At 34.4% G+C, this 72,089-nt stretch overlaps 1 protein-coding gene across 1 annotated transcript; it reads right to left on the minus strand.

Moving 5' to 3' along the window:
* Nucleotides 1–23,835: 23,835 nt before the first annotated feature.
* On the minus strand, nt 23,836–48,903 carry RGS18 (regulator of G protein signaling 18). Its single transcript, XM_047705638.1, has 5 exons — nt 48,596–48,903; nt 47,768–47,869; nt 46,646–46,707; nt 26,772–26,938; nt 23,836–25,301 (listed from the first exon to the last, which is right to left on the minus strand). Exons 1-5 carry the CDS (start codon nt 48,712–48,714, stop codon nt 25,044–25,046), a joined length of 708 nt encoding a protein of 235 aa, XP_047561594.1. The 5' UTR covers nt 48,715–48,903; the 3' UTR covers nt 23,836–25,043.
* Nucleotides 48,904–72,089: the final 23,186 nt, after the last annotated feature.

Below are 72,089 nucleotides of genomic sequence, written 5' to 3' on the forward strand. Positions count from 1 at the left end.
TTTTTATATCTATTTCTATTTGGCTACTATCTATTGTGTTTGTATCTTCGCGATGCTTTCCCTTTTTTGTATTGGGTTTTCAGTCTTTCGAAGTGATAGACTTTCTTTTCTTTTAAAAAACATACATTCTGGATGTTGCTCTTTATCCTTTATGTATCAAAAGTCTTTTCCCTTTCCTTCGACTTGCCTTTTCACTCTCTTAGGAGTATTACGAGTAACAGGATCTTAATTTTAATGTTCACAAATATATCAATATTTATTACAGTTAATCTTTTTTGCCATATTTAAAAAATATTTTCCTAACCCAAGGCCATGAGGATATTCTACTGTATTTTTGTCTAGTAGCTTTATTGTTTGTTTTATTATTATTATTCAAATAAATAAGGATGAACTATTATTTATAAGTGAATTATTCATTTATTTATTTATTTTAAAGATTTTATTTATTTGACAGAGATCACACATAAGCAGAGAGGCAGGCAGAGAGAGAAGCAGGCTCCCCACGGAGGAGAGAGCCAGATGTGGGGCTTGATCGCAGGACCCTGGGATCATGACCTGAGCCAAAGGCAGAGGCTTTAACCCACTGAGTCACCACGTGCCCCTATAAATGAATTATTTAGATTTTTTAGTTTTTGATACAATTTCAATAGAAGAGACAATATACTCTTGAAGAAAACCAGTTGGATGGACATCTTACCAGATATTAACTTATTAAAAAATATAAGTGAAATATTACAGTATTAAAGGAAGTAGATATAAGCAGCCCAACAGTAAAGACTAAAAAGACTTTAAGTGGTCTTTTTATTGAATATCCATTATTTATTTATTTTTAAAAATTTAATTATTTATTCATTTGACAGAATGAGAGAGAGGGAGAGATCACAAGTAGGCAGAGCAGCAGGCAGAGAGAGAGGGCGACGCAGGCTCCCTGCTGAGCAGAGAGCCCGATGTGGGGCTCAATTCCAGGACCCTGAAATGATGACCTGAGCTGAAGGCAGAGGCTTAACCTACTGTGCCATCCCGGAGCCCCAAATATCCATTATTTAAAAAGTTGGCCCAACATTCAACCTTAAACAAACATCAATTTCAGAGGTAGAATAATAAAACAAATAATAGAGGTAAAATAATAACATTACCATGTTACTATGTGCTTTTTATTTGTACTGCTTTGTTTTTATATTATTTTAGCTGTTCAGCTTCTTGTTTGAAATATATATCTATTTTAACACTTTTGTTTTCTCCTTCTGTTACCACAGTTATTAGATATTCCTTTGCTATTTTAAAGATTTTATGTATTTATTTTAGAGAAAGATAGAGAGCAGGAGTAGGGAGAGGGGAAGAAGGAGAGGGAGAGAATCCCACACAGACTCATGACCCTTTACTTCTTCTCAGCCAGTTCTTCATTGCCCCAATCCCTTGTTATAGTTAATTATTATTTAGATTAAGTGTTCTCTACTCAAATGATGGTATAGTTTCTGTATCTTAGAACTGGTTATACACTGACTTTCTATCTGGTATTTTTTTTTAACAGAGTTTATTTTTTTATAACAGTTGTAGGCTCACAGAAAAATTGAGCAGAAAGTACAGGGAGTTAACATATACTGCCCCCTCCCACATGCACACACCCTCAATTAACATCCCACACCAGTATTTTGTTAAAATGGGTGAACCAACATTGATACATCATTATAACTTGGAAGTCAATAATTTACATTAGGATTGGCCCTTGTTGTTTGGTCTATTAGTTTTGACAAATATATAATGACATGTATCCACCTCTACAGTATCATACAATATAGTTTAACTGCCCTAAAATTTCCCAGACCCCTTGCAACCATTGATCTTTTTACTCTCTCCACAGTTTTACCTTTTCCAGAATGTCATACAGTTGAAATCAAATAGCATACAGCCTTTTCAGACTGGCTTCTTTCACTTAACAATAAGTATTTAAAGTTCTTCCATGCATGTTTGTGCTTTGAAAGTTCATACCTTTGTAGTACTGAATACAATTCCATCGTTTCCATTGTCTGGATGTACCACAGTATATTTATTCATTTACCTACTGTTCTGTAAACACATGTGCACAGGTTTATGTGTGGACATAAGTTTTCAGTTCCTTTTGGTAAATACCAAGGAGTATGATTGCTAGAGAGTAGGTAAGAACACATCTAGTTTTGTAAAAAAATGCAAAATCTCTGTCTTCCAAAGAGATTGTACCATTTTTCATTCCCACCAACAATGATTTTTCTGTTTTGTGGTTGAAGTTTAAAAATTTTTTTTCTTTGTTTTTGATTTTCAGCAGTTCTACTATGGCATGATTAGGTGAATTTTGTAATAATCGTGGCTTGAGATATAGAGGACCATTTACCTTTCATTAGCTTTGGAAAATTCTCAGTTGTTATCTCTTCAAATATTTTGTCTTTCCTATTTACTCTGTCCTTTTTTCCTAGTATTTTAATTAAAGTAGACATTACAACATTTTACTCTATTCTTCAGTTTCTTAATTGTTTTCTGAAAATGCTATTATTTTTGTCTCTTCAACTTTCAATCTGGATATTTTCTTGTGACTCACTTTTCAGGTTAATAATTTTGTCTTTATCTATGTTTAATTTGCTGTTAAATCTACCCATTAATATTCACTTTTTTCTCCACTTTTTTCAGTCCTAGAATTCCTTTTTGATATTTTTGTAATTCTCAATTTTCTTCCCATATATATATATATGTATATTTTTTAATCTTTTGGAGAGTGTTGAAGATAGTCACTAAATCATTGTGTATAGTATCTCAATTTTTGGTGTCGTTTCTTGACCTATTACTATGGCCTTTTTTCCTATTTATTCATCCTTTTATTATCTTAACAATATCCTCTTATTTGGAATTGCATTATGGAAAGTTTATGTCAAAATTTGTCAAGATAATTTGAGAGTTAAGATGATGTTATCTGCCCCTAGAGAAGATTCATTTTTCCTTCTGATCTGAAACTAAAGACTAGTCATATCAGTTATTCTTAATTCAGTTTTTGGGATTGAGGCCTTTAGAAACTAGTGTTCACTTTTTTCCTAGTTCAACCTTCACCCTTACCATTGGGTATAAGCCTTCAGAAGGCAAACTCTGTGAGACTGGTTTTATCAAGCATTCCTTCCTTCAGTGCCTTAGATTCCATTTCTGTCTGTATAGCTCCTTAAAAATGCCTCTTACTGGGGCGCCTAGGTGGCTCAGTGGGTTAAAGCCCCTGCCTTTGGATCAGGTCAAATAAATAAATAAAATCTTAAAAAAAAAATGCCTCTTACTAGCTGAGCATCATAGCAGGCTTGAAGTTCATACAGGAAAAGACCCTAAAATGTTGAATTAATCCTCTCTGGAATTTCTTCTTTTTCATGGGTCTTAGTCATGTAATTTTTTACTGCTTTGTGAGGCTTTCCCCTGACTTAAGGGGAAAATGTTTTCTATACTTCTATCTTTTCTAAATGTTTTCAGAATTGCCTAGTCCACCATTATTGTACAGTGGACATATCCTGGTTTCTAAGAATAATTTTTAAAAATTCTAGAGGTAAAAAAGCAAAAAGAAAAAAAATTTCAAAAAGTAAAAATGAGGGTGCCTGCATGGCTCAGTTGGTTAAGCAATTGCCGTCGGCTCAGGTCATGATCTTGGAGTCCTGGGATCCAGTCCTGCATCAGGCTCCCAGCTCCATGGGGAGTCTGCTTCTCCCTCTGAGACTCCTCCCCTCTCATGCTTTCTCTCTCTCAAGTAAATAAATAAAATCTTTAAAAAAAAAAATTAAAAATGAGATTGACTTTAGAGTTCTCTTTCACAAAATTAAAGCCTAGCAGATTTTAACATTTCCATAGAATTTAATACAAGATCAAATAAATGTAAATAGGCTTATGAAATTTTAGAAGAAAAAAATTTTAAACCTTAAAGTACAATTATTTGAAAGGAAAAAAATGAGAAATTAAATGATATCTACTTCTCCAATTATTTTTGCATAGAAAATAGATCACTTTCCATATTATAGAAGACTTGTATAATAGGTAAAACACAAACAGAATGTAGAAAGAATTGAAATGGAGCTAATTCAAATAGTAATCAGGATAAAAAATATTATTTAATTTTATACTTTACTATTATAAAACAAAGATTCTCAAGATTGGTTTGGATAGAAAACCATATTTACACCTGTGCTTACACATATACATATATACCCAAAACCAAATACAAAGAAAATTTAACAGTTAAAAGATAGACAAAATGTACATTAGGTTCGTTAAGTCTGCAATTTAAATGTGAATACTAAGCATCACTTAAGATATTAAAATTACAATAATTTAAGACTCTAAAAGACTTTGAATGAAGAAAGTACATGATTTTAATTTTATAGTAAATAAATTCAACAACAGAGATATAACTGTGCTCACTATTTTGCATTAAATAAACAAGAATCCACTCCACTTTTTTCTAGAAACATTATCATGCAATGTAAGGAGATGTGGTCTTCTAGAATTTGAGATGAGGAGGAATGACTAAATATTGATATTGTGACCCAATTAGTTTTCTTAGATATCTGAGTCTTCTGCTGTTCTCTCCCAACGCAGCTTTCTCAGATGTAAAATGTACACTTCTTTTAGAGTTCTTGGGGGGTCAGGAATATATACATAAATTGTGTAGTTTAATTCCTGGTACAAAATAGATGCTCAAAAGATCACGATACTACTATCATTATTACTAGGATTGTAGAAGTACTTACTTAGCACTTAATTTCATATTGCCTTTAGGCAAATCACTATTATCTAATATTTACAATTATTCTTGTTTTTAAGATATAGTCATGTTTATAATTTTATTTGTCAAACATCAAAGAGAAGAGACTCATTCTAAAACTTTATATTTATTTAAACATTCTTTTCTGAGAAACCATATTATGTAGCAATTATCCATATTTATCAGGAGAGTAGAATCAATATTTTTAATATCAAATACATTGGTTCAGAGATTAAGTACAATTTACTGATTTAAATTTAGACTTGGAAAACATCTTCCACTATTATTTTGTTATTTATGAAATTGACCAAGATCTTAATGTGACCGAATTCTGTCATTATGCCTCAGTAAAATCCTCTACTCAGAATTTTATTTGAATAAGTAAAAATAAGAGAGGTTTTTGTATTGTCTCAGACTGCTAAAAGCTTGATAGATGTATGTTAGGTTTATAGAAAAACAAATGGTATTAAAAATGCATAGAGATTTCAAATACTGAATATTTAATTTACTGCCTTGTTTGTACATGTTGATGTCAACTTGTGATATGATTTACGGAGTATTGTAGACCTAAAAAAATTACATTTGCAATATGCTTTCAAAATGGAAGGAAAAGTTTTACAGATTCTATGACTTATTTGTAAAGAATAATACAAAAGGCTATTGAGAAATATAAAAGAAAAATTTAATGCAAGTGTTCTTGTGAAGAGTAAAATCGTAAAGACGTGATTTTTTTAAAGTATTTTATAGGTGCAATGCATCTCTAATCAATGGGCTCTGGAGCCATCTGGCTATTTTCTTATTTCACCTATATGCTTGGTTATTTACTGGGTGTTTGAAAGTTAGTATGTGTAATAGTGTAGCCTTCTATTATGTAACATCACAAGACCTAATCTCTTTAATTTTTAATTTCCTTGAATTATATTAATATCTACCCAAATAGTCAAGCCAGCAACCAAGATATAGTCTATAACTGTTTTGTGTTCCTCAGTGTACCCTCTAAGGAATTACCAAGTCTCACTATACGTGAGTCTAAATTGCTCTTCAACCCATCCATTTCCTTATGTCTCCACTGCCAATATATTTCGACCACTTCGCCATCATTTTTCCTGGATTATTGCTACAACATTTTAATGATGTCTTTGCCTCTTGTCTTATTTTTTTCCAATCTATTTTTCTTAATGGCAGCCCTAATGACCTCTCTAAAAATTTTTTTCGATTATATCATTCTTCTAGTTCATAAAACTTAATTGTTTTCTTTGAGCGTTAGAATAAAATCCAAACTTCTTAACATGTCTCATAAGTCCAGAAATATCTGACCCTTGCTCACATCTCTAGTATCACTACCTAGCATATACTCTAGTTCTAGTTTTAACTATACTGGAATTTTCTGTTTCTTTTTTTTTTTTTAAGATTTTATTTATTTATTTGACAGAGAGAGATCACAAGTAGATGGAGAGGCAGGCAGAGAGAGAGAGAGAGGGAAGCAGGCTCCCTGCTGAGCAGAGAGCCCGACGCGGGCCTCGATCCCAGGACCCTGAGATCATGACCTGAGCCGAAGGCAGCGGCTTAACCCACTGAGCCACCCAGGCGCCCGAATTTTCTGTTTCTTGAAGGACTTATGCTTTTCCCTCATCCTGAGCTTTGCAATAGTTTCAGTAGCTGTATTGAGATAAAATTCACATACCATACAATTCACCCACTTAGAGTGTACGATTCATGGCTTTTAAGTGTATTCACAGAATTGTACGATCATTGACACAACCAATTTAAGAACATTTGCATCACTTCCAAAAGCAACCCCAGACCCATTAGCAATCATTCCTTATCTCCTTTGACTCCCCTCCTCTTTATACTCTCCCATGCAACACAACCACCCACTAATTTACTTTCTGTCTATTTAGACTTGCAAATTGTGGACATGTCACATATAGAATCATACAACTATGATTTGTGTCAGTGTTCCTTCACTTAACATAATGGTTTCAAATTCATCTATACTGTAGCATGAATAAGTAATTTCATTCTTTTTTGTTGTCAAATAACATGCCATTGTATGGATATTACTACACTTTATTTGTTTCTCAGTTGATGGGTTTTGGGGTTGTTTCCACTTTTTGCTGTTATAAATAGTGCTGCTATGAACATTTGTGCATATGTTTTTGTGTGGACATATGTTTTCAGTTTTCTTGGATGTATCATTTTCATAAAACTGTTGAGTCATGTGGTAACTTTTATGATTCACCTTTTAAGAAACTACCAGGCAGTTTTCCAAGGCCACTGTTACATTTTACATTTCCACCAGCAGTGTATAAGGATTCCAATTACTCCACATCTTCACCAGTACTTATTATTTTTTGTCTTTACAATAGGTTCTTTTTTTCCCCCTGGAATCCCACCTCCTTTTATGCTAGCCTCCTTCTTCCTTTTCCAGAGGACCATGATTCATCCTTCAATTTTTTATTTAAGATTTTATTTATTTATTTGACAGAGACCACAAGTAGGCAGAGAGGCAGGCAGAGAGAGAGGGAGGAAGCAGGCTCCCTGCTGAGCAGAGAGCCCTGATGTGGGACTCGATCCCAGGACCCTGAGATCATGACCTGAGCCAACGGCAGAGGCTTTAACCCACTGAGCCACCCAGGGGCCCCCATCCTTCAATTCTTAGTTTAAATGTTAAATGTCAAGGCTTTGTTCCTGATACCCTCTAATGTTAGGTGTCTTCATATTGCTAACTGGCATGGCACATATATTTATCAAAATTTATTATAATTAATAGCCTAATTGTTGTCATTACAATCACATTCTAGCCTCTGAAAAACACTATGGCTTTTTTTTTTTTAATTGCTGGATCTGAACATCTGAAATAGTATTTAACACTTAAGAGATGTCCAAAAGATTTTCTAAATGACTGAGAGAATAAAAATCAGACTCTAATTATCTTTCATGTTTTCTAAAACTCAACAACCATTGAATCCCTTGACAAAAGAGACATCTCTGTCTCTTTGCAGCTGCACCATCCACAAAACTCCCTTCCTTCTGCTTCATGTACCATTATGATCCAGTTGTAGGCATTCTTAGAAAATGATAAGCACTTGCAAATGTCTGGAGTTGGGCTATCTTTTTCTCACACACCTGAAATCCCCCCTTTTCATGTTTTGCATCTATACAATTCCACCCATTATCCAAGATGTGTCCAAATACCACTTTGGTTTTGAAACAGTCTTGAAAATTTCTTATCCTTCCAGTATTCAAGTAATGATGACATTGATGTCTGTACTGTAATATCAATAGTCTGTTCAAGATAAGTGTAAAAACACACTTTTTACAAGCATCTGACAGAGGATTTTTGTGTTACTGTGCCAAAGGATTAGTTGTGATTACCATACTAAAGAGAGACTCTGACTGCAGGTATTGTGAATTTAGAATAAAGAAGAGAGGCGATTTAACAATAATCTACATCTGTCCAGTGACAACTTGTACCTTTATTTTTTGTTGTGTTTACAAAACCTTATATCCATAATAACTAGCTAAAACAGAAGGTGGTCACCTGTTTTCATCAGTTTTCCTTGACTCTCTTCTGTTGTGCATCCTACTATCTTCTTGATAGCTTTAATTTATAATGGTTTTCCACTTTCACCTGGTTTTGAATTATTGAAACTTTTATAGCAGAAATAAAATGTATTTGTTCTGAATGCACATAATAAGCAGTAAGAACAAAGAATGATACAGTCCATAGATAAAAGAAAGCAGAAGCAAGGCATAAACTATCACCTCGCAAATTCTGAGGGAAGATGTGGTCCGACTTTTTTATATACATGACTCAATATATTGAGCATATTTAATGAATTTACTAATCACAACAACTTTGTGAGTGTACAGTGTTTATGTTTTACTTGTTCTTTGTCATTCCTATCATATTTTATGGCTAAAATAACTTCCTATTAGGTTAAGAATAAATCTTTCTTCTTTGACTGAAAGAGCACTAAATCTTAAGTTTTTTCAGCAGTTTGTGCCTATTAACAAATTTGAACTGAAAGAAAACTGTATCCTTTCATTTGATATTATAAAAGGTAATTAGATTATTTGCTAGGAAATTACTTTTCAGAATTAACTCTCTTTATGGTTATTATTTTTCCCTTTGGCAGGACTTCTCCAATTTAATGGGCTTCCAATACTTTCGGCAACCACATAAAAACTCCACGGTGGGATGAGTCAACATCGCACAGGTAAAACTTTGGAAATTTATGGGAATGGATATCTGGATTTCTGAAAGTTGAAATACTAGGAAAAACATTCCTCTTAAATTATCATCCTTATTCATATAGTGTTACAATTCTGTAGTGTGAAAGGAAGTGGTTTTCTAAACTGCAAGTAAGATAGCATGTGTATGGGACAGTGACAGAATAATATTGATACGTTTTTGGTAAAGAAAAGATGTATCATGCAGCTACTGTGTCCTGGGCCATCTTCCTTTCCCCTGCTACAACCTGTCCTGGGAAACTGAGCAAACAATATAAAATTTATCCTTATAAAAATATCAAATTTATATAGATTTGTGTGTACATGTGGTATCCATTAAAATAAACTTCCACTACCTCTTCTACACCAAGTCTTCTTGAGCTGACCACATTTTGCCCCTCTTTGTATCCCAGACATGTGAAGGCTCGTGAAGAAGCAGCAGTGTCATAACTGTGAAAAAGAAAGGAATCCTTTTATCTTCCTAAAAACATGTACTATTCATTTTGGGATAGAGTACCTCAGCTGAACCCAGAACCCACACAACCCATGCCTACTCCAGCTTTGAGATGTTGGTGGAAGTGTCTGGATTGTCCCTGAGAAGCTGATGTTGTAGAAGTGTCCAGGCATTTACACTAAAATAAATATAAACTTGACTTCAGTAGTACAAGCATTGTAAAGCTGATAGATACAAGGATCTCTTCCTCAGAGCTGGCATCAGTCCTAAAATTAGGATCCATTAATGTCTTCTGGGGATTAACAACTTGGCTTCCAGCTAGACGTGACTATAAAAATATAGGTGGCATGGGGCGCCTGGGTGGCTCAGTGGCTTAAGGCCTCTGCCTTTGGCTCAGGTCATGATCCCAGTGTCCTGGGATCGAGCCCCATGTCGGGCTCTCTGCTCAGCAGGGAGCCTGCTTCCCCCTCTTTCTGCCTGCCTCTCTGCCTACTTGCGATCTCTGTCAAATAAACTAAAAAAAAAAAAAAAAAAAAGAATGACATCTTTTTTTAAAAAATATATATATAGGTGGCTTCTTGTACACATTTTTTTCTTGTGCCCATATCACTCTCTAACTCCTCAGAATAATTCAAAGTAAATTATGCTAGCATGTGAAAGATTTTGTGGGTTTGGATGAGAGTAAGAAGTAAATCTTAGTGTTATTTACCTTCTCACTTTGATACTTTTCTTGACTGCCAAGCAAAGGTGTGGGTGACATTTGAAGTATGGTTAGCTGATTTGGAATAAGCGTTTTTTTACATAATTCTAGAGGCTTTTAAAAATATGAGTGGGATTTGCACAGCAGGTGGTGAATGGCAGTTGCTTAGGTAGAATAGGAACAAGAATATCAGACACCTCCACATTGTAAAAGTCTCAAAAACAAAATATTCTGGGTCTGGTGTATGACAATGCATATAAAATTACCTATTATTTTCCCTCCTTTTTAAAAAAGTTCTGGTTATTTTTTTCTGTAGTTTTAATTTAATAAAAGACTAAAAATATTTTATATAAAATTAATTTGATTTTGAACCCTAAATAAGCCCTTTCATCAATGGTATAAATGTAGCTTTAAATGTTTTCATCTTTGTGCATCTCATTTATTGTTTTGATTAGGAAAATGATAGGGAGGAATATTGTCATTGGATTTGAGTTGGAATCTGACTTTTTTAAAAAAGATTTTATTTATTTATTTATTTATTTGAGAGAGAGGCTGAGAGCATGGGGGAAGGGAGGGGAGGGACACTGAGAGAGGGAGAAGCAGACTCGCCACAGAGCAGGGAGCCCAATGCAGGGCTTCATCCTAGGACCCTGGGATCCTGACCTGAGCCAAAAGCAGACACTTAACCAACTGAGCCACTCAAGTGGCCCCTGGAATCTGACTTCTAATTCCATTTCAAACACTAGCATCTTAAAGCATTTAAAACAGGGGTGGATGACCATAGAGTTGAGGGTCTATTTCTGGGCTCTCTATTCTGTTCCATTGATATATGTGTCTGTTTTTGTGCCAGTACCATGCTGTCTTGATGATGACAGCTTTGTAATAGAGCTTGAAGTCCGGAATTGTGATGCCACCAACTTTGGCTTTCTTTTTCAATATTCCTTTGGCTATTCGAGGTCTTTTCTGGTTCCATATGAATTTTAGGATTATTTGTTCCATTTCTTTGAAAAAAATGGATGGTACTTTGATAGGAATTGCATTAAATGTATAGATTCCTTTAGGTAGCATAGACATTTTCACAATATTTATTCTTCCAATCCAGGAGCATGGAACATTTTTCCATTTCTTTGTGTCTTCCTCAATTTCTTTCATGAGTACTTTATAGTTTTCTGTGTATAGATTCTTAGACAAAGCAGGAAAGAATGTCCAATGGAAAAAAGACAGCCTCTTCAATAAACGGTGTTGGGAAAATTGGACAGCCACATGCAGAAAAATGAAATTGGATCATTTCCTACACCACACACGAAAATAGACTCAAAATGGATGAAGGATCTCAATGTGAGAAAGGAATCCATCAAAATCCTTGAGGAGAACACAGGCAGCAACCTCTTCGACCTCAGCCACAGCAACATCTTCCTAGGAACATCACCAAAGGCAAGGGAAGCAAGGGCAAAAATGAACTATTGGGATTTTATCAAGATCAAAAGCTTTTGCACAGCAAAGGAAACAGTGAACAAAACCAAAAGACAACTGACAGAATGGGAGAAGATATTTGCAAATGACATATCAGATAAAGGGCTAGTGTCCAAAATCTATAAAGAACTTAGCAAACTCAACACTCAAAGAACAAATAATCCAATCAAGAAATGGGCAGAGGACATGAACAGACATTTCTGCAAAGAAGACATCCAGATGGCCAACAGACACATGAAAAAGTGCTCCATATCATTTGGCATCAGGGAAACACAAATCAAAACCACAATGAGATATCACCTCACACCAGTCAGAATGGCTAAAATGAACAAGTCAGGAAATGACAGATGCTGGCGAGGATGCGGAGAAAGGGGAACCCTCCTACACTGTTGGTGGGAATGCAAGCTGGTGCAACCACTCTGGAAATCAGCATGGAGGTTCCTCAAAATGTTGAAAATAGAACTACCCTATGACCCAGCAATTGCACTGCTGGGTATTTACCCTAAAGATACAAATGTAGTGATCCGAAGGGGCACGTGCACCCGAATGTTTATAGCAGCAATGTCTACAATAGCCAAACTATGGAAAGAACCTAGATGTCCATCAACAGACGAATGGATAAAGAAGAAGTGGTATATATACACAATGGAATACTATGCAGCCATCAAAAGAAATGAAATCTTGCCATTTGCGACGACGTGGATGGAACTAGAGGGTATCATGATTAGCGAAATAAGTCAATCGGAGAAAGACAACTATCATATGATCTCCCTGATATGAGGGAGAGGAGATGCAACATGGGGGGTTGAGGGGGTAGGAGAAGAATAAATGTAACAAGATGGGATTGGGAGGGAGACAAACCATAAGTGACTCTTAATCTCACAAAACAAACTGAGGGTTGATGGGGGGAGGGGGGTTGGGAGAGGGGGGATGGGGTTATGGATATTGGGGAGGGTATGTGCTATGGTGAGTGCTGTGAAGTGTGTAAACCTGGCGATTCACAGACCTGTACCCCTGGGGATAAAAATATATGTTTATAAATAAAATTTAAAAAAAAAAAAAAGGAAAAAAAAACAAAAAAAAACAGGGGTGGATATTTAAAATGTTTAGTATAAAGTTTTAGAAAAGTTTGTTTCTGCTTTTTTAGCCCATTGATTCATTGATTCAAACTTATTTCAATTTCTACTATATATGAGACACTGTGGTGATGCAAAGATGAATAAACCATAGTTAGAATCTTCAATGAGCCTTCCATATAGGGAGATTGAGAGGGACGTAATAGAAATAACCATAAATATGTGTAGAGGATAATTGCATCAAAATGTTGTATAAGGCTTGAAAGAATATGGAGCTTTGACCAGTACACAGCAAAAAAACAAAATCAAGAGACATTGACTGCTCAGATGACAAAAAATTGCTGAAAAAGCTTTCCTGTATTAAGTAGGTAATATGAGCCTTGAACATTGTGGATATTGAACAATTAATTGGACAAATATATTACCTCAGTTCTCTAAACAAATGAAGCAGGAATAATTATTTTCATTTTATAGACGAGAAAATTTAGGAGTAAAGAGCCATTCGCAGCTTGGGCAGATCTATACAACAATTAAGTTTTAGAACAGAAATTTAAAGCTGGCTTCATTATATTTCAGTATCTACACTTCCAACTGCTGTAAATGCCTGTGTACCCTGGGAAGGGAATTCAAATACCATAGTACTTACAGGCCCAAAGCTGCACCTGTCACTAAAGAGCAGGAGTATGAAGCAGAGAAATCATTTCAGGCCGATGATATACCAAAGTCATTTTCAGATCCACCACAAGGATGATTTAATGTGGGGCTAGTAACTCACTGACCTGACGGTGTATTCCACCTGATGCTTATAGTTAAGCTCTGTAGTAAGCTAGCTAGGCAATTAGAACAGCCGAAATTGCTTTTTTAGATTAAGTTTTATTTTAATTCCAGTGTCATTAACATACAGTGTTATAGTAGTTCCAGGTGTATAGTATAGTGATCCAGCATTTCCATACATTACTTGGGGTTCATCACGGTAAGTGTGCTCTGACTCCTCACCTCTTTCACCCATCCCCCCACGCAACTTCCTTCTGGTTTGTTCGCTATAGTTGAGTCTGTTTCCTGATCTCTCTCTCTCTCTCTCTCTTTCTCCCTTTGTTCGTGTGCTTTTTTCGTAAATTCTACGTATGACTGAAACCATACAGTGTTTGTCTTTCTCTGAGTATTTCACTTAGCATTATACTCTGGAGCTCCACCCATGTTGTTACAAGTGGCAAGATTTCATTTTTTTTAATGGCTCAATAATAGTCTATACAGACTATTAATATGAAGATGTGATATATATATCACATCTTTATCCACACATCTATCAATGGACACTTAGGCTGCTTCCATAGTTTGGTTATTGTAAATAATGCTAGAATAGCCAAAATTGTTATCCCAAATTCAGGGTATCTTCTTAAGATATCTTAAGTGAGAAGTAAGATATCTTAAGATATCTTAAGTAAGAAGATATCTTAATCTTCTTAAGTGAGTTAATTCATATAGAAATAAAAATTTGGGTTATTCTGTAAAGAGTTCTCCTTACCTGGTCTGTTCAATCAATCCTTAACTGATCCATTAAAATCCATCTACAAAGTATAAATCATGACTTTCAAAAGATAATATAAGAGTAAATTGAGATGAATGGAATTACATTTTATATAAAAACCTGAGATACTGCCATTTAAACAGTTAAATACATATAAACACATAAATATATACCATATATAAAAATATTATAAAATTATACAAGTGTTTCTATAAACAAATGTACAAGTACCTCAGTATATACATTCCAAGATAACCCTCTTAGAGCCTACATCCAGATGTGGTTCATTTTAACTCAGCTACCAGTGACTCAGAACAACATGTACATAATCCTGCAGACATAGTTCAACTATGTTATAGGTTAAATAGAAATGTGCATATTTTGTGTTAAATAGGCTACTCATTGAACTGTGTGATTGGGAAAATCTATTTTGAGTTCTAAAAACTCAGCTTACTAATGAAATACTGAAATATGAACCACCTTCCCTATCCTGACACCCCACTTTCACCACAGGAAAAAAGAAGAAGAAGAAGAAGAAGAAGAAGAAGAAGAAGGAGAAAACAACAGTATTTCTGCAAATATTTTTATTTCTAAATAAACATGTTCTCTGTTTTCATTTATTGATTGATATTTATTTTGTGTTGGTATCAGTATGAGTCAGGTGCTATGGTAAGTTTTTCATATATATCATTTAATTGTCACCCATATTAAAATTAGAAAATTGAAATTTCAGTGTTCCTAATCCACCTGCATCCATGAAACACAATTCTGACCTACGGGGTTAGGCAGATGTCCCTTGGGAGGGTGTCCTTTCAGACAGCAGAGGGGGCTGCACGGAGAGGAAACCGCTTGCGTTCTTCCTTCATCTCTCTCTTCTCTCTGTTGGACTAGCAGACCTCAGGCCTACATTGCTGCAGCACACTGCAATCACAAAGACAAAAGGCTTTCAAAAAGAACAATAGAGCAATAAAATAAAAGGAACCCAGCTCAGAGATGTCAGATTGAGCCAACAGACAGAACTGGCATGCTTATTACATGAGAAAAATGAGGCTGTTACTTTTTCTTTAAGCTGCTGTTAGCTTCTGACTAATAAAATTACACAGGTAGAAGAGGAAAAGCTAGCACAAAATATGGGGCTGAGCACTCCAACACCAGTATGTTTTTCTATTTTGCCAGACTGTGTTGATATCATTAAGCAATTCTTAGATTTCATGGAAAGGCAAATAAACAAAGTCACAAAGGCCAAGGTATTATTGTTATAAGCATAGTTTCATAAGCACTTATGATTCTTTTGACAGCATCCTGGATTTTTGGGAGCTAATCTTGGAATAATTCCGTTGCCTTCCTACAACTTGCAAACCCTACCCTCATCCTCTTGCAATCTGTCTCCCAGTGGATAAGACAAAATTTGGTCACAAGATAAAGAGGGGAAAATGCTAAAAAAGCTAGAAAAAGCATAGGCCATTACATGAAAGATATTTACTTCCTAAATTCATACCTTTTATTTTGTATGTTTGTTTTCAGTGGTCGTAAAATTATTTTTAATGTTAGTAATTCTAAAGTACATTAAATCATTCTTCAGAAGTTCAAATATGTAGTACCAAGCAAGCTGCTTATAAAACAGTTTTTACTATGCATCAGTTTCCAAACCACAAATACGATAGATGTTTTTAGAAATGTCTATTGGTTTCTGTTATGGAGATTTACTCCATAACAACAATAGTATCCTCTGATTGGCATTTTACTATTGTACTGCAAGCTAAAGACAGATAGGTGTGTATATACAAGATATGAAAAGCAAGTATTTTATTTTTTAACCAATGTTCTTTTTCAAATAGGTTTCTTTGGACTTTTTGGAAAACAAAAAGTGTCTCTTCTTTTGTAGTGCTCATTTTTTCCATCTCTAGTTGCAACCTGACTCAAAGGTTTTACTTCCTATGGTCATTAAGTATGGCAGCAGGCAATTGGACTTTAGAATTTCAATGTAAATTGTCTTTTTTGGAGACCTACAGGAATTGGTAAAACAATAATAAAGTGATTAGGTTAGACAATATTCCAGCTCAATATTTATGTCAGGAATTCTAAATGTGACTACTAATGCTAGTATTAAATATAAGGTTGTATTTTAATTTACTATACTACTTGAAATTCTAAAACCATAATTAACTGAGTCTGATGTCTGTTAAAACTAAAAATAAAATTATACTGGTAAAAATGTAATTTAACATTCATTTCTAGCGCTAATCATTGCCTAACATTTTAAAAGATGGAGGAAGATATTTGACTTGATGAAATCACTAAAAATTAAGTCTGTTCTTAAATAAATAGGACAATATGTATCCAAAATATTTGGATAAGGGTGACTATAAAGATAACTAAAATGTCTTTTGTTAATAGTAATCTTTTGCATTTACAAAGTGTGCTTCTTTCAAGAGGCTCGAAGTGCTTTTTTAAATATCTTTGTACTGCTTCACTCTGTGAAAAATGAAACATCTCTTTAAAAATGTCATTGTAAAAAGAATTTTCTCTATGGGAATAAATGACCTAACATTGAATAAATAGCCCCTGAAAATCTATTGCTCCCTTTGTCTGCCTCAAAGTGTACAGTCAGATCAATGGTCCCATTGAACTTTGCACTGGTCTGAAATCATCTGATGTATTTGATCAATTTTAGGTGTAATGTTTTAAAAAGGAGTAATTGATCATGTCTAATTTATCAGTTCATGTATCCCAAGCATTTCTTATATGTCTATGATATGTAATTGTTGTTCAATAAATACATAGTACCTGAATTAATATCAAAAGATGATTTTGTAAATGCCACAAAAGGTGTATACATAAAGGGTTTGGAAGTTTAAAGAAATGTATTCTTGTTTTTATTATTTCATAACAAACTACCACAAATGTAGCAGCGGGTCAGGATTCTGGCTTGGACTTAATTGGGTTCTCTTCTCAGGATCTCACCCTGCTGAAATCAAGGGATTGGCCAGGGTTGTATAACTATGGGAGGGATTATGCCATCATAGTTTGCAACATATATAAACTACCAAGGGAGTGAGTGTTAGGTTAGATGCACATTCAAATGTAGATGATTATATAAGGCCTATACACTGGGGAGCAAGAATCTTGAGCCCCTTGGGGGCCATCTTAGAATTCTGCCCATCATAATAAATATGTACACACACACAGACACACACACAGACACAGACACACACAAACACATACCCTGAGGCAAAATCAAAGAGATCCTTCATTTAAATATTACTACCATTTTTTTACTGTTGTCTCTTTTTAGGAATAGAGAGAAGGAAAAATGATTGGTGATTCTTTTCCACCTGTAGTTCAGCTATTTGAAATTGACTTGTTTCATAGAATAATAGCTAACATGTACTGTTTATTATGCGTCAGACACTAACCTAAATTTTTTTAGATACTTATTCATTTAGCCTTCCAGAAACTCTGTAAGAGAGGTAACATTATTACCAATTTTTTATAATAGACAACAGGTACAAAGATATCATTAGTCAAAACACTGGTAAGTGGCAATGATAGGTAAGATACAATGTTTAATATATATTGTATATTCAGTGAATAGTTATTAATTTCATTATTGCCTAGAATTTTTAGAAAAGAAAACAGTATAGAAAAACCAAAAGGACACAAATATACATATTCACTTAACTAGCGCTGTTGTTGTTTTATATTAGGACTGCTCTAGGATGGGATGCATCCCAGAGGAGAATAAAATCAAATTGTGGGGGGTGGGGGTTGGGGGGAGGTGTCTGGGTGACTCAGTCAGCTAATTGTCTGCCTTTGGTTCAGGTCATGATCCCAGGATCCTGGGATCAAGCTCCATGGCAAGCTTTCTGCTCAGCGGGAAGACAGCTTCTCCCTCTGCCTCTGCCCCTCCCTCTCCACTCATGCTCTGTCTCTTTCTTTCTGTCTCTCTCAAATTAATAAATAAAATCATTTAAAAAACTCAAATTGGGAAAGAACTTTTAATTCAGAGTATCTTTGGTTTAGCAGTAATTGTTGCAGTCCTGCTCAACTTCTCAATATATTGACCTAGGGATCCCGGGGGGGGGGGGGGGGAGACAAAAGCTTAAAATGACCATAAAACTCAAATAGAAGTAAACCACCACAGGATAAGATCTCCATTCATTCTCAGAAGTGAATGAGAGCCATTTAACTCAGACTTGCTTTAGTAGCGTAAACCTAACTTTGACCCCATGGTAAAGAAGCTAACTAAAATCATGTAAGAAGACGCTTTACTCCTCTCAAAGCTTGATTTTGGCTGTTCCAACAGAAATATGAGCAACGTCCTTTCCAGTTCCCAAAGGCTGATTTTAGGTAGCAACAGTAATGTGGTTTTTCCTCATCTCTTATTACCATATACCCAGCCCCCCATATCAATTGTCCCACCAATTCACCTTTTTCCCCACCATCAGGGCAGAGACTCCAAAGCCCAACAAGTCCCTAAGAATCAGACTCTATGTCAGGTTTGCTTTAACAGGTGGTGGTGTCTATGGAAGGATAGAGGAACCTACCGGAGGCGAAGAGGCATTATAAGAAGTTTAAGAACAAGACCTAAATGCTATAGGAAAAAAACTGAGAGCAAGACAGGTCATGAAATGTGCTTTTTTAGGCATTATGCCAATTCTGAGCAGCAGAGAAATGGGATCATATTTCTGAATTAATATTTTATATGACCCTTTGTATAATTTCAAGAAACTCTTCTACCTGCTCAGTAAGAATAATGAAAATCAGACTTTATTTGTTATTATTAGTTATTCTGATTTAAAGGGAAGAGGGTAGGAATCAATTTAATGACCCAGGGAAACACTGTGATTCTACAATACTTTTATTAAAATAATTTGATTTTAAGATAAAGAAGAAACAGATCAACAGACATCTGCCACACTTCTGTGAATAAGAATGCAATTTTAATCTTGTTCTAATTGATAAACGTGGAGCATAGTCAATAAAGGCATGTGTGTTCGGTTGCCATGGTCAAAAAAAATACTAATATAAGTTTGATGAGAGGCAAAGAGACAATCAGAATAAATATAAAATTGACATATAATTACTTGATTAGTAGAATTGCATAGAGAATTATGTTAGTGGTTGACCAACTTAGCTTTGATAAACATATACAAGAGGCCATAAAAACAATTGCTAATGATCAGACTTTGTCATTATTCTACAGGATTGTCTCTTCATGTCTCTCAGAATGAAAGTATGTTAGTTGACATCATCACAAAAACTTTGTTATAATTGTTGAGCCATTTCCTATAATAATTGCTTTGTTAGCCCTGAGGTTAGTTTTTAAAGCTTGAATTATGAATATTTCATATTATATTATTTTCATATTCCACGTGCATGCCTCATGCAAGTTAACTTTCTTATAACCTCACACTGACCTTTACTTCATTGAAGGAAATTAAATTGTAAAATGAATCTGCTTAGGAAAATCTTTTTCAAAAAATGTCTCTTTCTCTACGTTGTTGAGGTTCAACAGAAGCCTTTAGCATTCCAAGTCATAAATCCTATTATATAATGAAATGAAAATCTAGTTAATTGACAGAAAATTAAAATATTTTGTTTGTCTCAGGATGAAAATGAAATAACAATGTTTAAAATATTGGAATATGGTAGAAAAGAAAAAAAGTAACTACAACAATTAGCTCTTAATATTTTCAGGATTTCAAGATGCTTTTCTAACCATATACTGGCCTATTTGACATTTTCCTCAGGCTGCTTGAATATTGATGAAACACACAATGAAACAAAGGCATTTCAGTTCTGTAAATATCCGAAAATCCCATATTTGTACTTCCAATATTAAGAAATAAAAAAATACCTTAAATACCTAGAAACAAAATTTTGCATGTTACTACACAATAAAACTATTTTCTGTTTTATCTGAGAGTGCTTTCAGAACAGTTTTTTTTTTTTAAGATTTTATTTATTTGAGAGAGAGAGTACATGAGTGGGAAGAGGGACAGGCAAACTCCCTGCAGTCAAGTTCAGAGCCCACAGGTGAGGGGAGTTACCATCCCACTACTCTGAGATCATGACCGGAGCTGAAACCAAGTCAGACGCTTAACCGACTGAGCCACCCAGGCGCTCCTTCAGAACAGATTTTAATCTCTGATGATTTCCGAGGAAAAGAAAAATACAGGTTTGGTATTTTCTATTCACAAAATCTCAGCTGCCTCCTAAATTTTACATATGTAACCTGATGATGCCTGGTGGCACTAATGTCCTGTATACTAAAGAAGGAGAAAAACTTTGGGTTTCCTGTACACTGTTTATTTTAAATTCACATTGCATCTTATTTTCAACACTCTGAAATCATATTACATGGGCTTTACTTCCTTTATCTAAACATCCTGATTCAATTTTCATATTAGAGTGTTTTTTAATGTAACATCATGCATGGAATCGAAAATAGAAGCATTGGTATTTATTTTCACACCAAGAAAGTTTTGTTTGTATGCCAGACTTCAAGGGAACACACCTATAAAGACAGAGTATATAGATTTTAGAATAATCTTGATAAATTATTACTTCGTTTAGGAAGATGAAGTCTGAGAGAGAGAATAACCAGCTCTATAAAATCAAGAGACCCAATTTCTTTTTCAGGAATTTTAATTTTAAAAGAAATAGAAGACAGAATAATAGTATATAAAGTCATGACATTCTCAAGCTTGTTGACTTTAGGAGGTGGAAAACAAAAAAATATATAGATTCTATAATTGTTTAGTAAATTCTATGACTCAGTTACATGTAACATTAATAAATACACAAAAGTCTTTCTCATTTGAGGAATTTTTCATAGATATTTATTTTCTATTTTTCCAACCTCCCTTTTCCTCCCTCCCATTCTGTCACAGCCTACATTTACTTCTGTATGATTCATTATTTTACTAGGATGTTAAATGCTCCTTTAATTTATGTGGCAAAATTAGAGGTTTTAAAGAGAGTATATTTATCAAAAACTTTCAAATGTATAATTGTGATTTTACATTTGATTTCAGAACCCTTCTTTTTTTTTTTTCTCATTGATGTAAAATCTGGTCTGAATTACCACGTATCCTTTGAAAAGACTTGAGCAAACAACCCATATCTTTGCTAAAGACTTAGCTTTATAACATGGAAGAGAAAATTTAACCTCTATGGTTAAAACTTATAATTTAAATGTTCATTTTTTATATCATTAATTTTAACCACTGTTACTCATTCTAGTACTTATATGTAGCATATACAAATATGAAAGAAGCAATGAGATTTTTTATAAAAGAAAATAATAAATCAGTGGCTCCAATTAAATTTTATTAAAATGATTCAACCAAATATTCAAAAATTAGGGTAGCTTCTACTTAAAAATGAATTTAAGAGATTAACATATATGACACATATCCTTAGTATAAAAGCCAAATACCACACTACCTAAATGTAGTTTTATATAAAGCATAGCTTTCAGCTGACTATTGTACCATGCAAATTTTATCAGGTAACATACCATGAAGAAAGTTTCTTTCTCTCTCCCTTTCACTCTTTAATTCACCTCTGAATGTCCAGTGCTAACAGTACCGATCAAACACAAAGTGTTCAATAAATATTTGTTCATACATACAACGTGCTACAGAAGAAGGGTTGGCTATGCTATTACCTTTCATTACTTCAGGTAATGTAAATGAATAAACTTGTGGTTAAAATGGTAAGTATTTTTGTGTTTGCTTCCCCTTTATAGACCAATGATAATGAAAAAGCAAGGAAATTAAGTACAGTTGGTGTCACATAGTGAAAATAAACTTAATGTGTTTAAATTTTAGTTAATGTTATGGTTAAGTCTGAGCATTTTGGGGAGTATATATCTTGAATATGTTTTGTCCTGTTTTTGTTTTTGTTTTTTTTCTCCAGGCAACATTGCACATAATTAAAAAGAATTTTTTTTCAGCTTTGTCTTTAAAAGAATATTTAAATTTATAATTTTCCAATATATTTTTATGTGGCTAAATGTCATTATTTACTTTTCTATGTGGGGTAAAATGATAAAAGACTTGGTAAGAGCAAGAGTTAGCCCCATATTTATCCAAGAAAAGCTCATTGTTCTCAAAGGACATTTATTTGATTTTAACATAAAAATTAGGAAGATTTATAATTAAAATATGATATTTAAATTCCAGGAATAATTCCCATTATTTCTGTTCACACTCTAAAGTCAATATATACTTGATACTTTACAAACATTTTTGAATTTAATCATCTTAGGATCACTGTAAATGTTTTACTTCAATATTATAAATGAGAAGTTAAAATTCAAAATAATTAGGAAGCTTACTGACATACTACACTTGTTAAGTGGCAGAGCCAAGACTCAAATAAATATATGCTACATTCAGATAAAAGTATGCCTTTACTCTTTTCCTGAAATGTGAGCTTTCCTAATAATGCTTCCTTTTGCTTCCATTTGATTCCATAGACATTTATTGAGCTTCTATCATGTATAAAATATGAGAGTATGGGTACTGACTTTTGTCTATGAGCTTCAAGATACTCCAAATTATCTTCAATCCATTTAAAGATATTGGTTTAAAAAAATGTAATCTGCATTACCTGTTGTTTCTTTCCTTTCACTTATGTCTAAGGTATCTACAAAATTACACTTTACTATTAGATCAGTATCTCATATTAATTTTTAGTCTGAAGTTTTCCTTCATTAACCATACTTATTTACCAAACTTTTCCTTGCTTGGGTGTCAATCAAGAGGTGCTTCGGAGAATATCAGGTGGTCTACTTAGAGACCAAAATGTAGAGACCATAGAGGATAGAGGATTAGAATCGGAAACGCTGAGCCTTTATATTTATAAAAAGTGTGTAAGGTAAAGATGCTCAAAAGTAAATGAATTTCTGACGCACACACATCTGTTTAGGTAGTCCAGGCACTGAGGTTCTCAAGTTCTCCAGCTTCCATTGTATTTTTGTAATGCCTTCAGCCAGTGCTCAGTATTGTCTGCATTTTTACTTGGCTTTTTCACTTCCTTAATTGTTCATTTTGTTTCCTGTTTGTGACCATGTTTTCCTTCCATGGATACAAGTTCTTTGAAGTCAGACATTAAGTTCATCAAAAGGCCTTCTATGTTTTTGAAGGGTCCCACTGAATTCTTTAAACAAGATATTGGAAAAGTATTACAAATGAAAAAGCTGCATAATATTTATTTGTGGTCCTAGAACAATGCTATTAAAATCAGCCCATGATTTTTCCAGTGAGATCAGAAAGCTTGTATATCAAATCAGAACTGTGCATGAAGCAATCAGACTCTTTGAAAAGACACTTCTACAGAAAAAGAAAATACAAAGCAGCCAAAGAAAAATTAAAAATCACTTTCTTAGTTGGTTTTTGAAATGCATGATACCTTGTTTTCATATTTATAACAGTATAAAGAAGTGAATTAGCATTAAGATCAGTGACAAAACACTTTAATACTTTCTATCCCAATATCATTCTAAAATAAGAAAATATGTCTGTGTGTAGTTTGATGACAGAAAGGATAATCAATAATCAGCAAGAGCACTTAGTGACCAAACAAACATTAACTGTATGAAGGAAGAAGTTAAAAATATTTATTACTATAGGTGATCTGCAGTTTTTATATTTTACATTTCAACTAAAATAACATTTGCCACAGCCAAATGTATGGCATCTTTAAATACACACATTTACATGCAATGCACATTTAAAATAAAATATTTCCCTAAAGCAGAGACATATATACTTATTACATACTCTTATTTGAGTGATATAGTATTAAATGACTCAATGAGACTTGGAAGAAAAACAATCAATGGGGAAGTACTTTATTTACAGGATACAATGTAGCACATGCACGAGTCTCCAGAGTCTTGGACTCCTTGTTTCTTTACCTCCTCTCATTTCTAATTCTTATCCCAGTCCTAAAAGTCCAAAAAAGAAACCTAACTACTTCTGGGATAAACCTCCTTTAGGCCTCATCCAAACTACTAATTGCCCACTACTTCAGTAGCAATTTCTGCTAGCAGATGAGAAGATGCTCCTAGTCCCAACCTTAGAGCTATATATAATATGGTCAGGTTTCTACGACTACTAGAAATGTGCTCCCCTTACTGGGTAAGCCTCTGTTCATTTAAGGATGAACCCAAATGTGGATCCCATTTTCAGTTATCAATGTGGGTCATGTTTAACCTGGAAGTTCTACAGAGGTGAATGTGTCTTCCCCAAAGTTCCTGTTTCCAGCTTATAACTAGAAGAGATACATTGTTTATTCTTGAACCAGGGTTAGTAACCCAAGAACAATGATTGTCCTCTCCTATTATGAGAACCAGATCACTTCTACTCTCTATGACTGAGAGTGAGTCTTCGTCATTATGGAAAATGTGTTCTGAATATATGGATATCTGAACATTAACTTTCTTTACATGTAGAAAAAATATCCAAAGTAGATATTTGGTCTAAGTATAGACACTTTTGCAAAAGCTTACTTTAACTCAACTTTACGGTCTTATAACACATTCTTATTACTTCTTTACTTTCTTTCCATTAAGTAATATGTTTTTCTGATTATGAATGGAATTAAGTCAAATGGAGGCTTTACAGAATATACTGGCAGATATAGTATGTGTTGTTATAATGTTAAGTTTTGATTTCCATTTTTAAAATCCTTTGACACATGCATTTTATTTTAAAACATGTACTCATTTGTTAGAAGTAAACATGCTATATCTTAAAAACAGATTACAGGTTTGCCACCAAAATGAACACAATTAATTTTCTTTATAACCAAATGGCAACATCTGACTTTACATCTTGGAACTCCGTACAGGTGAATGAGCGTGATCGTCTTCTAAGATTTGTTGGTCTCTGAGGTCTTCCTTCTGTCAAGTCTAAATATATGTCAGATTTCAGAAAACGTGTGTAACTGTCTTGTTCCATAAGCTGATACACTCTGCTTTGCGCAGCATCAAAACTGTGTAGGGTAGGTTGGGTGATGCTCTTGCTAATGACTTCTTTGGTGTGAAAATCAAGGTTAACCTGGATGATAATAATAACAAAAAGTATGATTATGGTCAATCTACTTAAGTAAACACTTTTGAAAAACAAACAGTGCAGGACTGATCCAATGTTGGAGTGGGCATAAAGCACTTGGTTGCTTTTGTGATTTTTTTTTTTTTTTTATAAGTCTAAGGATCCAGTGATTTACTCTGGGGTGACATTTCATCTGGCTCTTCTCTTCCTTTGCTCCTGGTCCTTCTCACTCTCTGCTGATTTAGAATAATGAAACATTATAAATATCATTAAGACCATCAGATTAACCCATTTTCAACGTGGAAATGAAACTTCATAGAAATTAAATTATTTTGAATGAGGGAGACTTGGGGGTATATATGGGATTTCCATGCAGGGCTTTTGTTTTATCCCCGTGCTCTTTTCATTTTATTATAATGCTTTCTTACAGGCAAGTGTAAGCTAAAAATGGTTATCTTTTAAAGATAAAAAATCCTTTAATGGTTTTTATCAGAGCACTACCGCTATATCTGATTCTGATAGATGTTAAGTTTTCATTTAGGGTTCCTTCCTTTTCCCTCAGGGGTAACACTATACAACTAGCTGCTTTTTAAAAAAGTTGTTTATAAAATTGGCCTTGGGAAAAACAGAATAATGCACTGAAACACAGAACAGACTGAGACTTATTGGTACAAGAAAAACAATCATCATTCCATGTGAAATGATATCCACATAAACAATGCTACCTCATGGACATATTAATTTATAGTGAAACAGAACTCTTAACAGTGGTATACTACCAGTCCTACCATTTCAGCAAAGAAACACTATTTATTGAACACATAATAAAAATATAGAAACTCTATTTAAATTATTTTTGAGGGCAGTCAGGTAATATTTGCTAGTTGTATAATTTTATTGCTATAGTTTCAGCAGTTGTATCACACAATTATCTCACACTGTGTTTGCAGCCAAAATCACGACTATTTTTTCACTTGAACCATTGTCAAATTAGGTTTCGCTCATCTATCGATTATGAAATTTTCTTTAGCCTATCTTAAAACAGAGGAATAATTATTTGGGGGCAATCAAAATTTCGCATAGGTAGATGAGCTCACGCTAAAATGGTACATTATACAAACTTTTTAATTTGTCTTGCCTTCCTCACTTATAGAAATTGTTTTGATAAGACATTGTTTATGCTTAGGTGATTAATACGGATAAATGAATGAATCTAAAGGCTGCAAGTAATTGTATTTACTCTTGGTCTAGAATAAAAATAACCCCAAGGAATGACTTCAGCTCTACTTTAACTTTCATGGCGAAGCCTTACAATGCATTTTGTTAGTATGTAGGAATTTACATAAATATCTGAATTTGCTTCAATAAAATCTTGACCTTTCTGATAGAATATATGAGAATACCAATTTGATAAAGACAGAGTCTCTCAAAAATTTTTCAAGCAGTTTTAAATTTTTACAATTATATTTACTGTACCTCTTGGGGAGCATCATTCTGTATAAATTTCTCATATATTGCTTTTGCTTTAACGATAATTTGTTGAGGGTCTTTACTTTTCTTGAAATCTTCACAGGCTATCCAAAATTCAATGTTTTCCTCACTGAATTCAGTTTTAAGGAATGTGGTAAAAGTCTTCAGTCCATCTACCAGGAAAAGAAGTGATATATTTTAATTATACAATATTAATGTTGAGGAATTGGACTATGTGATTTCCCCCCTCCAAATATGTATAAATTCCAGTTAGTTAATATGCAGTGTGATATTGGTTTCTGGTGTAGAATTTAGTGATTCATCACTTACATACAACTTCTAGTGTTCATCACAAATCCCCATTTTAATACCAACACATCTCTCCACCCACCTCTCCTTCTGTATTTTACTACTTGATATTAAAATATAACTGCAAATATTAACAGAATAGCTATGTCTTCCCTCTAATGCAGTGAAGAAACACACATCTGCACACTATATGTGAGAGACCTCATATAATTTAGCTGTAATCTTCACAATTATGTAAAGTATTAATCCTGTTGAAATGAGGCTGATTATCATACATAGACCTATTATACATAGACCCGAGGAAGAGGGACAAACCCCTACTCTGGACCTTGGTTTGGTTCTCTTTTCCTCAGTGCCTTCCTCAGGGATGTGGGGGCTATTCTATGGAGCCAAGAAACTATTCCACCTGGAGCCCATTCTCCCCTCAATGCCCCCTCCCCCACTTCTAGACTATGCTTCTATACTCAGGACCCTGGAATTCCCTGTCTAAAAGCTCTATGTTACCGGGTTTGTACAGTCCCCTTCCCTAAGTTCATTGACTAAAGGCACACAGACTCAAAAGTATGTGTACCCTTAGGATAAGACTTGAATTTGAAGGTTGAGGTGTCTACCCAAATATGCAAAGAGGACTTTCACAGTATGGAATCTAACCATGAGTAGAAAGAGAAGGAAGGTAGGCATGTTGCTAATAGAACTGTAAAAGTCTGAAAATTTTATATTTAAGCCTAATGGTTACACAGTACATTTATAAAAATAATAAGATGAAATATGTATTTTTAACAGTTTGTTAGCTTGACTTATTGCTCTTAAGCATTTAGATATTTAGTATGGGGTCTCCATTTTTACTTGTGTTCTGAGCTCCATCAATATTAGACATTGGTATCAGGTCTTGTGGAAGATGGCCAGTGTTCAAATTCATGTTTAGCAAGTTACTATGTAGTCCTGAGTGGAATACTTTTCTTTCTTTGCCTCAGTTTTTTATGTTAATTTAAAATTAACATAATGATGATACCTACCTGATCGAGCTGTTTAGACAATGAAAAACATTGATTTCTGGGAAAGATGGAGTAGGAAGACCTTCACCTTTTCCCACAGATAAAACTAGATAGCATCCATAGAAGTGTAAATAACCCGGAGAATGACCTAAGGCCTGGCGAACAGACTCTTCACAGCTAAATGCAGATCCACAAGACTGTCTGCAGGAGAGAGGGACACTGCAGGCACAGAGAGAGGAGAGAAACAGACCCTTATGCCAGACACCCCAGGCTCAGCCACAATAGTAGAACACATAACACACATAGGAGAAACCCCTGAAGTGACAGGTTCTCGGGAATAGGGAACATTGCACTACAGGAAACCATAGGACTTCTTCATAAGACCAGTACTTTCAAGAGCAGATGTAGATGACTTTCCTAAAACATAGAAACAGACACAGACCACTAGACAAAATAAAGAGACAGGGGATATGTCTTAAATGAAAGAACAGTACAAAACAGAAAAATAGACTTAGAAAACTCAGCACTATCAAGTGTAATCACTTTTTCATTATATGAATCCCAGAAGAAAAAGAGAAAGGGGAGCAGAAAATTAATTTGAGAAATGATAACCAAAAAATTCCCAAATCCAAGAAGGAAACAGAAACCCAGATCTAGGGGGCACAGAGAGGCCCCAATAAAATCAACCAAGGAGGTCCATACCAAGACACACATTCATTAAAATGGCAAAATGCAGAGATAAAGAGAGAATTTTAAAAGCAGCAAGAGACAAGAAAACAATTACATACAAGGGAAGCCCTGTAAGTCTATAAATTGCTTTTTCAGCAGAAACTTTGCAGGCTGGCATGATATATTCAAAGTGCTAAAAGAAACAAAACAAAACAAAACAAAACAAAACCTGCAACCAAGAATACTCTATGCAGCAAGGTTATCATTCTGAAAAGGAGAGATAAAAGAGATTCCCAAACAAACAAAAATTAAAAGAATTCACGACCACTAAATCATTCCTACAAAAAAATGTTAAAAGGAGCTCTTTGAATTAAAAGGAAAGACCAGAAGTAGGAATAAGAAAAGTAGAAAGCATAAAAACAGTAAAGTTAAGTATATCTATAAAAATTGGTCAAGGGATTCACAAAATAAATGGATACAAAGTATGATACCAAATACCTAAAACATGGAGGGTGGGGGAGTAGAGTAAAGTATGCATTCAAATGTAAGCAGCCATCAACTTAATATAGACTGTAATATACATTAGATATTAGATGAAAACTTCATGGTAACCACAAATCAAAACAAAAAATAGATATGCAAAAAATAAAGACAAAGGAATCCAAGTATATCATTAAAGAGAGCAAACAAACTATGAGAGAAGAAAGCAAGAGAGGGGAGAATTAAAAGTATTACAACATGCAAAATATAAGTGATTCTGGGAAAATTGGATAGCTTTTTACAGAAGAATGAAACTCAACCATTCTCTTACACCATACACAAAGATAAACTCTAAATGGATGAATGACATCAATGTGAGACAAGAATCCATCAAAATCCTAGAGTAAAGCATAGGCAGTAACCACTTAGACATTGGCCACAGCAACTTCTTTCAAGACACATCTCCAAAGACAAGGGAAATGAAAGAGACTATAAATATGTCATAATTTCTCTTGTAATTCCTTATTTGACCTATGAATTTATATGTGTTTGTTTCCAAATAGTTGGAGGCTTTTGTAGCTATGTTACCAGTACTAATTTTATATTAAAACCCTTGCGGGCAAAGGACATACTCTATAAAATATCATTCTTTTGACATTTAGATTTATTTTACATCCTACATACCATGTGTCTATCATGGATATTCTTCCTTATGCTCTTGAAAATATGCTGGGCAGAGTGTTATATAATTGTCAATTAGGTCAACTTGAAAAATAGTGTTAATTTTTTTTATTTATTAATTTTTTAAAAAATATTTTATTTATTTATTTGACAGACAGAGATCACAAGTAAGCAGAGAGGCAGGCAGAGAGGCAGAAGCAGGCTCACTGCTGAGCAGGGAGCCCAATACAGGGCTTAATCCCAGGACCCTCGGATCATGACCTGAGCTGAAGGCAGAGGCTTTAACCCACTGAGCCACCCAGCTGCCCCAATAATGATAAATTTGATATAACCTTATTAATATTCTGTCTACATGTTCTATAAATTTATAAGTGAACAGAATTAAAATCTCCAACTGTAATTGTAAATATTTCTACTTCTTTCAGTTCTGCCAGTTTGCTTCATGTATTTCAGAGCTCTGCAACTAAGTCCATATATATTTAGGATTATTATTTAGTAGTAATAGTTGACCACTTTATAATCATGAAATGGAAATACTCTTTATTTTGAAGTCACTTTGTCAGGCCACATCAGATTGTTTTTACACAGATTTCTTATGCTAAGCACCTATATTGTGTATCATGTTCATTTTTTTATTTTGCCGTAGTATTTTATTTTTAACATGTGTCTCTTGTAGCCAATATATAGTCGTTTTAATTTTTAATCTGTCTAATGATCTCTGACCTTTAATTGAAGTATATAGTCTATTTAAATGTAATGTTATCATTGATATAGCTAACATCTTATTTTCTGATTGTCCCATAATTTTGCTGTTGTTACTCTTTACCTCTTTATTTGTCCTCAGATTAAATAATTTCTATTCAGCTCTCTTCTACTTGACTCACCCTTTCTTATGTAGTCTTTAATTTGTTGTCATGTCTATTTGATGAATTTTTTTACCCTAGTTTATTCCAATTCTAGACTTTCCATTTGATTGTTTCTATAGTTTCAGTTTCTCTGCTGAGTTTTTGCATCTATTCACTCAGTATGTCTTTTTTAACATTTATGTTCCTCAACAAGTCAATAATAGCTTTTTTACTGTCCTTGTATGCTATTTCAAATATTTTGGATACCTTGTTGTCAGTTTCTATTATAGTTGGATTATAAGGAAAGTACAGCACATCAAAATTAGAGGAGTTCAGCTTAAATAGTATTTAGAGGGAAATTTATTGCATGTAAATCTATACTAGTAAAAAAGAAGGGTTTATAAAGACAAGATAAAAGTTTCTACCTTAAGAAGCTTGAAAATAAGAACAAATTAAAGCCATGGTAAGTAGAAGGGAAAAAATAATAAAAATAGAGGAGAAATCTACATTAAAAGAAAAAAACAGAGAAAATTAGCAAAAGCAAAAAGTTGGTTCCTTGGAAATATTAGTAAAATAGAACCCCTAGCAAGGTTGTTTCATAGTATAAAGCAAATCAGGAATATTACCACATATCTGACAGATATCACAAAGATAATAAATATATGAACAGTTTTACACCAATAAATGTAACTTAAATAAAATGGGAAAATTGTTTAAAAAAAAAAACCTACTCAAAGTGACACTGAAGAAGTGAAAAATCTGATGGCCTTAATCCAATTAATGAACCAACTTTATAATAAAAATATTCTCTCCTCCCCCTAGCAAATTTTGGGTTCAGATTTAGTGAATTTTATCAAACACTTAAGAAAAAGTATTCTAATTTTATACAACTCCTTCCAGAAAACAGTGGAGGGATGAATACTTTCCACATCATTTTAATACCAAAACCTGATATTCCTTCCTCCTCAGAAATAAATAAAATAAATATTAAGAAAGAGAGAAAAGGAAAACTATAGACCAATATCCATCATGATCGGAGATGCAAAAATTCTAAACAAAAAAACTTAAAGACTTAAATTTAGCAATGTATGAAAGGAAAAGCAAATGTTCTAACATTATGGTTAAAAGAATTGTGAAATAAAGTGATAGATTTCTTTCCTCAACTCATTTTCATTTATATTCATTTCTTATATTCACTACTCTTTAGAATGATTCTTTATGGTCAGTGATGGCTTCTAATATAAAATGTTCCATACAGAGTGAGGCAAGAAGAATGAATCTCTACAGTGGAATTACAGAAATTGAGAGATTTTGCATTTATAACATGTTTAGAAAGGTTCTGAGGGCTAAGTGCTGCTTATATACACTATCGCATTTAACCTTTACAACAGATGCTAGGAATATGCCTTATATTCATTTTCATAGATGAGGAAATGGAGATTCAGATAAGTTCAACTTCCCCAGATCTCACCTTTCGAACAAACAAACAAAGTTGTAGAAGTGTATCTTTCTTAGGAAGGCAACGTTTTCTGTGGTAGGTACAGTAACAGCCCTCCATAGATGTCCATGCCCTAATTCCCAAAACCTGTGAACATGTTACCTTACATAGGAAAAAGGAGCTCTGCAGATGTGGGTGTGGTTAGGGACCATGAAATGGGTAAAGTATCCTGCATTATCTAGGTGGATAATCTAATCCAGTCTGAGCACATGAGTCCTTAAAAGTGGAAGAGGAAGGCAAAAGAGTGGGTCAGGGAGATACATGAGAAGGACTGTTACTGACCTTGAAGATGAAAAGAGAAGGTCATGAGCCAAAAAGTGTGGTGGCTTCTAGAGGGTATGAATTGTATTGAGTTTAGAGCCAGCAACATAATGGAGACCTTGGTCCAAAACTGCAAAGAAGTGAATTCTACTAAAAACCTGGAAAGGGATTCTGCCCTAGACCCTCCAGAAGAGACAATCACACCTTGATTTTTTTTCCCTGATAAGATCTATACTGTACATCTGACCTACAGAACTGTAAGGTACTATATTTGTGTTTTTTTAAAATCACTCAAGTTAGGGAAATTTGTTATAGCAGCAAGGGGAAACTAATACAATCCTCGAACTATGTTTTTTATTTCCCCATATATATTTTTATATTTCACCAATATATTTTTAATTTCTCCTATATATAGAACTTGTCCTCTTTGTCATGAAGCACCATTTTTTTATGTCGTAAGCAATTTTTAAAAATATGTTAGAGAGACACATCGATCCGGGGGAGGAGTCAAGATGGCGGAGAAGTAGCAGGCTGAGACTACTTCAGGTAGCGGGAGATCAGCTAAATAGCTTATCTAAAGATTGCAAACACCTACAAATCCAATGGGAGATCGAAGAGAAGAAGAACAGCAACTCTAGAAACAGAAAATCAACCACTATCTGAAAGGTAGGACTGGCGGAGAAATGAATCCAAAGCGACGGGAAGATAGACCACGGGGGGAGGGGCCGGCTCCCGGCAAGCGGCAGAGCAACGGAGCACAAAATTGGGACTTTTAAAAGTCTGTTCGGGGGCACCTGGGTGGCTCAGTAGGTTAAAGCCTCTGCCTTCAGCTCAGGTCATGATCCCAGGGTCCTGGGATCGAGCCCCATATCAGGCTCTCTGCTCAGTGGGGAGCCTGCTTTCTCCTCTCTCTCTCTCTCTCTCTCTCTCTCTGCCTGCCTCTCCACCTACTTGTGATCTCTCTCTCTCTGTCAAATAAATAAAATCTTAAAAAAAAAAAAATGAAAAGCTAGTCCTCCTAAGGGAAGGGGTGGATAGTAAGAGCTGTTTCTAGAAGGAGCCTACCATTTAAGGAAAAAAAAAAAAAAAAAAGTCTGTTCGGCTGAGGGACATCGCTCCAGAGGTTTAACCGGGGTGAAGCCCACTCGGGTCAGCGTGGCCTCAGGTCCCGCAGTGTCACAGAAGGATCAGGGGTGTCTGAGTGTCACAGAGCTTACGTATTAGAACAGGGAAGCCAGCTACAGAGACAGAGCCGAGGAGTGAGCTCTAAGCTCGGGGTCGCAAGCTCGGTCAGCTCAGAGCGCGGCCGGAGGCCAGGGTGACGGGAGTAATTGGGCGCTGTTCTCTGAAGGCACACTGAGGAGTGGGGCCCTGGGCTCTCGGTTCCTCCGGGCCGGAGACCGGGAAGCCGCCATCTTCATTCCCGCCCTCCGGAACTCTATGGAAAGTGCTCAGGGAACAAAAGCTCCCGAAAGCAAACCCGAGCGGATTACTCAGCCCGGCCCCGGGTAAGGGCGGTGCAACTCCGCCTGGGGCAAAGACACTTGAGAATCACTACAACAGGCCCCTCCCCCAGAAGATCAACAAGAAACCCAGCCAGGACCAAGTTCACCCACCAAGGAGTGCAGTTTCAATACCAAGGAGAGCATCGGAATTCCAGAGAAGGAGAAAGCAAAGCACGGAACTCATGGCTTTCTCCCCATGATTCTTTAGCCTTGCAGTTAATTTTTTTTTCTTTTGTTTTTCAATTTTTTTTCTTCTTCTGCTAAATTTTTTTAACTTTTACCCTTTCTTTTTTAACGTTTTCTAACTAGTTTATCTAATATATATATATATTTTTTCCTTTTTATATTTTTTCTTTATTGGTTTTCTTTTTTTAATTTTTTTTTCTTTTTTTCTCTTTCTGAACCTCTTTTTATCCCCTTTCTCCCCCCTCACTATTTGGGATCTCTTCTGATTTGGCTAAAGCATATTTTCCTGGGGTTGTTGCCACCCTTTTAGTATTTTACTTGCTCCTTCATATACTCTTATCTGGACAAAATGACAAGGCAGAAAAATTCACCACAAAAAAAAAGAACAAGAGGCAATACCAAAGGCTAGGGACCTAATCAATACAGACATTGGTAATATGTCAGATCTAGAGTTCAGAATGACGATTCTCAAGGTTCTAGCCGGGGTCGAAAAAGGCATGGAAGATATTAGAGAAACCCTCTCGGGAAATATAAAAGCCCTTTCTGGAGAAATAAAAGAACTAAAATCTAACCAAGTTGAAATCAAAAAAGCTATTAATGAGGTGCAATAAAAAATGGAGGCTCTCACTGCTAGGATAAATGAGGCCGAAGAAAGAATTAGCGATATAGAAGACCAAATGACAGAGAATAAAGAAGCTGAGCAAAAGAGGGACAAACAGCTACTGGACCACGAAGGGAGAATTCGAGAGATAAGTGACACCATAAGACGAAACAACATTAGAATAATTGGGATAAAAGAAGAAGAGGAAACAGAGAGGGGAGCAGAAGGTATATTGGAGAGAATTATTGGAGAGAATTTCCCCAATATGGCAAAGGGAACAAGCATCAAAATCCAGGAGGTTCAGAGAAGCCCCCTCAAGATCAATAAGAATAGGTCCACACCCTGTCACCTAATAGTAAAATTTACAAGTCTTAGTGACAAAGAGAAGATCCTGAAAGCAGCCCAGGAAAAGAAGTCTGTAACATACAATGGTAAAAATATTCGATTGGCAACAGACTTATCCACAGAGACCTGGCAGGCCAGAAAGAGCTGGCATGATATATTCAGAGCACTAAACGAGAAAAACATGCAGCCAAGAATACTATATCCAGCTAGGCTATCATTGAAAATAGAAGGAGAGATTAAAAGCTTCCAGGACAAACAAAAACTGAAAGAATTTGCAAACACCAAACCAGCTCTACAGGAAATATTGAAAGGGGTCCTCTAAGCAAAGAGAGACCCTCAAAGTAGTAGATCAGAAAGAAACAGAGACAATATACAATAACAGTCACCTTACAGGCAATACAATGGCACTAAATTCATATCTCTCAATACTTACCCTGAATGTTAATGGGTTAAATGCCCCAATCCAAAGACACCGGGTATCAGAATGGATCAAAAAACAAAACCCATCTATATATTGCCTACAAGAAACTCATCTTAAACCCGAAGACACCTCCAGGTTTAAAGTGCGGGGGTGGAAAAGAATTTACCATGCTAATGGACATCAGAAGAAAGCAGGAGTGGCAATCCTTACATCAGATCAATTAGATTTTAAGCCAAAGACTATAATAAGAGATGAGGAAGGACACCATATCATACTCAAAGGAACTGTCCAACAAGAAGATCTAACAATTTTAAATATCTATGCCCCTAACGTGGGAGCAGCCAACTATATAAACCAATTAATAACAAAATCAAAGAAACACATCGACAAGAATACAATAATAGTAGGGGATTTTAACACTCCCCTCACTGAAATGGACAGATGATCCAAGCAAAAGATCAACAAGGAAATAAAGGACTTAAATGACACACTGGACCAGATGGACATCACAGATATATTCAGAACATTTCATCTCAAAGCAACAGAATACACATTCTTCTCTAGTGCACATGGAACATTCTCCAGAATAGATCACATTCTCGGTCCTAAATCAGGTCTCAACCATTATCAAAAGATTGGAATCATTCCCTGCATATTTTCAGACCACAATGCTCTGAAGCTAGAACTCAATCACAAGAGGAAATTTGGAAAGAACCCAAATACATGGAGGCTAAACAGCATCCTTCTTAGGAATGAATGGGTTAACCAGGAAATTAAAGAAGAATTGTAAAAATTCATGGAAACAAATGATAAGGAAAACACAACGGTTCAAAATCTGTGGGACACAACAAAGGCAGTCCTGAGAGGAAAATATATAGCGGTACAAGCCTTTCTCAAGAAACAAGTAAGGTCTCATGTACACAACCTAACCCTACACCTAAAAGAGCTGGAGAAAGAACAAGAAAGAAAGCCTAAACCCAGCAGGAGAAGAGAAATCATAAAGATCAGAGCAGAAATCAATGAAATAGAAACCAAAAAAACAATAGAACAAATCAGTGAAACTAGGAGCTGGTTCTTTGAAAGAATTAATAAGATTGATAAACCCCTGGCCAGACTTATCAAAAAGAAAAGAGAAAGGACCCAAATAAATAAAATCATGAATGAAAGAGGAGAGATCACAACAAACACCAAAGAAATACAGACAATTATAAGAACATACTATGAACAACTCTACGCCAACAAATTTGACAATCTGGAAGAAATGGATGCATTCCTAGAGACATATAAACTACCACAACTGAACCAGGAAGAAATAGAAAGCCTCAACAGACCCATAACCAGTAAGGAGACTGAAACAGTCATCAAAAATGCCAAACAAACAAAAGCCCGGGGCCAGATGTCTTCCCAGGGGAATTCTACCAAGCATTTAAAGAAGAACTAATTCCTATTTTCCTGAAACTTTTCCAAAAAATAGAAATGGAAGGAAAACTTCCACACTCATTTTATGAGGCCAGCATCACCTTGATCCCAAAACCAGACAAGGATCCCATCAAAAAAGAGAACTACAGACCAATATCCTTGATGAACACAGATGCAAAAATTCTCACCAAAATACTAGCCAATAGGATTCAACAGTACATTAAAAGGATTATTCACCACGACCAAGTGGGATTTATTCCAGGGCTGCAAGGCTGGTTCAACATCCGCAAATCAATCAATGTGATACAACACATTAATAAAAGAAAGAACAAGAACCATATGATACTCTCCATAGATGCTGAAAAAGCATTTGACAAAGTACAACATCCCTTCCTGATCAAAACTCTTCAAAGTGTAGGGATAGAGGGCACATACCTCAATATTATCAAAGCCATCTATGAAAAACCCACCGCAAATATCATTCTCAATGGAGAAAAACTGAAAGCTTTTCCGCTAAGGTCAGGAACACGGCAGGGATGTCCGTTATCACCACTGCTATTCAACATAGTACTAGAAGTCCTAGCCTCAGCAATCAGACAACAAAAGGAAATTAAAGGCATCCAAATCGGCAAAGAAGAAGTCAAACTATCACTCTTTGCAGATGATATGATACTATATGTGGAAAACCGAAAAGACTCCACTCCAAAACTGCTAGAACTTGTACAGGAATTCAGTAAAGTGTCAGGATATAAAATCAATGCACAGAAATCAGTTGCATTTCTCTACACCAACAACAGGACAGAAGAAAGAGAAATTAAGGAGTCAATCCCTTTTACAATTGCACCCAAAACTATAAGATACCTAGGAATAAACCTAACCAAAGAGACTAAGAATCTATACACAGAAAACTATAAAGTACTCATGAAAGAAATTGAGGAAGACACAAAGAAATGGAAAAATGTTCCATGCTCCTGGATTGGAAGAATAAATATTGTGAAAATGTCTATGCTACCTAAGGCAATCTACACATTTAATGCAATTCCTATCAAAGTACCATCCATTTTTTTCAAAGAAATGGAACAAATAATCCTAAAATTTATATGGAACCAGAAAAGACCTCGAATAGCCAAAGGAATATTGAAAAAGAAAGCCAAAGTTGGTGGCATCACAATTCCGGACTTCAAGCTCTATTACAAAGCTGTCATCATCAAGACAGCATGGTACTGGCACAAAAACAGACACATAGATCAATGGAACAGAATAGAGAGCCCAGAAATAGACCCTCAACTCTATGGTCAACTCATCTTCGACAAAGCAGGAAAGAATGTCCAATGGAACAAAGACAGCCTCTTCAATAAATGGTGTTGGGAAAATTGGACAGCCACATGCAGAAAAATGAAATTGGATCATTTCCTTACACCACACATGAAAATAGACTCAAAATGGATGAAGGATCTCAATGTGAGAAAGGAATCCATCAAAATCCTCGAGGAGAACACAGGCAGCAACCTCTTCGACCTCAGCCGCAGCAACATCTTCCTAGGAACATCGCCAAAGGCAAGGGAAGCAAGGGCAAAAATGAACTATTGGGATTTTATCAAGATCAAAAGCTTTTGCACAGCAAAGGAAACAGTTAATAAAACCAAAAGACAACTGACAGAATGGGAGAAGATATTTGCAAATGACATATCAGATAAAGGCCTGTGTCCAAATCTATAAAGAACTTAGCAAACTCAACACCCAAAGAACAAATAATCCAATCAAGAAATGGGCAGAGGACATGAACAGACATTTCTGCAAAGACGACATCCAGATGGCCAACAGACACATGAAAAAGTGCTCCATATCACTCAGCATCAGGGAAATAGAAATCAAAACCACCATGAGATATCACCTCACACCAGTCAGAATGGCTAAAATTAACAAGTCAGGAAATGATAGATGCTGGCGAGGATGCGGAGAAAGGGGAACCCTCCTACACTCTTGGTGGGAATGCAAGCCGGTGCAACCACTCTGGAAAACAGCATGGAGGTTCCTCAAAATGTTGAAAATAGAACTACCCTATGACCCAGCAATTGCACTGCTGGGTATTTACCCTAAATATACAAACGTAGTGATCCGAAGGGGCACGTGCACCCGAATGTTTATAGCAGCAATGTCTACAATAGCCAAACTATGGAAAGAACCTAGATGTCCATCAACAGATGAATGGATAAAGAAGAAGTGGTATATATACACAACGGAATACTATGCAGCCATCAAAAGAAATGAAATCTTGCCATTTGGGATGACGTGGATGGAACTAGAGGGTATCATGCTTAGCGAAATAAGTCAATCGGAGAAAGACAACTATCATATGATCTCCCTGATACGAGGGACAGGAGATGCAACATGGGGGTTTAAGGGGGTAGGAGAAGAGTAAATGAAACAAGATGGAATTGGGAGGGAGACAAACCATAAGTGACTCTTAATCTCACAAAACAAACTGAGGGTTGATGGGGGGAGGAAGGTTGGGAGGGGGGGTTGGATTATGGACATTGGGGAGGGTATGTGCTATGGTGAGTGCTGTGATGTGTGTGGACCTGGCGATTCACAGACCTGTACCCCTGGGGATAAAAATATATTATATGTTTATAAAAAATAAAATTAAAAAAAATATGTTAGAGATATAGAAACAGAAAATGTTATGACAACCCATAGACACTTGCAAAGTATTGAATAAGAGATAATTTCAACCACTACTATGACAAAAGAATCATGCCGCTCTATCCCACTGTTCCTTCCATTGGTGTTTTCACTGGACTAAGGGGAGATTTTTTTTTTTTTCTATAAATTAATCCTGAGCACCAGGTGCTAGCTAAATGTTTGTGAAGAAACTAGGAAGACAAGCAAAGGTCAGGCAAGAAGAATTTGAGAAGCTATCACTTAAGGTGGACAAGCGAGTCAGAACTTGTTAAGCACCACCTTTTTAGAGGTCTTAGTACTAAGCAGTTCCTGAATGAGTTTACAAACTCTAATCACTGAGAATAAGCAAGAATGATCAATGTAGGATATTAAACAACTTTTCTTATTTTTTAGTTTGTGTTTGATTTTCAAGGTTTATTTCTTAATGCTGTGTAGTGTGCTTTTCTCCAAATGTAGAAGAGAAATATAAATGGGTAAAGATTCTTTGAAGTATTTTGATACATAGAAGATTTTCCTCAAATACCTAAATATGTATATGTTTCAGAGTCAAAATAAAATGCCTGCAATCTTGCAATGAGACAATAGTTTGTTCCAGATTAAACCTAGTTTGGAAAGAGGAAATTAAGTATAAGCATTATTGGGACTGTAAATAAAGTCACACTGACCCAAGTGAAGGAAAAAACTTCTGATTTCAACTTTTGCTATCCATATGTCATGTATAGGTATGGTTGATCAGTTTTTAAATGCCAAATTATTCCTAAAGTGAGTTAATAATGTTATAATTTTGGGAGAATATGACCATTACTTTTCCTATTAATAGATCTCAATTATAATAAAGTGCTTTGCACTAAACATCTAAAAGGAATCATCCATATGCCAGGCAACTGAAATTGTTACATATTAAAAATAACTTTCAGGGCACCTGGGTGGCTCAGTTGGTTAAGTGACTGCCTTCAGCTCAGGTCATGATCCTGGAGTCCTGGGATCGAGTTCCGCATCAGGCTCCCTGCTCAGCAGAAAGTCTGCTTCTCCCTCTGACCTTCTCCCCTCTCATGCTCTCTCACTCTCTCTCTCCTTTCTCAAGTAAATAATTAAAATCTTAAAAAAAAATAACTTTCTTCACCTTTTATTTATAAAACACCTAGTATGAACATGAGGACTGTATTATATACTGAAATGCAGTAATATTAATTATAATAGACATTTTAGGTGTTTGCTAAGGTCTTGACACATTGCTATATGCCTTTTATTGGCCCAGCTCCATTTAATTTTCACGTCAGCCCTACTAGAGCAACCCATTTTTACAGATGAAGAAGTTGAGGTACAAAGAGTTAAGTTGCACACTGAAAAAAAGCAAAAGAAAATAAAATTGAAAAAAAAAAAAAAAAAGAGTTAAGTTCCCCTAAGTTTACAGCTGGTAAAATACAGTGCAGAAGCTAGAACCCAGATGTTTTTTGTTCAAAGTTATAAGCTGCCATCAAACAAACTCCCTGCTGCTGAGGAATATGAAAGTCAATGGGTGGGCAAGACAGGCCTTTATAACCCAAGGACTAATGAAGGACATTTGTGGGGGTTTTTATTCTGTTTGGAGCAGCAGAGGAAAATCAATTTGCATGGAATCCAAATAGAAACTTTCAAAAATATAAAATAAATGTTTCTTCATATGTGGCCCTTTACTAATTCACAAAATATAAGTGTCAACTATGTGCCAGCCACTGTGCTCTGGAATATGCATAAGAACTTTGTTACATGATTAGTCTTGAGTTTCATACAGACGTTCAGAATGAAGTCACAGAACTAACAGTGGGAAAAGTGCTATGTGCTAAAAGTGCTGATAATGGGTTAATCGAAGTGAATGGGTTCTGTTGGCACAATATGAATATAATAAGGAAGAACAGATACTGATTCAAGAAATGAATTAATAATGAAGGAGAAAGTAGTTCATTTATATAAAAGTTTAAGTAAATTACTTTTTAAAAAAGTAACATGCAATGTTGTGCAAGATTATCCCAGCACCTTAGTTACTTCCTGTTTCCCTTACTCACTTTGGGCAGCTACATTAAGTCAGGTCACAACGGAACCATTTGCTCACAGAAGGAGTCACTTACCCAACAGTCCTTTAGAAGGCAGCAGTGGTGAATGCAGCTGCCAAAAGTGCTTGATGGAACCTGGGATTAGAATTCACACTGGAAGAAGCTGGTTCAATGTGTCATACAAATATGAAATGCTTGTGATTGCATGTTTCTAAATTGAAACTCTGGCATCTGTTGGAGAATTTTTCTGATGCCAAGAAATCAAATGAAACAAAAAGTCACGAAACTCTCAGGTTGGCAACCCAAGTACAGTATTACTAGGTTGCATGTTTCCCCCTTAAATATTTGGCTTCATAGCTCTTGACCTGACACAGAATATTGTGGTTACTTTTGCAATAATGATGCATTTATGTGATCCATTTATAATTTAGACTGGATTTTACTTACTTTTATCCTGAGACAGATTAAGAAACTGAGTATTAGTTATGGGTCAGCCTGATTCAGAAATTTAACTTTGCAGAACACTGGAATCCTTTATCTTGCAGAAAATCAGTAACTGAAAATTGGGAAGAGCAAGCTGAAAAGCCACAAGGTAAAATGTAAGGAGAAGTACTCATTTCCTTCTGCAAAAGTGAAGTACTCATTTCCTTGCAGGCTTTATTCAAAGTCAGTAGTATTTTCCACAGTATAATCGGTTTATATTTTTAAAGCAAGGGGGAGCCATGACTTACATATCCTACTTCCCTCATCATTATGAATTATTCTCAGAATCAAGTTTAGTAGAACCACAATACAGGTTGCAAAAAAGTCCAAGCAAATATTCATTAATGAAAAGGTAAAGAAATTGGAATTATTTGCAATGACCAGAAAATGTACAGTTATGTAGTAGTTGGAATATTTTCTTACCGAGACTCCCTGCAGGAAATAACATCCTCTTTCACACATCTTTAGTTAACTGATTGAAGATGTGATGGTTAGAAAATCTCTATTTATAATCAAGTACTCTTAAATATTCTAGGTGTGTCCCTATAAAACCCTGCAAAACTTTCAATAAAGTTTACCAGCAACTAAATAAGTTCAAACTCTGACCTGTTATCTTCTCACAAATCTTGTGCTCCCACTTCTTTTTCTCATCTGTAAAAGGCACTGTCATCTCCCTATTAATATGGAATAAAATCTAGAGATTTTTGGCTCATCCTTTTTCTTCATCTCTTCATCATCTCACTTCACAATACACACACACATTCGATCAGTCACCAAGTTCATCCGTTTTCTTTCCAAAATAGCCCTTACTTTGAGGTTAGCTTTTATATTTGTAACAATCTTGTAGGTAGTCCATATTACATGTATAGAATTCTACTTTTCTGTCCATCAGTTTTCTAACAAACTTTCTGAACTTTGTCACCAATTTGACTTTCCAATGTGTTTGTTCACTAGTCTGCCCCAGTGAAAGTGAACTGGTTTATTTTCCAAGTTATATCAAAATCTCTTATTTCTCTAGACATTTTCCTGCCTTTTTATCAGCTCAGGAATTATTTTTTCTTCTGCCTGTTGAAATCCTGAAACACATCCATATAATCTCTTTTAATAATTTTTAAAAGGTTACACAATACATTGCAAGTTACATAGCATTTTTAAAACTATTTAGCTAATTATTTTCAAACATATATTAGTGAGCAGAATTATTTTACTTTCAAAGATATCTTATGTGGAACCATATACATATATGTATACAAACACACAATATACACATACATATAATACCACTAGAATTGATTTGCTAACTTTATATTGGTAACATTTACTTTTATAAGGTCAATTAATAAGAAGACTGATAACTAAATTTGAAATTGGTGATTATGAATCATATATAATCTGATATAGCATTCAGAAATCATTGATTTTGTATGTGTAATTAAATTATAAATTTTTATGATTCATTTCACAATTTCAGACAAATTTGTCAATAAATAAGGATGTATGCTAATATCTGCATAGAAACAAGAGGAACAGTTTATTTTAGAATAGACTTAGATTTATGGAAAAGTTATGAAGACAGTGCAGTTTCCTTATACTCCACAACCAAGGTTCCTCCTATTAACAACATCTCATATGGGCAAAGTACGTGTTATAATTGATAAACAAATACTGATACGCATTTATTAACTAAAGTCCATACTTTGTTTAGATTTTCTTGGATTTTATCTTCTGTGTTTTTTTTTTAAATTTTTAAAAGAACTAAACTACATTTGAAGGATGAAATTTGGATAAAATAGCCAGATTATCAAAACACTCCATGGATTCTGTCACTTCTGTGGAATATAGCTAAAACCATGCTCTTTCTGTTTTAGTCTCATCTGTCTATTGCCTGTCACCCTAAGCCTCCCTTTCTTTTTCAAATTGTTACACAACAAAGAATTACTTTATTTTAAATTCCCTAAATAAATTGCACTGGTTAATTCCCCATGCTTATGTTGGTTCTGCACTTGGATGGTCTCTCTCCTTGTCCAGCTAGGGAATTTTGATTAAATCCCCTAAAATCTAGAGTAAGAACCATCTAGTCTGTGGTTCCATTTCTAAGGTTGCTAATAGTTAGCATACATTGCTTTTAAAACTTTTTTTTTTAAAGATTTTATTTATTTATTTGACAGAGAGAGAGAGATCACAAGCAGGCAGAGAGGCAGGCAGAGAGAGAAGGGGAAGCAGCTCCCCGCTGAGCAGAGAGCCCGACGTGGGCCTCGATCCCAGGACCCTGAGATCATGACCTGAGCTGAAGGCAGAGGCTTTAACCCACTGAGCCACCCAGGCGCCCGCATACATTGCTTTTAATATCAGCCATTTTGTCAAAATAATAATCAAATTTCTATTGTATTTTGATTTGAATTTAGTTTGATTTATCCCTGCATTTCCCATTTGGCTAAATTTAATACAATTTCCTTTTCCTTTATATAGACATGACATACAGAATTTAAGAAACTTACTCATTTAACCACAGGGGAATTTTGTAAAATTTGATAAAGTCTTTCTTGAAGTGCCTGTGTGTGTGTGTGTGTGTGTGTGTGTGTGTGTATTAATGAGTATAAGATCTTTCCTTCCTTTTTTTGTTTGCCTGGAGTCAAGACAGTAGAAATGAACTGAATTTAACCATTGCAACCAAAAGACTTTTTTAACTGATTATTTTATGCTTTATAATTTAATATTACAATAAGCTTTGTAATTAAAAATAATTGGATTTTGGGGGGATTGATTAAAAGGATCTAGTAACATAATTTTTTTGTGAATTCAATATATTTTAATTAGCACTTTGATCAAGAGCAATGATAATAATGTCCAAGTGGGTCAGTGGGGCTGACTTTCATTATCATGTTGAACCCTCATGATTCAAATTGCTGGTATTTTACAGTTCTTTAATATTTCCACCAGCAGAGAAGAGAGAGAGGGAAGCAGATTTAATTTTTTCCATTCAGTTTTGACTACTTGTAATACAGAATGATTACAGAATGCCGGGGGAAATTTTTCTGTAGGGCTAATTACCCTGGCTTAATCTTTCTTCTCTCTGTATGGGTCATGAGAGTAGGATGAAATTATTATGTACCAATTTATTAAGTTCAATAAATAAATACAGCTTATATCTTTCTTTTAATTGAAATTTTACCTTGTAAGTGATTTCACCCAGTTGGGAATTAACTGGAAAATAGGAAAAGATTATTAAATTTATTGTTGAGGGGTGCCTGGGTGGCTCAGTTGGTTAAGGGGTTGCCTTTGGCTCAGGTCCTGATCTCAGGGTCCTGGGATAGAGTCCTGGATCAGGCTTCCTGCTCAGTGAAGAGCCTGTTTCTTCCTCTCCCTCTGCCTGCCGCTCAGCCTATTTGTGCTCTCTCTCTCTGTTAAATAAATAAGTAAAATCTTCAAAAAAATAAATTTATTGCTGATAATTATTATTTTTCATAATAGAAGTAATAATTTACACTTTGTGTACGGTAAGTTATTGGTTTCTTATTCATCATCTCACTTAATCCTGAGAGAAATCCATTCCTATTGGAACTAAAGACATTGTTATCTCCATTTATAGTTGAAGAAGCTGAAAGTCAGAGAAAGTAGGAAGATTAACTAAGACTATGCAACCATTATGTAGCACAAGAGAATCAGAGCTCAGATCTCAAAGGAACAGTGGGCTAAACTTTTCCTAGAAATAAATTTGTTTATATTATTTAAACACTTAATATTTATCCGGTGATGTAATGGGTTTGAGCCTCCAGAGATGAAAAGACATTTGCTTCCTTATAATAAACTGTCAAATTAATTAAAAAAAAAAAAGGAGAGAGAGAGAGAGGGAGAGAGAGAGAGAGAGAAACAATCTAGGAAGCCCGTCCTGAATCATGGCTTATCAGTGTTGATTAGTCAAATAAGGACTCAATATTTGTTCTCTCATCTTCCACCTCACCTAAAAAGCTCCATCTTAAATACCCACCTGATTCTCAGCTCTTCTACAAAATTTTGCTTTAAAAATAGATGATTGATATGAAGAGTGAAATATTTACAAAATTTGAAAAAAAAAAACTATTTTCATGATGGTTACCTGAATTTCCAATGAAAGAACTACTTTAAATTTTAGATCAATAAAATTAACATGTGTAATCAGGTATTTTAAAATGAAGGATCTCATTAAAACAATCAATAAATTAAAAAATTTGAAACTATTAATCACAACACAAAAAGGTAATATTTCAACCACAATAAGTATTTTTAGTAAAATCAGAATATTTTTTAAAATTTCCATTTGTTTACTATTCTATTATTTAGTTATTTCTCTTGATCAGAAACTCAGATTGCTGTAAATTACTAATCAGACTACATTTTTATGACAGCCTGTTTTGTATAGTTATGTGCACACTTTGCATAATTATCCATTAAAATGTAAAGCATTTGGGGAAAAACACCACTAACCTTTATGGGAGAGCAGTTTGTCAAATGATTCACCCCATATCACTGCTTCTTCAGGGGAGACTCTGTTCAAGAAACAAAATGTTTGTAATGGAGTATGCAGAAAGTCTGTTTCTGGATCTGCTCTAACACACTGTTTAACACTGCTCTTTTCAGTCATAGGGTTTCTTCTTTTATTACTATGTAATGAAAGTTGTATTTACATTGGAAACTTCAAAAACATTTGTCAACTTTTTTAATTGATTTTGCCTATCAAACAATATGTTAAAATAACATTAAGTATTTTCTCCTGAGTGTATAAATTATTTTATTTAAAATTAATCATGTGTCAGGTTAAGAACAAAGAAAAAGAAATCAGGTCAATTATCTTTTAATTTTTTCTTTATTCATCTCTGCATATCCAGTTTAATTCAGCAAATAGAAGAACCTAAACTAACAGTAACTTTTAGCCAAACTTTTTTTTTAACTGCAATTTCCTTGAAGCTCTTAATACAACATGCAACAAATTTTTTTTTTTTTAAACAGACACAGGAAGTTTGGCTACTGAGGTTCTGAAGGGATAAGAAATATGTTTAAAAACTTGCAATACAACAAATAGTTTACAGTTACAATTTAAAAGGTTGAATATATTTGTCATTTCATTATTGGAAAAATTTGTATTTTAGTATTTAAGTATATAAGTACATAAGACCACTTCATTTTCTGTTTGAATGGCTAAAAATGACAAAACATCCCTTTTCATGCTTTTTGTTTTTATACCTAGAGGCATTTTTTCAAACTACTAAGGGAGGAAATGAATAGCTCTCCTCTATGACATTATTATGTTGTGAAACTCTTAAATTAATGAGTATTTCATCAGTTTATAAGGAGTAAAATATATCATTTAAAATTGACAGGTATATAATTTTAAAAGCACACCTTTAAATTTTTATAAGGTTATTTAATTTAAGCCATTAAAGTGTTTTAATTTTATGGAATATTCCTAGTTTTTTGAAATGAGATCTCTAACCTTCCTTATATTACTGTGTAATTTCCAATAAAATGGAAATCCCTAATTTCCTCTTTCTTAAACCTTTAATGATAGAATCAGCAAAATCTTCCCTCAAATAATTAAAAGTTATTCACCTTGTTTCTTTGGCCAATTGCCCAGATCTATTGGAGTGGGTTTCTTCATGAAACTCAGGTTTCTGCACAAGAAGACTTAACCTATTTCTTTTTTCCTTAGCTCTGAAAATGAAAAAGTGTTAGCTTCAGGACAATGTGGATGACAATTAAAATTTTTCCTTCTAACTGTCAAATAAATTTGGGATTGGTAATCATCTGAACACCCCTTCTCGCCCACATTCACCCCCCCACACACACACTCACAATGGTTTTCCTAGTGAATTTCATTCAATTTGCAGAGGAATTAGGATAGCATATGTGAAATATATTTTGCTTTTTTCCCCTCAGTGATTGTAAAGTATTTGAGATTATATTTCAATTAAGATTATCACTAGTTGTTCTGTGTGATTAAAATTGTTGCACTTTTTCAAAAAGAAAAACATTTTAGGGGAGCCTGGATGGCTTAGTTGGTTAATCATCTGTCTTGGGCTCAGGTCATGATCCGGATGTCATAAGATCTAGCCTTACATCAGGGTCCCTGCTTGGTGGGGGGTTGGGGAGGATCTACTTTTCCCTCTGCCCCTCCTTCTGCCCTTCTCCCTGGTCATGCTCTCTCTCTCTCTCTTTCCATCAAATAAATAAATAAAATCTTAAAACAAAACAAAACAAAACCCAACACTTTAGATTTAACAGATGTTTACTCCTAATAAACAGAGACTTTTTCCCCAGTTGTAACACTACATTCAATATATTTTCAACCACATACTTTAAAAATAAGTGCTAACAAATATTCAACATCAATCATGTTTTTAAAAGTATAAAACTGATTTTAAAAATTATGATTTTTACCTGATTTTCGCTTCTTTGCTTGCTTCTTCTTTTCCTGAACCATGTATTAACTTGAAAAAAGCTTTTTCTTTTGATTCACACATATTTAATTGAGGAAAGAAAACCAATGATGTTTCCATCTTCTCTCTCTAAAATGGAGAAATGTTTAATTTATTACATCCTTCCCCTATTAATGCTATTTCATAGTTATACATGGTATAATAAAAAGTTATCTTAACTCTGTCAGCAGTGCTTAAAAAAAATAAAGTAAAAATAGAGTCAAGAGCTGTGTTTCTCTCTCCACAAAAAAGTAGAACTGAGGAACAGAAGTACAATTTGGTCCTAAGTTGTTTAGGGAAATGATACTACAAATTTGCAAAATGACTCTTGGTCTCTAAGATAAAGACGGGTATTACAACAGTGCAACTTCTCTTTCTAGTTTGTGCAACCAGAATGATGCTTTAGTAGACCCAAATGACACTGTCATTTCCCACAGGAACTTAAAAAAAGTTTTTTTTTAAAGATTTTATTTATTTATTTGACAAAGAGACACAGAAAGAGCAAGCATGAGCAGGCGCAGGGGCAGAAGGAGAGAGTGAAGCAGGCTCTCCACTGAGCAGGAAGCCTAATGCAGACCTCTATCCCAGGACCCTGGGAGCCTGACCTGAGCTGAAGGCAGACGCTTAACCGGCTGAGCCATCCACCCACCCCTAAAAAGTTCTTAAATGTGTATAGTATGTATTTAAATATGTTGTGGTGAAGAATTACAGTGAACACTAGGAGATATTTCCCCTTGTTCCTAAATTTTTTAAACTTATTTTAATTACAATGAATTAAGTAAATTACATTTAATTGACACAATGGAATGTAATGTAAGTTACATTTGCTTAACATATTGTATCAAAGTAAGGATATAGATGGAGTTTTATAGTTGAAAGAGACAGTAGAAATCATTTCATTCAATAATTTTTAAGCACAGGTTCATGGAATGATTTTAGACATTTAAGAAATTTTTATCAGTCCATGGTGAAAATGGGGAAAAAAGATAATATGTAATTTTTTCTGTTCTTTTTTCTTTTTCTTTTTTTTAGGATTTATTTATTTGAGAGGGAGAGAGAGAGGTGCATGTGAGTGGGGATAAGATCAGAATGAGAAGGAGAGAGAGAATCCTCAAACAGACTCCCTGCTCAAATGCAGACCCACCCTGGGGCTCTATCCCAGGACACTGAGATTAAGACCTGAGCTGAAATAGAGTCAGATGCTCAACTGACTGAGCCACCCAAGAGCCCTGTAAATTTTTTTCTTAAACTACATATATATTTATATGAAGGAATTCATTATTTTGAATTTGCCTTTCTTTTTTATTGTTACAATGTTCTTTTTGATGAAATATTGTAACTAGAGATAGCAGTTTGTATGTTTGTTATTTTATGTCCTTATTAAAAAAGAAATGGCAACCTGAATTTGGTTCAGCCTCTGCTTCTTTTACTGTTTCGTGACAACTCTAATATCTAAGAAATACTGATGTAGTCCATAATTCACATTTTATAGAAAAGGAAACCAAGAATGATAGATATTAAGTGATTTATTCTTGCAAAGTCCTGGAGGTCAGTGGAATAGAAGATCTGGAATTATTAGAGCCTTTGGTAACCAGAGCATGTGATTTAGTCTTTATAAGATAACTTTGATCTCCAGTAGTGAATACTTCAATTCCTCTAAAATTGTACATATTAAAAAACAAGTTAACAAATGTAAAAGAAATCTATTTTATTTTTAGCCTGTTCAAGTTATTGATTTCAAGAAAGTAGTTTCAAGACACTTTTCAAGAAAGTAGTTGCACGGATACCACCTAGGAGCTCAAAACATTTGCAGAATTGAAATTAAAGAATATTTAGTTTATATTTATACACACTCACTCCTGATTCTATAACTTTCACTTTGAACATTTTTAGATTCACCTTAGCTGAAAATTGACTGTAAAAAGACTATATTTGAAGTACCATATCCAGAGGAGAGACAGAAACTTAGTGATGCTTTTCATAAGATTGGTTGAAATTGTGTGCAAGGTGTGCTACCTGCAAGCTGACAGAACTATCGAAAGAGATATTGTGAAAATATGGATGCAAGGAAACTGCAATAAAGGCCTGTATAAAGGTGTAAAAAAGAATTAGAAGATGTGTGTATTTACTCTTTGTGTATGCAAAGAGGTGGAAACAGGAGAGGAAGAAAACGGGTGGATGCTGCAGGGTGACCAGCTAATAATCACTTTCGGGTGCAATTATCTCTTAAATACATATTTGAAATGAGAACAAATTGTCTTTTAAATTTACCTACGTATTTAACATTTCCAGCTTTCTTCACTTCGTGCAGAAGTGCACAAGTCCATCTGGAACATTGTCCTTTAGCTTTATGACCTTTAACATTTTCTGAAATGAAGGTCTGCTGAAAACACATTTGCTTAGCTCTTGATATTCTGAAAATATTTCTTTAAATTTTTTTTTCCTCTTCAGTTTGAAGGACATTTTCACAGGATAGAATTCTAGATTGACAGTTGCTTTTTTTTTTTTTTTTTTAAATCTTCAGCAATTTTCAAGATGTTGCATTGTTGTCTTCTGGCCACCATTTCTCCTGTTGAGAAGTCACTGGTAATTTGTTTAATAGACTTCCATTTTAATATAAGAGTGTGACCACTTTTCAGATTTCTTCTTTATCTTTGATTTTTAAAGATTTGGTTAATATATGAAAGGTGTTAATTCTACTTGGGATTTATTGAGTTTTTTGGATTTGTGGGTTTATAGGTTTTGTCAAAGTTAGAAACTTTTGGGTATTAGCTCTCCACTTTGTTGCCATTTATCTCAACTTCAGAGACTCAAATTACAAATATGTTTGACCCCTTGACACTGTTTCACTGGTCACTTAGGAAATATTCAATTTTTTGCTTCTTTTCTCTCTATTTCTCAGACACTTTTCATTGCAGTGTCTTCAAGAATATTCACTGATCCTTTCTTGTCTCAGGGCCTTATTTGTTTTAAGCTTAAAACAAGGCACTGTGGCAAGAAAAGATCAGTGAATTTTTTTATCTTCTTTTTTATGTATTACTTGAACATATTGAAAATACCTATACTGAAGCTCTTTTCTGAAAATTTCATCTCTGTGTTCTTGGGTCTGCTTTCATATAGGATTTTCTTCCTGATGATAACACATTTTCCCAATCCATCAGATGTCTAATAACACTTTATTGGATGCCAGACATTTGAATTTCATGATATTAAATATCAGGATTTTGTTAGTCTTCATTTAATGATGATGGAGTTGAAACTGACCAGCAGTTATTTAAGTATCAACTTTGTCTTTAAAGACTTTTATTTAAACTTTGGTATCGTGGACATAGACTAGCCTTAATTATTAAAGTATGATGACTCCTAATTTATAATGAATTACCAGGGTCTTCATTAAAACTTTCCTATATTTGAATATTAAGAAATTGAATGTCCTCAGCCCTGTGTGATCTCCAAAAATTATTAACTTATATCTTATGGTAAGTATTCTTTGCCAATACTCATGGAGTTTTATCCTGCATGTGAGCTGCTTGGTATTAAGCCAGACTCAAAGGTAACCTTGCACAAATTTCTTGAACTCTAATACTTTGTCTTACCAATTCGCAACTTTGCAAAAAAAAAAAAGTCCTTTTGCTCTCACTATTTTCTCAACTTAAAATAGTACTTTTTTTCTCTATTTAAGGAGTACCCTGTAAACCTCTCAGTCTCTAAATGAGACTGATACTTCTTCCCGGCACTGAAGTCTTTTAAGAAAGTGGTTGAAGCTGTATGGCTCACTTCATCTCTCTCTCATCTGTTAATGGATTACAGATTTTTCAGTGCCTAAAAACAGTTGTATTACATTTTTTTCGGTTTTCTAGTCTGTTATGGCAGAAAGTAACATGTTTGATAGCTAATCCATCATGATCATTGCCATCTTTTACCTGAGATGTATATGTCCAGTTATCTTATTGAATTCTATTATTGCTATTATTGCTCATAGAATTATTCACACATTTTTAAATCAGTTTTCTTAATTTATCAATAAATAGATTCTTTATAAATATTATTAGTTTCTACCACCCTTTTAAAATTGTTATGCTCTAATTTATTTTCCAATCTAATATTAGTTTATAACTTTGGTATAAAAAGTTGGAATTCTTCTCTTCTTTTTCTTTGCATTAGGAAAAATTGAGGCCCATTAAAATGAGGCTGAGTTTCAGGGGTGCCTGGTTGGCTCAGTTGGTTAAGCATCCAACTCTTGGTTTTAGATCAGGTCATGATCTCAGGCAGGGTTGTGAGACTGAGTTCCTTGTCTTCTGGCTCTGTGCTCAGCAGGGAGTCTGCTTGAGATTCCCTCCCTCTACCCATCCCCCAACTTAAGCTTTCTCTCTCTCTCTTTCTCCTTTTCTCTCAAATAAATAAATAAATAAATAAATAAACCTTTTAAAAGTAAATAAATAGAAATAAATAAAATGAGGCTGGGTTTCATACTTATCTCTTGTGAACTTACACAATATATAACATAGTTGTATTCCTTATTCTCCTTATTATAACTCCATATGGAATTTAAACTTGGTACATTTCTTGTTTATTTTCTCTTGATATACTTCTGTTGTGAAATTAGTTTTCTTGTACTTTTAGAATGAACTTGGATTCAAGGAAGATTTTTTAGCTTTGTTTAATTCAGCAATCACAGTGGAGGTAGTATTATTTTGAGAATAATTTTAAAAATGGTTAATTAGTGGATGTTCTAATTTATCATTCCCTGTCACAACGAGAAACTGAACTCATAGGGTGAAATAAGGGGCACACAGTTGCATTTGGAAAGAGTTTAATTAAAATTTCTGTGGTCTTGAAATTTGATTGCAAGTATCACTATAAATTTAGCAAGTTGATACTGGTTGTCCATAGTTTCTAGTCTTTTATAAAGATAGGATATATATTTTTCCTACCTGTTAATATTTTTTTCCTCTTTATACTTTAAAGACCTCAATATAATTATTAATTAATTAGCAATAAGACCCAGATTATAGTCTTGAAATGTCATTTTTCTCTAATAGCAATCTAAACTTAGTAGAGACATTGCTGAGGTCTGAGATAGGAGATGTATAAGCTTCGCCTGGTCCATCTTGTCATATTAGTTAGCAAGAAAGCTATCAAAGACTAATGGAGTCAATTCAAAAGATATTCAAGGGCTGACATTGCAAGTCTTCCACTAAGCAAAATGAGACCATTCAAATTTCAATAATTTTAATAATTAGAATGGATTGTACAGATCAAACTTATTTATATCAGTGGGATACATAGTGTTATTTAAAACAAATTGTCTATGTTCAGAAGATTTTAGAAATCAACGCTTTATCATGAAAACTTACTAATAAAGGGAAGAATTGAACAGTTATCTTGCCCTTCCTATTCTACCACAAGTAACCAACCAGTAGATAAAAGCAAGTATTTCTTTTAAAGGTATTCTAACAAAGAAAAGTGAAATAATAGCATCAAAATCTCAACTTTTCAAACAAATAATTAGATATAGGCATTATGCTTCAGCGGTTACTAAAATCACATAAAGAGATAAACATTATGAACTTCTTATAGCCTTTCCATACTCTACTTCTAGTTTTCCAAAGAGATCAAATCAGAGTTTGATCCAGTCTCTGAACCCAGCCGCCAACTAGCAGGAATGAGAGAACGTGGTGAACTACACCATGAATGTGCTGTCAGTGAGATCCAGACTGGGGGAAACTGCAGCCCAGTTCTTCAGCAGGTAAACTGTAAGGAAAAACGGGAGATTGAAATAAGTGGGAAACAGAATTGTCTCTGGATTGACTGAAAAAATCAATGTATAAGCCAAATATGTCTCTCAAATAAAGGACTATTTGCTAAATTAATTCTACCTGAAAGTCTAAGTGTTTGATTTTTACCTAAAAAACATCCATGTGCTACTACTAGTCAAATAGTAAAAATTGACATACTATTTTACTAGCCGTTTTAAGAGTAAACTGTATAAATATCGCCAAGTAAGGGAACTCAACAAGAACTTACATACCAGAAAACTAATCAAATCTCCTTTTCCATAATTATCTCCAACTATTACAATCATAGTAATTTGGTGATTTTTCAACCCAGCAACCCAATGTAAATACTGGATCACATTAGTTCTTCCAATATTCTACCTGATTTTACTAACTGGAAAATCCAAAGATTTCTATTACTAGAAATAACAATAAAAAAATCAAACAGAAAACAAATTTGTTGGCTACCCTTAATGCAAAGGTGGAAAAGATACAAACATTCCTAAGATCCTCAGTGGAAATATTATTTATGTTTTATTGAGGAAACTCATCGGCGGAGAAGCAGCAAAGTGCATGGGGTCTTCCACCTTGCATTATTCCACCTAAAAGCAAGCTTGCTATGGACATAGCGGCCCTTGACAACTTCATGGAAGAGCTCCAAGATGGAGACTTTACCTCAATCACTCAAAGTATTTATAAGGAAAGGAGGACAGAGAGCATCTGTGTATCAGTGGGAGTGCACCCATTGAGGAATGCTCTTATTAGAAGGGGAGAATCCCCATAGTTTTCTACACTCTTCTATTGAACTAACACAACTGCAATGCTCAATTACTCCTAAACTACAGAAAAAGAGGAAATGACCACCATGGCCATCCACATTTCTCTCTGCCTATCCCCAATGCCAAATAAAATAAAAGGTGTCATTTAGCTTCATTATAGGGGCCTTGCCCATCTTTCCAACCTCACTCCTTACCCCATCCTTTTTGTTCTTTTAGCCCCAGATATAGAGCACTATTGCCATTCTTAGATTTGATCATGCTGTTGTGCAACACCTTGTCTTTATATTGTCAGGTAAAATAGTTAAAGACTTTAAAATAAAGAAAAGATTTCTGAGTGGCCTCTCCAGTTCAACCTTCACAATTATCGTCCCTTCTCATTGTCTTTGAAGTATAATTCTATAAATTGTTCAACCCTGATAGTAATGCCTGTGATTCCTGTTCATATAAATACAAATTAGATCTATTATTATTATTGCCCTGCAAATACTGATGAATTTTGTACCTATGTGTAAATTCATTTTAGCATTCCTCATGACCAGTATATGTGTGTGTTTTGAATTTTCTTTTGAACTTCCATACCATTTTACTGATTCCCTTATTAAATAGTGAGTTAAATAAAATCTTACATATATATTTATTTTACATTTATATAAGAATCACGATTTTACCTTTTTGAAAACATCTTTCAACAGAATATTCAGCCTCTTCTTCTAGATGGCTCCAGCCTCTTGTTCATTAACCAAGTGATTAATCTTTAAGTGTTAAGTTTAAGCATCATATTATTTCTTCTTCAAAGTATTCATAGCTTTGCTAGGCAAAACTGAATACCCCTTTCATTAGGCTCCACTGTGTCTAATACATCATTTTATAATAGGAATTGCATGATTCTGTCACTTGCATTTTTAAAAACAATTTTATTTATTTATTTGAGAGACAGAGAGACAGAGAGCAAGAGCAGAAGAAGGGAAGGACAGAAAGAGAGGGAGAAGCAGGCTCCTGCTAAGCAGCAGATCTCAGAGCCCTGGGATTTTGACCTGAGCCAAAGGCAGACTCTTACCTGACTGAGCCAGCAAGGAATCCTGTATTTTTTTTACTGGATTCTAGCATCTGACCATAGGAGATTTTCTTACCTATTTTTGTAAATGCAGCACATAGCACTCTGTTAGTAACACATGAACATTTTATTACACATTGTAATACACAGAAAAATATGATGAAAACCACACAAAACAAATGCATGTCATAAAAATTATCAAAAGGTTAACACCCTTGTAATCACTATTCAGATTAAAAAAAGAGTACTTCACCAGGAACCCAGAAGACCCATCCATGTGTCCCACCACAATTACCAATCCTCTATCTTCTCATGGGTAACTATTTTCCTGAATTTCAAAAAGATCGCTTCATTGTTAACTTTATAACTTAGATACGTATCCTTTGATATTATATTTATTCTCTCCCTTTTTCAACTTACTATGACTTCTAAGTTTCTTTTACTAGGTCCCTCATCAATCCCCTTCTTTTCCTTACAATTTATCTGTTGAAAAACTGAGCTATAATTTTCCCCACCATCTCAATCCTGCTGATTGCACATTCATGGTGCAGTTCAACATACCCTTCTGCTTATGAATGATACTTTCAGGTATTATTATAGCAAACATGATGAATACTTCAGGAATTAAAAGCATAACTATCTATGGTCAAAACTGCCGACACTGTAATTGTATGATAAATTAGCTTGTACCATGTCCAAGGACTTGCCAAAATAAGAATTTAAACTTTTATAGACTGACTGAATCTATTTTTTTTTCCTTTTAGGATTGCAATATATTTTAATTTTTATGTCATTGTCAAATATAAAACTTCATGTAACATATCCAAAGGGATTGAAAAACTTGTCTTTGTAAATTTATAGAATCAAAGTCATGGGTGGATTTCAACCCATAGTCGAAAGAACCAAGAATGAGAAAAAATTAACGACTTGCTCACTGTCAGCATATTACTGGCAGAGTTGAAACTGGAATATGATTTTTGTAGCTCCCGGGTCTTCTCTAAGCTCATCTGCAAGTGACTAGAAGCTTTTAGCTTGGAAAATGCTCAACTCTTTTCCCATGTCCAGCATCCCTCTTTGCTTGTGACTTTACTAGCCTCCGATAAGGTTCCTTTTTCTCTTCCGCTGGAGCTTTAACCTGCAACTGGATTTAAAAAGCCAGAGACAAAAAGCTACCATTAGTCTGCATCTCATCTAGCCCCTTGTTTCTCCCACAAGTCTCCCACTTTGTATGTTCTACTATTACATAGTTTGATAGTGTTCTTCCCCATAAAGGGCTTATTTCTGATCCTTAACTGTTAATTTTACTAGGACTCAAGAATATATTGTAAGTTTTTAAATATGATTGAATATTTAATTTATTTTTAATAAACATTTTATTTTGAAAGAATCATAGATTTGTAGAAATGTTGCAAAGATAGTACAGGAGTTCCCCATATATTCTTTCTCCAGTTTCCACTATTGTTAACATCTTACATAACCATGGTATATTTGTCAAATCTAAGAAATCACTGTTGGTTCCTATACAATGAACTAAACTAGATTTTATCTGGATTTCACTTTTTTCCACTAATGTCATTTTTTTTTCTGTTCCAAGATCCTGTTAAGAATTCCACATTGCACTTATTTTTTTTTTAATTTTATTTTTTCCTTGTTGCATTTACTAGTCATGTCTGATTAGTTGCCTCTGTCCATGACAGTATCTCAGTCTTTCCTTGCTTTTCATGACTTGGAAGTTTTGAGGAACACTGGTAAGGTATTTTGCAGAATATCTCTCATTTTGGGTTTGTTTGATGTTTTTTATCATGACTAAACAGGATGAGTTTAGAAAAAGAATACCAAAGAAGTGGAATACCTATTCATTGTAACATATTAGTGGGTACATACTATCAGTATAACTTGCATTGGTGATTCTAACCTTGTTCACGTGGCTGAATTAGTGTTTGTCAGATTTTTCTAAAGTTTCTAAAGTTATTTTTCTAACCTTTATAAGCTCTAATCTTAGGAAGCAAGTCACTAGTTTAGCCCACGCTCAAGTGGGAGGGCACAGAATTAAGTTCTATCTCCTGGAGAAGGGAGTATCTACAGAAATTATTTCTAATTCTTTTGTAAGGAAGATTTATCTCTTCTCTGCCATTTTTTTATTCAGCAACTTACTCTATCAATATAAGCTCATGTATATTTATATTTTTCTTACTGTGTGGTAACCACAGTTTTTTTTTTTTTTTGATGTACAATAGATCTAGCTTTTGTCATTGGTACTCATTTGAATTAGTTGATAGCTCATTCAAATGAGTTGCTGTTTGCAAGCTTTTTAAGAAGGAAAATGCGCTTAGTTTCTCAACTATCATTATGGAAAGCAAAAAATTATTAGATATCAACAAATACTGAAAAGAAATTTTTAAATTACTGAAATTTTTTTGCTGATAAAAAAAATCTTGGAAAGAAACATACAATGTTCACCGTCATTTGAAAGTAGACAGAATATCATAATTTTCTATGTACCTTAATCCTCAATTTCAAAATTAGCAATGTTTTGCCACACTTTATTATCCTTGGTCCTTATTTTTTAAATAATTCACTTTGATGTATTGTATTTATATATGCTTTACTACTGTGATACAATTTCTAGCATTCTCATTTATAGTTGATTTACAAGAAAAATATCCTAGACCTTATTCCCCCTTTGGAAACGTAGCATAAAATGATAAAAAAAATACATTAAATGCATCTGGGGCAAAACTTTAAAACACTCATGAAATACAAATAGACTTTATTTTTAGTTTAAAGATTAGACATAGTCTTAATAAAAACTCAGTAAGATATAAACAGTGCCCCTGCCCACCAATCCAGTGCTAGACTAATTAATTTAAATAATGACACAGACAAAAAAATAAATATCAATGACTAAGAAAGTCACATAACAAAGGGAAGAAGACTATACTTAACAAATTATAAAGTTTTCAGTTTAAAAAGTGCAGTTGCTGCATTTTTTGATAGACTGAAAGAAAAAAATCCGAGGTTTAGAAGTAAACTTAAAGAGTAGAGAAAATTAATATCTAATAAAAGTAGCCTAATATTTAAAGAGCTCCTAAAAATAAAAAAGAGTAAGACCAAAAATCGAAGGAAAAATGGCAGAAGCTGTAAATGCAAGTGGGATGTAAATATATGAAGTTATGCTAAGTCTTAGTCATTGGATAAGGGAAAATCAAACAAACTAGTAGAGGTATTTATGGAAATATTGGGTAAATCTAAATGAAGTCTATAATTCAGTTACTTGCATTAGACCTCCAAAAAGTACAACTTTTCAGTTATACAAGATGAATGAGTTCTGGAGATCTAAAGAACAGCATGGCGATAATAGTTAACAAAACTGCATTGTATGCTTTAAATATGCTAAGAGGATAGATCTTAAATCTTCTGTGCACACACACACACCCAGACACACACATAATGGTAGCTATTTAGAGAGGAGGATAAGTGTTTTAGCTTGATTGTGGTGATCCTTTCACATTTACTATAGATGAGTGTCTCAATCAGAGGAGGCCAGTAATGACTAAATATATATTGTAGTTGTAGGCATCTCGGTTGGACAGTTCCACATGATTTTGTTATTTTTAATTTCAGGAACATTTCACACAGAGTCCTGGAGTGTTTTTATAATGAAATTCCCTCCCAACTCCACATGCATATATTCACTCACACCACTCTTTTTTTTAAGGGTAAAGATGGCCGCTGTTTGATGATGTTGCTACATTTCCTTTGTGGTCTTGAATGGACGTGTTGACATTTTTGACATTTATCAGTGATCACCTGTGACTCCAAGTTTCCTTTGGTGATGAGTATGTTATCATTCTTAGGAAGTGTGTGAAAGAAATGACCTCTGAGAAACAGTTTGAATGAAAACCTTCTTTGGTCTTAGTTTTACTCTGCTCATGGAACCTGGCAACTTTCATACTCACATTCCCTAAGCATTGCTTATTTGCTTTATTTTTTTAATAGTAGAATATAAGTATCTCTAGGATATAGAGCTGATGTCAAAATTGAGGATTACTATAATAATTAAAGTACCTCTGTGTCTAGGGAGAAACAGTGAGAGAAAGAGGGAGAGTGAAAGAAAGATAAACAGACAATCTTTAGAAATCCAACTTTAAATATTGCTTATAATTGCATTCCTAATGAGGCAAGAGATGCTCAAATTCCAGGTGACCAGGTTTTATATTTAGGATAGAAATAAAACTAAAAATAATATATAACAGATAAATTGTGTTTTTATATTTTAAGCCATTTTTCCTAATTTTGTGTTTAAATATGATTCATATAAGTTCATAAAAGTGTTTTTGTTGCTGGTTGGACTGGGGAGACCTTGGACCCTGAGGCCTCAACACAGACCATCTGAAAGATATTGCTAAAGTGTCTTGGTCTTGCCACGAGAAAGAATTCAAGGACAAACACAGTGGATGAACAGCAGAAGCAGCGAAGTTTATTAAAGTGAAATTATACTCTCGAGATATGAGAGCAGGGAGCTCATGGAAGAGCTGGGTGCTGGGGTTTGGGTCTCTATCTTTTACTGATAGTTGTTACAAGGGGGTGAAATATTTGTTACTTGAGGTGGGGATTTCTTGGAAGCAGGGTGCTCTCTTCCACGAATGTGGGTTACAGTGCCTTTTCTTCCTTATTTGCTCAGGGGCTTCTAGCCTGCTTTGTCAGCCATCTTGGTCCTGTCTGGTTTGATCTGGTTTGTGGTTTTGTTTTGGATTGCTGCCAGGACAGGCCTCTGACTCTCATAGTTAGCAATAACTTCTTCCTTGTTGCCCTCCAGGCATCCTGTTAGAACTTAACTAACTACTTACTCTAACACTTTAAACACTAAAATTTGACATTTTCTTTCCAAGTTAGTATAAGTCCAAGAAATTGAGAGAAATACTATAGTATTTCAAGTGACATTAGTGTTCAGCTCACCAGAAAGTTATGTTTGTGAGGAAGAATGGTTCATCAAGGTTTTTCATGACTGGATAAAATATTCTTTCAGGACTTCTACTTCCTTGGCTCCTATTCTCTGTCCATAAAGGAAAGGCAGGCTTTCAAGTACCTCAGTTGCCTTGGCGCTGAGAAGGAAGTGCTCTCGACAGAAGACACAGGGAAGAAGTGCTCTCGCTTTGAACACATAAATTACATCCCTGGTTTATTATCATTAAGTTTGATTATAGGAGTCCCTCTTTTGGGGCCTAACCAACTTGGACTGTACTGTCACAACTGGGCTCCTGACAAAATGAGTACCAGTCCTGGGACTTGAACTTACCCTCTCACCTTGAGATGCTCTGTCAGAGTTATCAGCTAACCTCTCTCTAAACTCTCTTTATAGAACAAAGGTTTCTTTCTTTCTTTTTTTTCTCTCCTCAATTAATACACGAAGGAAATCAAATTCAAATGTAAATCAAATGACTAGCCCTTTCTACCCTTGAGTCTGCAGGTCTTTTAAATAACAAAATTAAAATTAAATAACAAAATTACTTAGAGATTCTACTGTCTTTTCCAGAACAAATTCATCATTTCCTTTCTAACTTTACCTCCTCCTACCCAGGGATTTCTTCTCCCACAGAATGTCCTAAAATCTCCCATAAAGTACTCACACTTGCCTATGAATCATGTGGTTTCATTAAGTTGTTCTGCCCATCTCTGTGTAGAATCAGTGCTCTGACGATCAAGTCAAAGACCAGGTGGTCCCGAAATGGCCAAGACTGAACAGCATTGGCTCAGTGCTTTGCTCATTCCCATCAACCTGAGGCACCTATCCAGGTTTCTGCCTCATCCTACTGTCTCAAATGTTCTTTTCTGAGAAAAAGTAGGGCATCTCTTCTCCTTACATCAAAAAATAATGCTTGATGTTTAAGCAGTTATGTTGGGAGAGGGCTAACCTAGTTCATTGTTATTTCCTTTAATTCTTTCTATGTTCATGAGAATTTACATATTAATCAAATGCATACACCTTAGCATACTCTATCAGTTTCCTAGTGCTGCTGCATCAAATTACTATAAACATAGTGGCTTAAAGCAACACAGATTTATTTTCTTACGGGTTTTGGAGGCCGAAAGTCCAAAGTGTGCCTGACTAGGTTAAGATCAAAGTGTCAGCAGGGCTGTGTTTTTTTCTGAGGGCTCTAGGAGTAAATCCATTTTCTTGCCTTTTCCAGCTTCTAGAAGTTACTCGGAGCCTGCTCCATAGGCTGCAATGTCCAGTTGAGTCTTTTTTTCATGACATCACTTTGATACTGACTTTTCCACCTCCCTCTTCCACGTTTAAGTACCCTTGTGATTACACTGGTTGCATCTGGATAATCCATGATAATCGCCACATTTTAAGGTCAGCTGACTAGCAATCTGAATTCCATCTATTACTTTATTCCCCTTGGGCATTTCACATATCCACAAGTTCTTAAGGATGGGGCTTGGACATCTTTGGATGTCCATTAGTCTCTCTCCCACACATAATTCATAACAAGAAAAGTCCAGAAAACAGGATGAGGGTAAAATTAAATTTTCCTAATAGTTGAGAGTTTGGTTTAATGACAGTATATAATTTTGAAAGTAAGAGTGATTTTGTGCCCTCATATACTTCATTGCTCAAATAGTTTTTTTCAATGGTCTCTTTGATGCCTGAATATTATAGTCTGGGTTTCTAGTAAAAATGTAAATGTGGAATGAAAAGGATTTTTTTTTTTTTTTTTTTTTGGTCTCTACCATTTATCTCCTTCACCTCCTCACTCCTGGTAGAAAGTGGTTCTTTTACTACAGTGATATATTAACATTTTTCTCTACATCACACCCAAAATGATCAGTAAATACTCTGAAATTAAGCACATAAATAATTATCCTCTTGGTGACACGCCTTCCAGTATTTCCAGAGTATTTTGAACACAAAGACTTTTTATAATATCAATGCAAATTTATACCAAGCTAGTTGTGATTCTCTCAGCATCTATTGATTAAAAAATATGTCATAACAAAAAGTACTATGATTTAATTAATGGTTTTAAGTAAGTATATACAGTATTTATCATGACACATGCATATGTTTTGGGCAATGGAACATGAAGTGTATGATGTCATCTACCTATTCACTTTATTTAGCTTTGTACACATAGATATTCAGGTTCATAGGTCCTTAGTAGTTAACTGCAAACTACTTCCTATAAGTCAAAAACCTCTCAGATCTATCTTCCTATTTTCTGTCAACAACACGGTTTTTGTTTAAATATTTCAGAGCAATGCAAAATACTATTGTCTCAATTTTGACACTTAAAAAGAAGCAAGAACTTAGAAATTTACAAAGAAAAAGTGTTGAAAATTCTGAAAGAGAAATGTGCAAATAAATTGATTTTTCATCCCATCTCTGGTAGTTGTCAAGTATAAAATAAAGAAATAATTTAAAATTAACTTATTTTACAAAATTAAGATAAGCTCATTAAATGTTACTTGATAATTACCCCATAACTTCTCAGATCAAATTCTTAAACCTATTAAGTCTAATGTGTCTTCACATTTTATTCCTGATGTAAGCCTTCAAGAAACAGTATGACCACTTATGATTAGTGCCAGTTCCATACAAGTGAAGACTATTTTGTAGATATTTATAACACTAAAATTTCTACCTGCAACCTAAGGTACATTGTTTTACTGAGTTTGTCTATGCTGGAGAGATTACTGTGTTTTATGGAAACATATTTGGAAAGTAACTTTTAGAAAAATAAAATAATGCATTTGGTGAGATACACAAACAACAACAATGGGCAAATATTGTATATGTGTATGGTCATAACTTTTCATTTAATTTCCTTTCTGTACTTTTTTGGTACAGAATTTTTCATAAAATATATTTACTATATATTTTGGTAACTTATATTTACTATAACATTTATTAGAAAAAATAAGAGACATTGAAACTCTAAATAATCATCACATATAAAAAGTCCTGTTTGCTTATTGAGATTCACTTAGAACAGAAGAATGTGGCAAATAAATCATATACCTAAAATAATGGCTTAAATGAGATTACAGAAAATTTAGGTTAGTAAAAAAGTAGAGGTCAATGTTAAATTACATGGTTTGGCTAACAAAATAAATCTCTTCACCTTGTCTTATTCACTTAGATAATGTTTTTAGATATTTCATCTTTCATTTGAGATTTGGCCAAGGACTCCTAAATTTTTAAATAGTTCCTCAAGTTTATTTAGATGATGCATTTGTAGTTGTTTTTAATGGAATATATTTTAGATATGTACTATAGGCTTTTCTGATCAGATGACTGTGGTATAATTTTACTTTAACTCTTTAGATTTAAGATTATTAGGAACAGGGGCACCTGGGTGGCTCAGTGCATTAAGCCTCTGCCTTCGGCTCAGGTCATGATCTCAGGGTCCTGAGATCAAGCCCCACAGCTAGCTCTCTGCTCAGCAGGGTGCCTGCTTCCTCCTCTCTCTCTCTGCCTGCCTCTCTGCCTGCTTGGAATCTCTTTCTGTCAAATAAATAAATAAAATCTTTAAAAAAGATTATTAGGAACATATTAATGCAGAAATGACATTAACAATTTATAATTTTATGATAGATAAAATTGCCTCAAATCTGATAGAAACAGGGTGTTATATAAGAAAAAGAGACTGGCATATTTCCATTGCTAAAGGCTAAGGACACAGAACATTTGCAGATTAAATAGTGTGTGAATTTTAGTTTATGTGCCCGTTATAGCCACTGTCGACAGGAAACAGGATGCACACAGAGTGAAACAGGACTTGCAGTGTCACTTGAGGCTTGTTCTCTGAAATTTACCAAGACTACTGCCATTAACAGTATCTGTAGTAGAAGCCTAACATTTTGGCTTTATTTACATAGCTAAACAATGCATTGAGAATTGATAATATATCATTCACTTTTCAGAAATAATCATTGAATCTTTTCTTAAAGGAATAGAGACCTCTAAAAAGCAGTAACACCTACACAGAGCATCTTATTTTTCATAAGATGTTAAATAAATTTTTAAAGTTAATTTCTGGTACAAAAGGAAATCTACTCTGATCACTTACAAATCATATGATGTTTAGGAATGTTGCATTTCAAATATTTTCTTACTAGTATGTTTGTAAATAATATTGTTTAATTTGAGAGAGAATTTTAGCTTCTTTTGAAAACCAGGTAGAGGCAGAATAGGGGTTAACTCAGATTAGATATTGAGATCTTTTAAAAATTATAGGAAATGATGTTTTATATTGGTTAGATGTTATGCTTTGATACTTAAGAGGAACATTGACAAGGAGCTGTGAATTACATAGATTCGAGTTTCAGTTGTCTTGGGCTCATAAATTGCTAGCTGTATGACCTGCAAGTCAATTAGCCTCACTCTGTTTCAATTTCGTCATTTTAAAAATACTGATAATAGTAGTACACACCTCAAGAGATTGTCATCAGGATTAAATGAGTTAATATAGGAAATCACTTAAAGCACTGCCTGACATCTAAGAACTTTTTTGGAAAAAAAAAAGAAGCATTCATTTATTTATTATTATGTGTGTTGAGTTCATACCAGTGCCTGGTATTATTCCCATTTGAGAATAAGTTGTGGCTCCTGTTCTCAAAGAACTTACCAGTCAGCAGTTAGCTTCCATGGGGTTATAGTTAATGCTCATGTAGTGAAGGAGAGAGATGCTATGTGTAGAGTGAAATACTATCAACATGCCAAAAACTGTTTTTATACAGCTGCAGGTAAATTTAGAGGTGCACTTAGGAGTTAAGGAGGAGGAACCAACTGTGGGCACACATTTAGGTAAGCTGTTGAACCTCTGAAGACTGTTGTCTCTGTGGACCCTGATATAAAGAATGAGGCAGGGCTAAGTGGAGACTTGAGATAAGGTTGTAGAAGAAGGGAGAGGAGAAATCACTGAATATCTGATATACCATGTTAATGCTTGCAATTTATCTTTTATTATTCTTAAGAAAGTCATTTAAAATGGTTTAATATAATAGCACGTAAAATTTTCAATTTCCATTTTGGATAATTGTCTTATATTGTAGACATCATTCTTAACTAGGAAATAACATAAATTTAGCTATTTTTTAAATGTGATTTAAAAATGGGTCTTGGCTCACATGGAGATCTAGGATTTAGCAAAAGAAAAAAAAGAATTAGATTTTGAATTATAGTTTAATTCAAACAAAACTTACTTTTCAACATATTTTAAATTCTTGAAAGACTAAGTAAATCACAGTATTTTTATAGCATGAAGTAAAATTTGCATAATTTTACATTTAATGGAATTTTATCATTCTATCATGATGTCACATGCTGAATAAGAATGCAAAGATGCACCACCTACATTAATAAATGAGTGCTTTTAAGGCCACATGTTATGCATAATAACTGATGAATGCAAGCAATCTACACTTTAAATTTTTATTAACCATATGTTATTTTATTTTTCCTGTTTTATTGAGATATAAGTAACATAGATCTCTGTATAAGCGTAAGATGTACATGTTGATTTGATTCACTTATATTTTGTAAAATGACTACCACGATAGCATTGACTAAAACCTCTGTCACCTCACAAAATTACCATTTCTTTTTTGGGGTGAGAACATTTAAAATCTTCTCTCCTAGCAGCTTTTAAGTACATAGCATAATTTTACTAACTATAATCACCATGTTGTACATTAAATACCCACAACTTATTGATTTTATAATCGAAAATTGGTATCCTTTAACCAACATTTCCCCATTTCCTCCAACACCCAGCCCCTGGGAACCACGATGCTAATTGGTTTCTATGAGTTGGACTTTTATATATTCCATATTTAACTGATATTCCACAGTGTCTGTCTATGTGACTGATCTTACTTAGCATGAAGCTCTCAGGGCCCATCTATGTGTAGCAAATGGCAGGATTTCTTTTTTTCTCTTGGCTGAATAACATTACCTTTTATATATATAAATCTTTATCCATTCATTCATTTATAGACACTTAGGTTGTTTCCATATCTTGGCTATTATGAATAATGCTGTAATGAATATGGAAGTGCAGATATCTCTTTGAGATACTGATTTCATTTTCTTTGGATATATACTTAGAAGTAGGATTGCTGGATCGTAACCATATGCTATTTTAGATACAAGCATTAGGATCAGACAGTTTCATAATAAAATTCTAGGTGAACATATTCATTTGTTCCCAATCAGTGGAGACACTACATAGATATGAATGAGAAAAGAGCATAAATTAGTTATTTCTAGATAGTATAGCATCAGTTACAGGATTTAATATTGATTTATGCCAATAATTTTGTAAAATTAGTGAATATTTACTTTAAAAATATTATTTTTTTTTAAGATTTTATTTATTTATTTGACAGAGAGAAATCACAAGTAGATGGAGAGGCAGGCAGAGAGAGAGAGGTGGAGGCAGGCTCCCTGTGGAGCAGAGAGCCGGATGCGGGGCTCGATGCCAGGACCCTGGGATCATGACCTGAGCCAAAGGCAGCGGCTTAATCCACTGAGCCACCCAGGCGCCCCTACTTTAAAAATATTTTTAAACAGAGGGATAATTTTAAATATTGTGACCAAGTTAGTTTAATTTAGTATTTTGAACTTCAGTTGATAATTCTTGTAATAATGCTATTTTCTGACTATTTTATAAAAGTTCTATTTATTGCTTTCTAATCTTAAATGCAAATCCTTTGACAGAGGAAGAGATTACTTTCTCTGTCTTTCCCATCAGCATTTTTTACCATGAATATTAACCACACTGAATAATTTCTTAGGGTAGAAATAACTTACATGAGGAATTCATACATAAATCAATTAGAATAAGGCTCAATATGTGTACTGAAACATATTTAGCTATACCAGACCACTTGTATATTTGATTATGTTATATTTAATATCTAAAATAGTTGCTGTTGATTTCCTAGAAAAAAATATTTTATCACTTGTATGTGTGAGTGTTGTGTGTATATGTATGTATCTTGGATTATTTGTTAATGTGTATATTATGTGTATCTATGGAGATATACATACTGTTATTACATGGGAAGATATAGTGCTTCTTGGATATTTCTCATAGTTTTAAAAAATTCTATGTCAATATTATTTTCATTGATTTATTGTTGACAACCAATTAAATACTAGACTTTGACCAGGAAAGACAAACATTTCCTAAATTCCCATAATGTGGAGGAGAAGCTGCTATCAGTATCCGCCAACTTAGAGGCACTACATGTTGCTAAGATGGAATGGAGAGCTTTCTAAATGTTGGGACCTCAGGAGAGTTTACCTAATATTCCATTCATGGGAAGGAAAGGGAGCTTCCTTATAAAGATTCTTCCTTCAAATATATCAGGGCAATTAATCACACAGACAAAGTTCAATCATAGTTTCTCTATATAACATATATGTAAAGTAATGTAAAGACCTCTGTTACTCAAACAACACACACACACAAATGCAGTTTGTAATGTCAATGTATTGTGTGATATTAAAAGAATTAATCTCACTCAACCATAGCATTTCTCAGGCATGTAATTTATGATCCAAACTGTGCTGTCCTAATGACAAACAGAAGCATCCTGAAATACCGTCCCTTAAACTGTTAAAGTGTAACTGCTTGTCTCTTCTTTGTCATTTTTGGGCAAATGAAAATTTTGTATGGAGCAGTTTTCCCTAATATATTCCTTAGCGCTTACGTGCTTAGATTCAAAGAGGAAACCTGCCATACAATCAATTATTATTTTACAGTGCTATTTTCTTTGACTTATTCAGGCTTTCCTAATCATTTTTTGTAAGAAATCTTACTGCTTTTAGTCTGATACTCTAATATAAATAATTTGTATTTTTAGTGGGAAGTTTGGACCCTATGAAGATTTACATAGTATGGAGTCTGTGTCTGTTTCCACTGAGATCAATATTTACGAAGCTCACTTTGCTTTGTTCATCTTCCTGCAGTAAAACTATCCAACCTCCTCAGAATAATGCATTTATCCTTAAATGCTCAAAATGTGTCTCACTTACCAACTAATTGATTATATAAAATATACTCTATGCTTATGCATACACCTTTCTCTATATGCTTATGTTCTAGAATTCCTGACTCCCAGGATTATCCCTTTCTCAAAGCAGGGTACCACCACAGTATCTTCTAGGCATGGCCTAATCAATCTGGGAGAACAGAAGGGAGCCTCTACGATGGTTGGAAAAGAAAAACAGGGACTCTTTTTAGCATATTAAGTTAATGCTAAGTGGTAGACAATCTTAGGTGTGGTAAAATATGTTTGCCTACTAGTTGTTTCATTTTAAAGTTGGATTGGGAAAAAATTTATTTGTTTTTCCTTTCCCTCTCACCTGGAATTGCTTAAGTCCTTCATACCATTCCAGTACCTGGCAGGACTAAATGACGTAGGGCAGAGACTGAGTAAAAGAACAAGTCAGATCCTGGGGGAAGGCTGGAGGAGTTAAGAGGGGAGATGAGAAGAGAGAGAGAGAGAGATGGACCTTGGGTTCTCGTTTATGCCAACTAAGTAGATGGATAATAAACTGATAAGCAAATGTTTATACATGTGGCGTATGATTATATTATTTTATTAAATAAAATAGAGATCTAGAAGTTGCATCTTTTGTGCATCAATATGCCAATCATTTTGCATATATTTTCACATTTAATCTCTAAATAACATTAAAAAAAAGTATTACAATGACATGAACGATGTGCTCCTGAGAGAGGTTATGTCATATACCCTAGGTCAGCTCTTAAGTAAAGGAGTGAGGATTTTCACAATAGTCTCTCCAGCTCAGCTAATTGCTTGGATTCAAACTCTTTAAAAAGATTTTTTTAGGTAGGTAAACTTAAAGTTATTAAAATTTTCTTATGTTATAAAAGTCTTATTTCCTAAAGGCAATAATTTTAATTTTCTTTCTTTTCCCCAAATCCCACTCCATTCAGATCTATTTCATTTGTACCAATGAAATTACCAATATGATTTTGCTAGGCTAGTATGTTTAAATGCAAGTTAAATGACTTGGAATTAAAAGATATTCATGAACATTTCCTGAGGTATTTTAAAATTGCATAAACTTAGGTTCTTTATGGGTTTATGAGAAGGTATCATATTCACCAAGCTGTGCTCTTGTTTTTACTAGAAAAAAAAAAAATCTCTTCTCTCCCACTTCTATACACACACACACACACACACACACACACACACGCTCATGCACACACGCACACAGCTCTCCTTAAAGACTACCATGGTCAGCTTATGTCCTGCCTTTTCAAAGACTTTGTAAAAGTTTAATTGCTTCTTACCACTCAAAGATCCAGGGGTTGCTTATAGTTGACAGCTTCTGATGGTCACAGGTCCTGACATAGACGAAGTCACACTCAAATAATCCAACCAATTCTAGAAATTCTACTTTATTTCCTGATTCTGTTACCTTAAATTCTTCATGAAATAATTCTTTCAGGGGCACCTGAGTGGCTCAGTCAGTTAAGCATTTGCCTTGGTTCAGGTCATGATCCCAGTATCCTGGGATCCAGCTCTGCATCAGGTTCCCTGCTCATTGGGAACCCTGCTTCTCCCTCTGCCTGCTGCTCCCCCTGTTTATGTTCTCGTTCTCTCTGTCAAATAAATAAATAGGATCTTTGAAAAAAATATTCTTTTATATCAGGAAATAATTGAAACAATTTCAAAAGAAAATTTGGTCAATACCCAAATAGTCATTTGGTTCTTTCTTTCTTTCTTTTTTTTTTTTTTTGTTTGTTTGACAGACAGAGATCACAAGTAGGCAGAGAGGCAGGCAGAGAGAGGAGGGGGGGAAGCAGGCTCCCCGCTGAGCAGAGAGCCAGATGTGGGGCTCGATCCCAGGACCCTGGGATTATGACCCGAGCCAAAGACAGAGGCCCCAACCCTCTGAGCCACCCAGGCACCCCTCACCCCTCATTTGGTTATTTCTAACACCTGTATATTTGATGTCCAATGAATTAATCTTTTGTGTTTGATTGTGTGACTTCTCCCATCTCATCCCAGAACAACGTAGATCACAAATTATAAGATAGTATAAGGAGGATCAGCTATTATAACTTGAGCCCAGAGAAAAATGAAATTAAATGCTTCTTTCTCAAAAATTATTAAGAATTTCAAGATGACAACATCAGAGCATTAAACCAAGTGTGGGGACCCTCTGAGCACTGGACCCTGTGTCACTGCATAGGTCACATTCCCAAGGAACTAGCCCTGGCTATAAAATTTTAGCTCCTTGTCACATCACTCTTTTCTGGTAATAGCTTATATTCCAAGTATCCTGTAAATAGTCATATTGAAAAAAACAGGTAGAGGATAAATTATGTCTACAAATAAAATTAAATTAATTAATACATAATTCTAATATAATTTTTTAGGTTTTTAAAATTAATTTTTAAAATATTTTATTTATTTATTTGACAGAGAGAAAGAGAGATCAAAAGTAGACACAGAGGCAGGCAGAGAGAGAGAAGGGTAAGCAGGCTCCCTGCTAAGCAGAGAGCCTAACACAGGGCTCGATCCCAGGATCCTGAGATCATGACTTCATCTGAAGGCAGAAGCCCAACCCACTGAGCCACCCAGGTGCCCCCTTTTTTTAGGTTTTGAAAGCACCCCTGAAACATACCCTAAACTAAGTAAACTCTCAGAATTGGTAGTATGAAGAACTGAAACAAACACTAATTTGTCAGATTAGTTATCTATCTATAAGATCTATCAAGCTTATTTTGAGCATTAATACTTATAAAAATGATGGGCAATGAATGCCTTTAGGAAAATGCCTTTTTTGTTGTT

This window comes from Lutra lutra, chromosome 15, assembly GCF_902655055.1.
Source record: "Lutra lutra chromosome 15, mLutLut1.2, whole genome shotgun sequence".
NCBI classification, from domain to species: domain Eukaryota; kingdom Metazoa; phylum Chordata; class Mammalia; order Carnivora; family Mustelidae; genus Lutra; species Lutra lutra.

Bases quoted from the DNA above. Each gene is read 5' to 3' on its own strand.
- RGS18 (XM_047705638.1), bottom strand. From the start codon at position 48,714: ATGGAAACATCATTGGTTTTCTTTCCTCAATTAAATATGTGTGAATCA. The intron at 46,708-47,767 runs GTGAATAACTTT...TTTCTTGAACAG, and splicing joins CAATTGGCCAAAGAAACAAG to AGTCTCCCCTGAAGAAGCAG. The intron at 25,302-26,771 runs GTACAGTAAATA...ATTATCATCCAG, and splicing joins AGAATGATGCTCCCCAAGAG to GTTAACCTTGATTTTCACAC.